The 72,089-nt window shown below is 40.2% G+C and overlaps 2 protein-coding genes across 6 annotated transcripts in view; both read left to right on the plus strand.

The window, feature by feature from the left end:
- Positions 1 to 19,668: 19,668 nt before the first annotated feature.
- thrap3a (thyroid hormone receptor associated protein 3a) lies at positions 19,669 to 55,764 on the plus strand. 4 transcript variants are annotated; one of them, XM_061915115.1, is made up of 11 exons: positions 19,669 to 19,807; positions 38,412 to 38,581; positions 46,522 to 47,424; positions 47,538 to 48,164; positions 48,237 to 48,409; positions 49,895 to 50,006; positions 50,267 to 50,351; positions 51,187 to 51,359; positions 51,441 to 51,615; positions 51,690 to 51,830; positions 54,628 to 55,764. In XM_061915115.1, the coding sequence occupies exons 2-11, from the start codon at positions 38,439 to 38,441 to the stop codon at positions 54,835 to 54,837; spliced, it is 2,742 nt and encodes a 913-aa protein (XP_061771099.1). In that variant the 5' UTR covers positions 19,669 to 19,807; positions 38,412 to 38,438; the 3' UTR covers positions 54,838 to 55,764. The 4 variants fall into 4 exon arrangements, with proteins under 4 accessions (XP_061771099.1, XP_061771101.1, XP_061771102.1 ...); XM_061915117.1 differs by lacking the exon at positions 51,690 to 51,830; XM_061915116.1 differs by lacking the exons at positions 19,669 to 19,807; positions 38,412 to 38,581 and adding an exon at positions 41,342 to 41,558.
- Positions 55,765 to 64,431: 8,667 nt separating this feature from the next.
- sh3d21 (SH3 domain containing 21) overlaps positions 64,432 to 72,089 on the plus strand; it is a 42,265-nt gene continuing 34,607 nt past the window's right edge. For both annotated transcript variants that reach the window (XM_061915123.1, XM_061915124.1), the window contains exons 1-3: positions 64,432 to 64,602; positions 64,829 to 64,986; positions 69,466 to 69,523. In XM_061915123.1, the coding sequence (XP_061771107.1) occupies positions 64,599 to 64,602; positions 64,829 to 64,986; positions 69,466 to 69,523 (220 nt within the window). In that variant the 5' untranslated portion in view covers positions 64,432 to 64,598. The remainder of the gene's footprint in view (positions 64,603 to 64,828; positions 64,987 to 69,465; positions 69,524 to 72,089) is intronic.

The raw sequence follows: 72,089 nt of genomic DNA on the forward strand, positions 1-72,089 counted from the left end.
TGGGTCATGGAACAATCTGAAGCCACCATTGGCAGCTGTCTTGAGGGTGTGCTCATCACTGCACCCTTAGACCTGGGACATCAATCACTCTTTGAAGGTATCAGATGACCTGGTGTTTGTGGTGACCTGGAGAAGGGGTTTTACTATCTTGCCAAATGAACTGCTTCCCCATGCCAAAGTGAACAAGATTATAAACACCAAATAAACACAAAATAGAGTAAGTGTAAACACCTTTTGGGTTTGGCATGCATGAAAGAACGGGATAAATGCTGAGGAACTTGTACTTTAGTATGTCTCCTCGAAATTGAACAGGTTGATTGGTTGGCTTTATAAATAAAGTTGGTATGGTCGTAATATGTACTGAACTGTGCAATCTACTAATAAATATTTTAATCAATCAATCAATCAAAGACACGTTGGGAAGACTATGTCTCCCGGCTGGCCTGGGAACGCCTCTGGATTCCCCGGGAAGAGCTGGACGAAGTGGCTGGGGAGAGGAAAGTCTGGGCTTCCTTACTTAGGCCGCTGCCTCCGCGACCCAACCTCGGATAAGCGGAAGAAGCTTCATCAAAAACCCCAACTTCAAAAGCAAGCGTTTGAGCATCTCTTCTCTGATAAGTGGAGCAAATAAGTGAATTCCATGACATACTTTGGTCACGTTTGGTGCTCAAGGACAGGCTCTATGGACACAAATTACAAAGAACATAGTCACCTTAGCAATATAGGGAAAAGTGTGATCAGCATCAAAGAAAGTTATAAACAACTTGACACCTTTAACCAACAATTAAACTACCGTTTTCAAAAACAAACTAAAAAACTATTCACTCTGTTCTTCCAAGCTAGAATTGTTAAGGACTCAAAACAGTGAAGAATGATTCATCTTATGCAAGTAAGAGGAGTTTAGTCATTTACAAGCACTAACAACAACCAGATGGTCCAAATCAAAGGTAATGTTATGCAAAAAAGGAGTTGGCTCGGGTCTGCGGTACCACACAGCCAGACTCCCTGCAAGCCGCAAGTGCTGAAATAGCCAGAGATGCAGTAGCGAAATCCTCCTCAAGCAAAGACTTATAAGGAGCAATGCCGAAGGCACGTTAGCGAGGAGATGGACATCTCTCAAAACAGGTGTCAGGGATACAAATTAGTCGGGGTTATATCGCGGGTTTGTCTTTGTGCAATATAGAAAATGACTATATGTGAATTGTGAATTAGATTTATATAGCGCTTTTCTCTAGTGACTCAAAGCGCGTTACATAGTGAAACCCAATATCTAAGTTACATTTAAACCAGTGTGGGTGGCACTGGGAGCACGTGGGTAGAGTGTCTTGCCCAAGGACACAACGGCAGTGACTAGGATGGCGGAAGCGGGAATCGAACCTGCAACCCTCAAGTTGCTGGCACGGCCACTCTACCAACCGAGCTATACCGCCCCTATATCGTGATATTGGAGTATAAGTTCTCACGCAGTTGCTTTTAGCTGCGGGCATTACACTTAAGGCGCATCTCACTTTTTCTTGTCTCTCCTCACAGAGACATAAAACAAGCGCACCTTCTTACATGCGTCACATACAGTCGCGCGTGCAACGTCATACGCCCTCGCCGAGCAGAGAGGTAGCGGCATGGGTAACATTAGCTGTGATGCTAGCGGAGTGGTAATACGAGAGAAAGAAGGTGCGAATCTGGTAACAAATGAAGGAAGAATTAATTCTCAAGAAAAACAGCAGGGGGTCCATCATCTGGCGGTGGTTTGGCTTCAAGCTGGAAGATGTTGAACGGACCACTGTAATATGTCAAGTATGCGGTAAAGCAGGGGTGCCCATTACGTCGATCGCGATCGACTGGTCGATCTCGGAGGGTGTGTCAGTCGATCTCAAGCCAGGCATTAAAAAATAGACATAAAAATGAGCAATCATCAATCATACCAAGACTTCACTTTCGTCAGTTGTTTGACATTCTCGGCACCCGAGGATCTTGTGAGATGACGCTGGCTGCTGCGAGCTCATATTTAAGAAAAAAATCACTAACAGGGCGGACGCAGAGAAACACATTTTATATCTAGAGACTCCGTACCTACTGTCAAAACTCTAAAGACTGACTGCACAGTTCCTGTCTTCACCATAAAAGACCTGTTTCATCCTGCCTGTGCTAACAAAATAAGAGTCTCAGAAAGCTAGCGTGCACAAGCTAGCAAGCTATGGAGTTTAATGCCAATGTATTTCTCCCCCGCCCTCAGCGACCGCTTTCTCACTTGCTTGCCCACCCGCACACTCACTGACGTCACTCACCTGCTGCCATACATTAAAGGGCCACACACATATGCTACTCTCATAACAAAGTGTTTAAAAACGAGTATGCAAGTTGGACAAATGAGATGCCAAATCCAACCACTTTCATGTGGTATTGGACAGAAAGGAGGACTTTTTTTTCCCTCCGTTTGAAAATGCGGACGTTATCAGCACCACTGTCTAATTCCAATCAATGCAAGTCATCAGAATCAGGTAATACACCAACTTATATTCTTGTCTTCATGAAAGAAAGGAATCTATGTGTGTTAAACATGCTTGTATTATCATTAAACACCATTAACTTGTTAACAAAAATGTCTCTTTCATAAATAAATAAATATAAATTATAAATAGGAATGAGGTAGATCTCCTCGACTTGGTCAATTGAAAAGTAGCTCGCCTGCAGAAAAAGTGTGAGCGCCCCTGCGGTAAAGGCTATGCTACGAAAAGGAGCACCACTTCTAATTTGTAGGATCTCTTGAAAAGTCACCCGCGAGAGAATGAAGAGCGCTTAAAACTCCGCATGTCAACATCTCCGTTCTGTGCCCGCACCAACAAAATGCCGAAGCAACAATTTCCAGATCAACACCGTGTGAAAAAAATTGTCAACAACAGAAGGAGATAACGTCCGCGGGAACCTACCACATAGCGAAGGACATACACTATTTGATTTCCTATTATGCAGCTCATTTTTATTTGACACTCCAATTGAAATATCTTGTGTGACATCATGCACAAAAGTGCACTTTATTTGTTTTAAACTATTGTAGTGGCGTTCTGTACAAAAAGTGCACTTTAATTTAGTGTTTTTTTGATATGTCATCTGAGTGACATCATGCACAAAAAGCGCACTAAATGTCTGACAGTCTTGCACTTTCTGTTTGGAAATGAGATGAATGTTTGTGTCACTGCTTAATAACTGTTTAATAAATACACTTTTGGTCAATTGACTTAGTTGTGATTTCCCTCTCTGCATGAAAATTTTAAAGTAGCATATATGAATCCAGTATAAAGCAGTTTTAATGTAGACACATAGAATCACCATACTGCTGTGATTTTATGCATCAGGTGTTCATTCAAGGCTAAGGGAAAATATCGAGTTTTATATATCGTGTATCGTGACATGGCCTAAAAATATCGAGATATTAATAAAAGGCCGTATCGCCCAGGTCTAGGTTATATGAACTAATTTATTGAGACACGGAAGATGGTGTCATGGGGACTTGCTGAAAATAGATGTCAGTGATGTCCAGACAGCATACGAGTTAACAGTCCAAAGATGTAGATGTGGTGATGACCATGGATGAAGTACTGGCTGTCCAGAGTCGAGACCCAGGATGGACCGCTCGTTGGGACCCAGGATGGACCGCTCGCCTGTATCGGTTGGGGACATCTCTACGCTGCTGATCCGCCTCCGCTTGAGATGGTTTCCTGTGGACGGGACTCTCGCTGCTGTCTTGGATCCGCTTGAACTGAACTCTCGCGGCTGTGTTGGAGCCACTATGGATTGAACTTTCACAGTATCATGTTAGACCCGCTCGACATCCATTGCTTTCGGTCCCCTAGAGGGAGGGGGGGGTTGCCCACATCTGAGGTCCTCTCCAAGGTTTCTCATAGTCAGCATTGTCACTGTCGTCCCACTGGATGTGAATTCTCCCTGCCCTACTGGGTGTGAGTTTTCCTTGCCCTTTTGTGGGTTCTTCCGAGGATGTTGTAGTCGTAATGATTTGTGCAGTCCTTTGAGACATTTGTGATTTGGGGCTATATAAATAAACATTGATTGATTGATTGAAGTACATTGGATAAGTGACGAAAGCACCAATTAGGCCTTGTTCATATTGCTAAAACATGTCTGATCCTGGACTTTGGCCAGTTTCCAAATGATCTGTCGGTCAAGAGCTCTAGTTGATTCTGTTCCCTTTATGAACTTGTAGGGGTTGTGGTGCGTGCAAAGCCAGCAATCTATCAGTGATGGTATTTCCAAGGCAAATATACATCGGGGCCATTGTGTGCTGTGAAGCATTTGCTTAGAATGAGTGCCCGCACAGATACACATCTCGAGGCGTAAACACAAACGTAACGACACATTAAGCTTCTAGCATGGTGGTCTCGCTCACTGCGTCAATTAAGAGTAAATGTTGTATACTTCCTTGCGATTAATGAGGTAAAAGTCCAATAAGCAAATCTTAGAGGTGTTTCCGTAGTCTGCCAGCAGGCCTGAGTTGACTCATTAGTCAATGTGTTCTATTAGATCAGGAGTTATTTTAGTGTGTGGCGAGACTTCAGCAGAGGCACACGTGAAGAACAACATTTTAAACATGCTGTAGCAACTTCAGTTACATTTAAAAGACAAAATTAATATTTTTTTTAGTTGGCTGTAGGGACCACACTTTGAAAATTCCAATATTAGATTATTAGCTTTAATTAGGCTTGAAAGGCTATTGTCTTTCAAGCCTAATTACAGTTGGCCAGACATAACATAAACATCACATTAAGATCCCAATCCCTGGATTGTAAATAATGTAAATAATTCAATATATATCCTCTCATGATTAACTTGTGTGATGACTGTATTATGCTGATAGTATATATTTGTACCATGAATAGATTTACGTGGACCCCGACTTAAACAAGTTGAAAAACTTATTGGGGTGTTGCCATTTAGTGGTCAATTGTAGGGAATATGTACTGTGCAATCTACTAATAAAAGTTTCAATCAATCAATCAAAGAACATTCCAGAGCAAGAAAAATCCAAATTCGATGCCCCTGCACTAAGTGTAGAAATTAAAAAGGAAACAAGCCAAAAAAAAAGATAAAAGATAGAGGTCGTCACCTGAAATGGTTTTCACTTCATCATGGAGAGAATGCAAAGAGTGTGCAAAGCCGTAATCAGAGCAAAGGGTGGCTATTTTGAAGAAACTAGAATATAAAACATATTTTCAGTTATTTCACCTTTTTTTGTTAAGTACATAACTCCACTTGTGTTCATTCATAGTTTTGATGCCTTCAGGGATAATCTACAATGTAAATAGTCATGAAAATTTTAAAAAATGCATTGAATGAGAAGGTGCGTCCATTGCGAAGCGACCTGAATGAGAATCAGCACCTCCAAGTCCGAGTTCGTGGTTCTCGCCCGGAAAAGGGTGGAATGCCATCTCCGGGTTGGGGAGGAGACCCTGCCCCAAGTGGAGGAGTTCAAGTACCTAGGAGTCTTGTTCACGAGTGGGGGAAGAGTGGATCGTGAGATCGACAGGCGGATCGGTGCGGCGTCTTCAGTATTGCGGACGTTGTACCGATCCGTTGTGGTGAAGAAGGAGCTGAGCCGGAAGGCAAAGCTCTCAATTTACCGGTCGATCTACGTTCCCATCCTCACCTATGGTCATGAGCTTTGGGTCATGACCGAAAGGATAAGATCACGGGTACAAGCGGCCGAAATGAGTTTCCTCCGCCGTGTGGTGGGTCTCTCCCTTAGAGATAGGGTGAGAAGCTCTGCAATCCGGGAGGAACTCAAAGTAAAGCCGCTGCTCCTCCACATGGAGAGGAGCCAGATGAGGTGGTTTGGGCATCTGGTCAGGATGCCACCCGAACGCCTCCCTAGGGAGGTGTTTAGGGCACGTCCAACCGGTAGGAGGCCACGGGGAAGACCCAGGACACGTTGGGAAGACTATGTCTCCCGGCTGGCCTTGGAACGCCTCGGGATCCCCCGGGAAGAGCTAGACGAAGTGGCTGGGGAGAGGGAAGTCTGGGTTTCCCTGCTTAGGCTGCTGCCCCCGGGACCCGACCTCGGATAAGCGGAAGAAGATGGATGGATGGATGGGTGGTGCGTCCAAACCTTTGGCCTGTATTGTATATTAAGTATATTTAAGTAATACTGTTCCATATTTCTCCATTTATTTTATTCACTAAGGGACCATGCTTTAAAAAACCTGGTATTAGATAATAAACTTTTATTAGGAATGAAAGACTATCGTTGCTAAAGTTGAGCCACCGTGTTGGCCGCTGTGTAGTGCAAACATAACACAAACATAATATGAAGAACATTCCAGAGAAAGGAACATAAAGTGCATCCGAACTCCAAGCCCTGCACTAAATGGAGAAATTTAAAAGGAAACAAGCCAACGAAACGAGATTATAAGAAATCCCAGAAGCAGGCTTTGGATCACTCTTGACTAAAAGCAAACAAACATTCACAGCCTCTTTTGAATAATGTTAAATATATTAAGTATATTTAAGTACTACTGCTCCATAGTTCTCCATTTTATTGGACTTCTTCAGGTTTAATCTCCTGAAGCCCTTAGCCCTCAACTAACATCAACAAATACGTCTGAGATGCCTCAATGTTAAGACTAAATGTGAGCTAAGCAAATCCCTTGTCAGTGTCAATAGTTCTCCATTTTATTTTATTCACTCAGGGACCGTGCTTAAAAAATCCCAGTATTAGATTATTAACTTTTATTAGGAACGAAAGACTATCGTCGCGACAGCTGAGCCACCGTGTTGGCCGCTGTGTAGTGCAGACATAACATAAACATAATATTAAGAACATTCCAGAGGAAGGAAAATAAAGTGCATCCGAACTCCAAGCCCTGCACTAAATGGAGAAATTTAAAAGAAAACAAGCCAACAAAAGGAGACGATAAGAAATCCCAGAAGCAGGCTTTGGGTCACTCTTGACGAAACGCAATCATTCACAGTCTCTTTTAAATATATTAAGTATATTTAAGTACTACTGCTCCATAGTTCTCCATTTTATTGGGCTTCTTCAGGGTAAATCTCCTGAAGCCCTTAGCCCTCAACTAACATCAACAGATACGTCTGAGATGCCTCAATGAAAAGACTGAATGTGAGCTAAGCAAATCCCTTGTCAGTGTCAATAGTTCTCCATTTTATTTTATTCACTTGGCTTTAAAAATCCCAGTAATAGAATTTTTACTTTTGTTAGGATTGAAAGACTATTGTCACGACAGCTGAGTCAGACTAACGCTGTGCAGTGCACACATTAAAAAAAACACAATATTAAGAACATCCCAGAGGAAGGAAAATAAAGTGCATCCGAACTCTAAGCCCTGCACAAAATGGATGAATTAAAAAGGAAGCGGGCCAAGAAAAGAAGAGGAAGATAAGGAATCCCAGAAGCAAGCTTTGGCTGACTCTTGACTAGACGTAAACATTTATAATCTCTTTCAAATATCGCTAAATATAATTAGTGTATTTAAGAACCGCTGCTCCATAGGGTTCAGGTTTTACCATGAATTGATTAACGTGGACCCCGACTTAAACAAGTTGAAAAACTTATTGGGGTGTTACCATTTAGTGGTCAATTGTACGGAATATGTACTGTACTGTGCAATCTACTAATAAAAGTGTCAATCAATCAATCAGTTCTCCATTTTATTGGACTTCTTCAGGGTTAATCTTTTGAACCCCTTAGCCCTTGACTAACATCAACAGATAGGTCTGAGATGTCTCGATGAAAAGACTGAATGTGAGCTAAGCAAATCCTTTAACAGTTCCAATATCAGCACTATTTAAAGATGGACGACAATATCTATTCATAACTTTTATGGACAGAATTTCTAGGCGCAGTCAAGGCATTGAGGGGTTCCGGTTTGGTGGCCACGGGATTAGGTCTCTGCTTTTTGCAGATGATGTGGTCCTGTTGGCTTCATCTGGCCGGGATCTTCAGCTCTCACTGGATCGGTTCGCAGCCGAGTGTGAAGCACCTCCAAATCCGAGTCCATGGTTCTCTCCCGGAAAAGGGTGGAGTGCCATCTCCGGGTTGGGGAGGAGACCCTGCCCCAAGTGGAGGAGTTCAAGTACCTAGGAGTCTTGTTCACGAGTGGGGGAAGAGTGGATCGTGAGATCGACAGGCGGATCGGTGCGGCGTCTTCAGTATTGCGGACGTTGTACCGATCCGTTGTGGTGAAGAAGGAGCTGAGCCGGAAGGCAAAGCTCTCAATTTACCGGTCGATCTACGTTCCCATCCTTGGGTCATGACCGAAAGGATAAGATCACAGGTACAAGCGGCCGAAATGAGTTTCCTCCGCCATGTGGCGGGGCTCTCCCTTAGAGATAGGGTGAGAAGCTCTGCCATCCGGGAGGAACTCAAAGTAAAGCCGCTGCTCCTCCACATGGAGAGGAGCCAGATGAGGTGGTTCGGGCATCTGGTCAGGATGCCACCCGAACGCCTCCCGAGGGAGGGGTTTAGGGCACGTCCAGCCGGTAGGAGGCCACGGAGAAGACCCAGGACACGTTGGGAAGACTATGTCTCCCGGCTGGCCTGGGAACGCCTCGGGATCTCCCGGGAAGAGCTAGACGAAGTGGCTGGGGAGAGGGAAGTCTGGGCTTTCCTGCTTAGGCTGCTGCCCCTGCGACCCGACCTCGGATAAGCGGAAGAAAATGGATGGCTGGATGGATGGACAAAATCTATTTGGGCCTTTTAGAAAATCCTTTAATAAATGCCATGAATCACTGAAAAGAGCACTTCCTGCTATTATATTACCTCACGAACTGCAGTAACTCAAAATGTACAAAGCCCAGTCTGAGGACTGTCCCAAGTGAGGCCCAAGGCTTGTTATTTACAGGCCTGTGGGATATTAATCATGAGCTTAAAAAAAACATCAAATATTGCATTTTGTTTGGCTCGCCAGACATCAAAATAATGAAACCTTACAGTTTTACAAAAAGTACATCTGATTTGTTGGATGGTAGATCCCTTTTTAAAGCTGATATTTTAGTCATTGGTCATGAGGCCCCGAGGGAGAAACATCTCTAAACTGTCTTTTACTCCATCGCTTGAAAGTTAAAAATGCGGGCGTCGTTTTTTACTTTGAGCTTTGTTTTATACCAGCACATTAAATATATATAGAAAAAATGTAAAGTGTTATTATTTTAATAATATTTATTTTATTATCAGTCCCATAGACCGGTGAAATACAGTCTGGTGTGCTGTGGGAGATTATCTAATTTCACCTATTTGGGTTAAAACATTTTTTACAAATCAGTAATTGTCGTCTGCACATTATTTGTTGTTGAGTGTCTGTGCAGTCTAGAGTTCGGCAGAGTAACCGTGTAATACTCCTCAATGTCAGTAGGTGGCAGCTGGTAGCTAATTGTTTTGTAATGTCGGAAACAGCGGAAGGCAGCATGAAGGTAAAAAGGTGTCTAATGCTTAAACCAAAAATAAACAAAAGGTGAGTGCCCCCTAAGAAAATGCATTGAAGCTTAGGGAAGGCTATGCAGAACCAAACTAAAACTGAACTGGCTACAAAGTAAACAAAAACAGAATGCTGGATGACAGCAAAGACTTACGGTGGAGCAAAGACGGCGTCCACAATGTACAGCCGAACATGACATGACAATCAAAAATGTCCCCACAAAGAAGGATAAAAAACAACTGAAATATTCTACATTGCTAAAACAAAGAAGAGACGGGAAATATTGCATGAAACTGCTACAGGAAAATAAAGAAAAAAGAGAAAAAGCCAGCAAAATAAGAGCACAAGACAAGAAGTAAAACACTACACACAGGAAAACAGCAAAAAAAAGGCCAAATAAGTCAGGGTGTGATGTGAAAGGTGGTGACAGTACACCTACTTTGAGACAAGAGCTATATTGATGCATGCTGGGTTATGCTTTAAAGTCATATACAACAACTTCTTACCGTCACTGAGTTTGTTTTTTTTAATGATTTCTGCTGGTGGTGTGCTTCGAAATTTTTTCAACATAAAAAAAATGCCTTGGCTCAAAAAAGGTTGAAAAACCCTGCTATAGACCACTTTAATGCCCTGCTTTCAGGTGGTCCTAAAATGAGTATTGCACCTTTACAACTACTCCAAAATTCAGCTGAAGGTGTTCTGACGAAGACCAGAAAGCAGGCCCACATTACACAAGTTTTAAAATTGCTGCATTGGCTCCCTGTGTGTTTCAGAGTTGATTTTATGGTTCTTCTTATGGTTTACAAATGCCTTTAAGGTATTGGGCCTTCTTGTCGTAGAAAATTGCCTCTATCCTACGAAACCTTCGGAACCCTGAGATTCTTTATTCTTAATTATAGTTTTTACTATTTGTACTTATTTTATTATTTTTGCTTTCCAGCATTTCCAGATTTGTTTTGAATGTATGCATTCATATCATCATTGCAAATTATGCTAATTACTCGATGACGTCATGGTGACTACGTCCATAACCACGCTCCCACAAACACAGGTATCTTGTCAGTTTAGGGGAAACCCTGTAACTGTGCGCAGGATAGCGGAATCATTGACATTTTGGCACTGTTCAGCTTGTATTACCTAAAAAGAAACATGTAAACCAGGGGTGTGTAAAGTGTCTGAAGCTTGTATTTTTACTGGCCTTCAGCTATATCTAATTATAAAATTCATTATCACTAAGCTATATTATATTGTACACTAATGTGTTTGTCGCCTATAAAGCAAAGCTTACGTAGCTTATCCATCCATCATCTTCCGCTTATCCGAGGTCGGGTCGCGGGGGCAGCAGCCTAAGCAGGGAAGCCCAGACTTCCCTCTCTCCAACCAGTTCGTCTAGCTCTTCCCGGGGGATCCCGAGGCGTTCCCAGGCCAGCCGGGAAACATAGTCTTCCCAACGTGTCCTGGGTCTTCCCCGTGGCCTCTTACCAGCTGGACGTGCCCTAAACACCTCCCTAGGGAGGCGTTCGGGTGGCATCCTGAGCAGATGCCCGAACCACCTCATCTGGCTCCTCTCGATGTGAAGGAGCAGCGGCTTTACTTTGAGCTCCTCCCAGATGGCAGAGCTTCTCACCCTATCTCTAAGGGAGAGACCCGCCACCCAGCGGAGGAAACTCATTTCGGCCGCTTGTACCCGTGATCTTATCCTTTCGGTCATGACCCAAAGCTCATGACCATAGGTGAAGATGGGAACGTAGATCGACCGGTAAATTGAGAGCTTTGCCTTCCGGCTCAGCTCCTTCTTCACCACAACGGATCGATACAACGTCCGCATTACTGAAGACGCCGTACCGATCCGTCTGTCGATCTCACGATCCACTCTTCCCCCACTCGTGAACAAGACTCCTAGGTACTTGAACTCCTCCACTTGGGGCAGGGTCTCCTCCCCAACCCGGCGATGGCACTCCACCCTTTTCCGGGCGAGAACCATGGACTTGGACTTGGAGGTGCTGATTCTCATTCTGGCCACTTCACACTCGGCTGCGAACCGATCCAGTGAGAGCTGAAGATCCCGGCCAGATGAAGCCATCAGGACTACATCATCTGCAAAAAGCAGAGACCTAATCCCGTGGCCACCAAACCGGATCCCCTCAACATCTTGGCTGCGCCTAGAAATTCTGTCCATAAAAGTTATGAACAGAATCGGTGACAAAGGACCCTAACCCTACGTAGCTTATAAAATAGCATATTTAGAGTGACAGGCAAATTTTTATTTTCTCTCGCATACAAAACATTCTAACTTGGATCGTTTCCCTGGCTTGGAGACTCTCCTGAAGGCCAGTGCAGCGAAGGTACAACAAACTCCCTTCTTGTCTCTCATGGACACACACTTGTTGTTGTTGACTTTGGACTAGCGACTGCACGACATCAAGGCCGCAGGACAGAGACACACTGCAGGCTTACACAAAAACATGCATCCACAAAAATATACACCACCCTTCCAATCCAACGCCCTCGACGCAAATCCCATAGGAGTGATGAAAGGATGGTCAGTGCCTGAGAGCTGCGGCCTACCACCACGACCCCGAACTCCCTTCCCTCTGTTTCTCGATATCTGGACATGTATGTCGTAATATGTATATGTACTTTGCTAATGAGGTTTTTTCCCCACTCCAGACTGGGCCCCCTTAGGAGCCCAGTCTAGATTGTATTTTTTTACCCATCCTTCCTCAGCGTTTTACCTTTTTCCCCATCTTTTACTGGGCGCCTTGTGGCGACGCATCAGCATTCCTGTTCTGTAACCTGGTACAATGTTTGTTTGTCTCATCTTGAACGGGTTTGTGCTGAAAACAAAGTTTTGTTGTACGTGTGCAATTACAATAAAGACCTATCTATCCATCTGTGTTATTGTTGTCATCACGCACAACAGCAGCTCCAACTTCGAACAATTTATTTTGCAACTTTGAGGCATATTTCGATCCGTTTATTTTTGACCTTCCGCCGTATATTTGGAGTTACCGTCATATTGCATTGAGTCATGATTGCTTCTTGATGATAACAATGGCATGGTAGAAAGCACAGGGCGCTAGCTCATTCTTGAATGTATGCAGTGCTTGAAGCGATGTCGTCGTTAGAATCCCACAACTGCAGTCAATTAACAGCTATGCTTTCATCTGTCTGTACAGGACCCGTGTTAGTTTAAGCCGCAAGCAGAGCACAAAAAAGAAAAAGCTTACGGCTCCCTGGCTTCCTGACCTTTTTTGTGAGCACCTGAAAGGCTTTAGGTTAATTAAAGTCTTTAATAGCCTACATGTGTTGATTGAGATAAAACTGACTTTTTTTCTCGTTATTTACCTAATGTACTGGTAAACATGACTGAGTGTAGTAGGCAAGGGCAAGGCAAGTTTATTTATAAAGCACAATTCGTACACAGGGTAATTCAAAGTTCTTTACAGAAAATTAAATGGCAGAATTAAAAAAAAAAATATATATATATATATATATATATATAAAATAATCATTAAAAAAAAAGTGCCTTAAAAACATTATAAAAATTACCATTATATAAATACCGAAACTATAACATTATTGTTTTATAGTTTGATCAATAGTATGAATTAGGGTTGTACGGTTTACCGGTACTAGTATAGTATGGCGGTATCATGTTAGACCCGCTCGACATCCATTGCTTTCCTCCTCTCCAAGGTTCTCATAGTCATCATTGTCACCGACGTCCCACTGGGTGTGAGTTTTCCTTGCCCTTATGTGGGCCTACCGAGGATGTCGTAGTGGTTTGTGTTGTGGTTTGTGCAGCCCTTTGAGACACTAGTGATTTAGGGCTATATAAGTAAACATTGATTGATTGATTGATACTAATGAATCAAAAACGGTACTACACTCTGTTTTAAAAGTACCAGTGCGCCATTTTTATTTTTTTAACGAGCATGACGGCACGTCGTGACATTGCTGGTTTTACGAGCGGAGGAGCATGTTCGGCAGCGCACAATGACAGAGTACTTACAAGCAGACAGTGTGCAGACAAAAAAAAAAGGGAAAATGGACGCATTTTGACTTAAAAAACTAACGATAAAGGTGAAGTTATAACACTTAAACACCCTCAGGAAGAGGTGCTTTAAAACATGGCTAGCTAGTTAGCAGCTAATGTCCAACTGAAATCGGCAGTGTTTTAGCTACTTCTAAATCACTAATCCTCATCTCCATGACAACAAATAAAAGTAATGTTCTTACAAGTATCATCCCTGCAGGACGAGGATTAGCTAAACATGCTTCACTACACACCGTAGGAGGATACAATAGCTCACAGGCGTCACCGAACTTCAAAGTTCCACTGGGGTTGAGGTGCCGGACCATAATAGCTGAATAGACAAGTGTTTTGTCAATGACAAATCTCTAACCAACACATTTTACATAGGAATGAGGCTATTTTCAGTCATGCCTGCTTACAATATCACAACAATCACATGGTTATTGTCAGTACTGTCAGAAAACCAAAACTAAAACCAACTACAACCAATGCTAAAAATGGTTATACTGGTAGAAAATAAGTAGAGCATGCTTAGCAGACTAATGTACGGCCATTCTGCACTTACAGAACCCCTACAATTCGAACATATTCCGAAGTCCATTCGGACTGGACACTGGCCGAGAGTGGAGTCGGCTCTCTTGGTTGCTTTGATGGGTCTGCTCCTGTCTCTGGCCACCCTCCCTCCACCCCAGCGGACGATGGCGTGGAACACCGCAGAGGCCACCACAGTGGATATGTTTCTTTTACTTTTTATTCATAGCTGTACGTCGAAGTGTCTGGTTGTATCTGCTGCTTTAATGTCTTTAATGTCCTATGTGTTCTTTGATGTTTCCCTCTTACACACATGTAAGAGGGATGTGTACTATGGCTATGAGTTGTTGTTTTTTTCCCTTGGCCTCAGTCTGCACCCCCTCTCCAGGGCCCAGGCTAAGACCGATTTTTTTATTTTATTTTAATCTTCTATTCCCCCCCCCCCCCCTTGTCTACCTGTATCTCATCTTTTTTTGTAAGGGGCGCTGGAAGCCGGCAGACCCGTCAGCGATCCTGTTCTGTCTCCCTTTAATGTTTGTCTGATCTTGTGTGGGATTGTGCTGAAAATTGTAATTTTCCTGAAGGAACTCTCCTGACGGAATAAATAAAGTACTATCTAATCTAATCTAATCTAAGTAATTAAAGGAGCAACAATGTAAACAAATGCCATGGGTGGATCTACACCTGACATCCACTGTAATGATACCAAGTACAAGAGCATAACTAGATTAGATTAGATTAGATAGTACTTTATTTATTCCGTCAGGAGAGTTCCTTCAGGAAAATTACAATTTTTAGCACAATCCCATTCAAAATCAAACAAACATTACAGGGAGACAGAACAGGATCGCTGACGGGTCTGCCGGCTTCCAGCGCCCCTTACAAAAAAGATGACATACAGGTAAACAAGATAGAAGATTAAAATAAAATTAAAAAATCGGTCTTAGCCTGGGCCCTGGAGAGGGGGTGCAGACTGAGGCTAAGGGAAAAAAAACAACTCATAGCCGTAGTACACATCCCTCTTCCATGTGTGTAAGAGGGAAACATCAAACATCAAAGAACACAGAGGACATTAAAGACATTAAAGCAGCAGATACAACCAGACACTTCTACATACAGCAATGAATAAAAAGTAAAGGAAACATATCCACTGTGGTGGCCTCTGCGGTGTTCCACACCATCGTCCGCTGGGGTGGGGGGAGCATGGCCAGAGACAGGAGCAGACCCAACAAAGCAACCAAGACAGCAGACTCCACTCTCGGCCAGTGTCCAGTCCGCATGAATTAGCGAGGATACGTCCAAGGAGACTGAGGTGTCCGACACCTGCTCACCCAGCCAAGACACCGCCAAGCCTCTCCGTCCCAGCGCTCAGTGCTAGCTCTGCAGCCCTGTCCCCTCATCCGCATCTCCTCCAAACAGACTCCGGTGTGGCAGACACCCAGCAGCTGGTCTCCATGGCCAAAAGGCTCCCGGGAAGCAGATCCAGAAGTCCACAAAAAAAAAAAAAAAAAACACCACATAGGTCACGAAAGTGCCACCCCTTGTCACACAGTCCCAAAGGGTCCCGGACCAAAAGGCAAAAAAATATAATAACACATGAAAACAAGAGGGAAACACAAAAGGATGACACAAGAGCACAAAGATCCTGCCAACAGCCGCCACTACAGCAGCGCCATTTGGAAGAAAAAAGTAGATAGTGCTGGTGCCTATCTCAGCTACAATCATGCGGAAGGCAGGGTACACCATGAACAAGTCGCCACCTCATCGCAGACAATTTGGTAACAGTACCAAGTTATTGGTATCGAGACAACCATAGTATGAATACTACTATAGCTTAATAACATAATGATAATATATCCTACACATTTCATGCAGACAATTAGATAACACAGCAGTGTTTTTCAACCACTGTGCCGCGGCACACTGGTGTGCCGTGAGATGCAGTCTGGTGTGCCGGGGGGGGGATTATCTAATTTCACCTATTTGGGTTAAAAAAAAATTTGCAAACCAGTAATTATAGTCTGGAAAATATGTGTTGTTGTTGAGTGTCGGTGCTAACTAGAGCTCGGCAGTGTAACCGTGTAATACTCTTCCATATCAGTAGGTGGCAGCCGGTAGCTAATTGCTTTGTAGATGTCGGTGTGCAGGTCAAAAGGTATCTAATGCTTGAACCAAAAATAAACAAAAGGCGAGTGCCCGTAAGAAAAGGCATTGATGCTTAGGGAAGGCTATGCAGAACAAAACTAAAACTGAACCGGCTATAAAGTAAACCAAAACAGAATGCTGGACGACAGCAAAGACTTACTGTGGAGCAAAGATGGCGTCCACAAAGTACATCCGAACATGACATACCAATCAACAATGTCCACACAAAGAAGGATAGAAACAACTAAAATATTCTTGAGTGCTAAAACAAAGAAATATCGCTTAAGACATGAAACTGCTACAGGAAAATACCAAAAAAAGAGAAAAAGCCACCAAAGTAGGAGCGCAAGACACGACGTAAAACACTACACACAGGAAAACAACAAAAGTGCAAATAAGTCAGGGTGTGGTGTGACAGGTGGTGACAGTACACCTACTTTGAGACAAGAGCTATAGTCATGCATGCTTGGTTATGCTTTAAAGTCATATCCAACAATTGCAACAATGACTTTTTACTGTCAACCGAGGTTCATTTGTTAATGATTTCTGCTGCTGGTGTGCCTCTGCATTTTTTCAACGCAAAAAATGTGCCTTGGCTCCAAAAAGGCTGAAAAACACTGGTCTACAGACCATTAAAATAGCAGTCATAGCCAGGCCAGTAAAGGGTTAAACTCATTTCAGAGGTCAAGTTATTCAGCTCAAATTTCGAGAACTTCACAGCTATGGTCGGTTACACAGGATATTTATACATTCTGAAAGCATTGTTTTACACATTACTGCATACATTATCACATTGGAATGTGTGGCATTGTGTCATAAACAAATATTAGGAACACATTATTAGGAAGTTAAACAGGTTTTAGGCACTTTAAGTGGCGTTAAGACGACGCAAAAGAAAGGTTGCAGTGCTGCAAAGGCGGCTTGCCCACATACATACACAAATACAGTACATACCTACATACTCAAAGTTTGTACAGCCACACACTCATTCACTGTACAAACATACATGTACATATACACACACTGTACAAACATACATATACACATACATGTATAAACAATAACAGTGCAATACGTTTTTTCTAGGGGTGGGCAAATTAATGCGTTAAATATGAGTTAACTCATCAATCTATTAACGCCGACAATTATTTTATCGCACATTTGCGTATGTTGTTTACATGCTTTTATTTCGTTAACGCCTTTTCTTAACAAGATGGCGTCGAGGGGCTCTTGGTAAAGATGCAACATTTGGCAAAAATACCGGACAATTCTACAAATGTCATGGCTGGCTTACAGCGTGGTCACTCCGGGATCACTTACGACCGCCAGACAATTCTGAATGTGGATAGATCGGGCCGTTTTGGACTGAATGACGCGTGCTTGCTAGACCGGCTAGCTAGCATGGGAATACTTTGCCGGCTACATCCAGCGGCCTGTGAAGCAGCGGAGTATATGTGTTGTCTGTCTATTTATGAATAATGCAGACGAGGAGTGTTGGCTGAGTTCTTAACGTTTGCTTTCAGAGCGTGCATATCACAACATACAAGATGCCGTCATGGCGACACAACCTATACCGGGCTACCGCGCATGCTCGTCACTCCTGTTGCATGCTGGGTAGGGTAGTTCTTTTAATCCCTGGCTCATAACATCACAATATAGTACCATGTATATGCGTTCAGTTTATCAAAGCACCAAGCAAACAATCGGAAAATTCCCATCATATCAATTCCTAGACATGGTCATAATTATTTTAAGTGCACTACGCAGAATAAACACAACATTATTAATATTGCTACTACGGATAATTTGATCAAAAATTCCCTAATACAGCCCACTACCTATAATATAGGTTTTTTAAACATAAGATCCCTGATAAAAAATTTTTTTTCTGCTGTTACCTCAGAAATTGCCTGTTCAGATGTTATGATTGTGGCTCAGAGATTTGTATGTAGATTATATTTATTTTCCATAACAAACAGGATAACTTAAATACCCTGGCAGTGGCAATAAGCTTAAATGTTTGTATTTGCATTTTTTGAGTTGATTTTCATAAAATATGCTATTTAACTGCGACTGTTTAACAAGGACTGATTTAAATTGTGTTTGCACAACAAATGTTTTGGCGCTTTTGTTCATGGGGGAGAATATTCCAATAAAGGTGCACTACACACTACTTTTGAATTCATTATTGGGCTTTGCGTATACAATGCAGTTAATCACGATTAATCAGAGAAATAGTGCGATTAACTTCGATTAAAATTTTTAATCGTTGCCCAGTCCTAGTTTTTTCATAACATGCTCACTACTGCCTACTTTGTCTTGTTATATTCTTATTTTACTGTTATATTTTCATTCCCATTGTTGCTCTTTATTTTTTATTCTTATTGTAATATTTCTCTATTTTGTTTCCACTTAAACCCCCATTATTTACTTTTTACTTTAATTTAAATTGATCTCAACTCTGTACACTGCTGCTGGAATTTTAATTTTCCTGAAGGAACTCTCCTGAAGGAATCAATAAAGTACTATCTATCTATCTATCTATGTACATATACATTCACTGTACAAACATACATATACACATACATATACATTCACTGTACATACATATACACATACTGTACATGTACATACACATACTGCACATATACATTCACTGTACAAACATACATACATATATACTACATACTGCACATATACATTAACTGTACAAAATTACATACTTATACAAGTACATATACAAATACATATACATACATACACTCATGCACATAATCACGTTTCATCAAACATAAATTAACGTTCTTACCCTAGGGTAAGAACGTTACTAACAATAACTGGATAACACATGGCACACTGACAAAGCTTGACCTATTGTTACTATAACAATCTACAAGGTTAATATAGGTTGCTTCTCTTTCTTCCCCTCCATTCGTCTGCTTTCTTCTGTATCTGTAGTTATTGTTACGTATATGGATTGTTGCATTTGATTGTTGATAACAGAGGTAAATTATTGGTATTATTCATGCTCAATAGTGCTATTTCTATTGATCCATTTGTAGTGTAATAATGCTCATTGTCATTTCTGTATTATTTTTTTATTTTGCTAACTGCTTCTTTGCTGTAACTTTTACCATCCTGTTTGTACATAATATCCTATTTGCTGATGTTGCTCTATTGTTGTTATTGTTGTCTCTGCTGTTGTGGTTTTTGTCTCTGTCTTATCCCCCTCTTGTCCCCCCTCTGTCTTCCTTTTTTTCCCCCCTCTTTCTATCCCCTCCTGCTCCGGACCGGCTGCACAAAATGATAATATAAATACATTTCATAAAGTCAAATACAAATAAGGCAACAAGAGAAGTATCCTACACTTGTCTTTTGTGAAGTCAATCAATATTGGCATCTACATCAACTATATGATTTGCCTGAGAAGCTGGACAGGACAAAAAAAAAAAAAAAAGAAGGCGGCCCGCCTAGGCCGCACCTCCTTCCCGCCTTGCTGCTGTGCACACACACACGCACACACACACACACACACACGTGCTGCCAAAAGTCAGACAGGCGTTGATGCAGACAAGCAGAGCATTTCAACTATTGAGGATCTTTGGTGGACCAATGTGACAGGACCACCTTAGACTTAAGACGCTGACTGGTAAGTTCTGGATCTTCTCTGTAAGAACACTTTTTATTGCTCTGGGGTGATTTGGAGAAAAATGTGCGGGTAATCTAATTATAGTCGCATCATTTGTGGCAATATAGCCGCCGTGCTGCATTTTTATTTCTAAAGTGTTGTGTTTAGGAGAAGTGAGGATGTGGAGTGTACTTCAACACAATGGATGCTCACTTGAGGATTTACAAGGTGCCTTATTTTTTTTCTTCCTCAGAAGAGGAAAGTTGTTCTCTGTCTATCGCGTTGTGAGACTCGCCCACTCCACCCACAGCAGACATATGAGCACATTGCCAAATATACTGGCAAGACATGTCTTTGCATCTGGTTTAACGGGACTAAGTATTTAAGGAGTCCTGGGATATAAAAAGTATGTCCTGTTGGGAAGGGGGATCATCTCTGATCAACCCCAGCTGTTCACTACTGTACCACGCATGAAGAAATGTGTCTCTATGCACATATGTTGGCAGTCCTGTGGTCTATTCACTGTCCACTACTGTACCACACATATATACAAACCCCGTTTCCATATAAGTTGGGAAATTGTGTTCAATGTAAATGTAAACGGAATACAATGATTTGCAAATCCTTTTCAACCCATATTCAGTTGAATATGCTACAAAGACAACATATTTGATGTTCAAACTCATAAACTTTATTTTTTTTTGCAAATAATAATTAACTTAGAATTTCATGGCTGCAACACGTGCCAAAGTAGTTGGGAAAGGGCATGTTCACCACTGTGTTACATCACCTTTTCTTTTAACAACACTCAATAAACGTTTGGGAACTGAGGAAACTAATTGTTGAAGCTTTGAAAGTGGAATTCTTTCCCATTCTTGTTTTATGTAGAGCTTCAGTCGTTCAACAGTCCGGGGTCTCCGCTGTCGTATTTCACGCTTCATAATGCACCACACATTTTCCATGGGAGACAGGCCTAGACTGCAGGCGGGCCAGGAAAGTACCCGCAGTCTTTTACTACAAAACCACGCTGTTGTAACACATGCTAAATGTGGCTTGGCATTGTCTTGCTGAAATAAGCAGGGGCGTCCATGAAAACGATGGCGCTTAGATGGCAGCATATGTTGTTCCAAAACCTGTATGTACCTTTCAGCATTAATGGTGCCTTCACAGATGTGTAAGTGACCCATGCCTTGGGCACTAATGCACCCTCATACCATCACAGATGCTGGCTTTTCAACTTTGCGTCAATAACAGTCTGCATGGTTTGCTGCCCCTTTGGTCCGGATGACACGCTGTCGAATATTTCCAAAATCAATTTGAAATGTGGACTTGTCAGACCACTTTTCCACTTTGCATCAGTCCATCTTAGATGATCTCGGGCCCAGAGAAGCCAGCAGCGTTTCTGAATGTTGTTGATAAATGGCTTTGTCTTTGCATATTAAGAGCTTTAACTTGCAGTTACAGATGTAGCGACAAACTGTAGTTACTGACAGTGGTTTTCTGAAGTGTTCCTGAGCCAATGTGGTGATATCCTTTAGATATTGATGTCGGTTTTTGATACAGTGCCGTCTGAGGGATGGAAGGTCACGGTCATTCAATGTTGGTTTCCGACCATGCCGCTTACGTGGAGTGATTTCTCCAGATTCTCTGAACCTTTTGATGATATTATGGAGCGTAGATGTTGAAATCCCTAAATTTCTTGCAATTGGACTTTGAGAAACGTTGTTCTTAAACTGTTTGACTATTTGCTCACGCAGTTGTGGACAAAGGGGTGTACCTCGCCCCATCCTTTCTTGTAAAAGACTGAGCATTTTTTGGGAAGCTGTTTTTATACCCAATCATGGCACCCACCTGTTCACAATTAACCTGCACCCCTGTGGGATGTTGCAAATAAGTGTTTGATGAGCATTCCTCAACTTTATCAGTATTTATTGCCACCTTTCCCAACTTCTTCGTCATGTGTTGCTGGCATCAAATTCTAAAGTTAATTATTATTTGCAAAAAAAATATATTTATCAGTTTGAACATCAAATATGTTGTCTTTGTAGCATATTCCACTGAATATGGGTTGAAAATGATTTGCAAATCATTGTATTCCGTTTATATTTACATCTAACACAATTTCCCAACTCATATTGGAACGGGGTTTGTAGATGTGTCTCTATTCACATATTTGGTCTATTCACTGTTCACTACTGTACCATGCATATATATATAATATATATATATATATACATATATATATACATATATATACATACATATATATATATATATATATATATATATATATATATATATATATACACATATATATACATACATATATATATATATATATATACATATACAAACACACACACACATACATACACACACACACATGCTTTGGAGCCCCTGCCTCGAAAGAAAAATAATGTTTGCCCTCATGCCCTTCCAATTAGCCATGGTGCCCTAAAATATGAACCCTCCTTTAAGGCAACACTTGCCTTGACCTTAAAAAAGTTCAAATTCAAGGCCTGACAGAAAGCTAAACATTTCAATGTTTTGTTCTAATAGCTAAACATAAACAGACATACCACGGGTTACAAGTGTCCAAGCGAACAAGTTTTTCGGGATAAGAGCAATCTCTCGACTAATTGTTATGCTTTTGTTGTTGACAATGACAACATTGTTGTTGCTAATTATTACGAGCCTAGCTAGCGTAGCGGATGTCACAGTGAACCCTGGAAAATCAGACTAAAACAACCGGTCTTACCTGCTAGCAATAGTTTATAGCTAGAGATTGACATAACCGTAGCACAAAACTTAAGTGTTTCAAGGCCATTGGAACAAAGAAAAATGAATGTGAAAGATAGTGCTGAGAAGAAGCGGAAGATGTTCATTGAATTGAAGAAAGAAATCACCAAGAACAACAATATAATGAACTTAGTGAAGCAGCCGAACCTTAGCATGGCTAGACAGATTGACATTGTCACCATCTTGTGGAGAATGTAAGAAACTCAGGTCAGTGTCCATGATGTGTATATTCTTGTCATCACAACCACATCATTTACGTATATGACCCAATCCAAACAACCCTTCCGCAACCCAGAGAGGACAAGCGGTAGAAAATGGATGGATGGCTGGGATTGTTGTACCCTCCATGATGTCAGAGCGGCAATGGCTTAGTTTTAGCATCTTTAATGCCCAGAATGTCTCAGAGTGGCCGCCTGCATCTTTCAAGCTTTCTGTATACGGCCTTTGTGAAAATTGGTCTGATTGAAGTTCCAAGACAAGACAAGCATATGCCTAGAATAGGGATGTCCCGATACAACTTTTTCACTTCCGATACGATACCGATATTGTAGCCTTGAGTATTTGCCGATACCGATATCAATACGATACGATATAGGCACGAATCATACATATATTTATTCCTTATTTTGTTTTGTAGAATGTTAGAAAAGGCTTGATAAAGTGATGTTACTGTTACTGATGTTGTAGTGTTAAAACAGAAAACAATAGTCAGCAAGAGTAGGTATAGGAAAAACTGACCCATTTATTATTAACCAATTGGTTACATTAATTTTAACCTTCAACATAAGAGTATTACCTCAACAAATCCAATAAAAACAAAATGTTATATTTAAAGTGCAAAATAACCACTAATACCAACATAATTATACAATTGAAAAGAATAAATTAAAAATAAATTAGAAGACCCTGAAAAATAACCTAAATAAATCAAAAAAAAAAAAAGTTTTAAAGTGCAAACAATTCAAGTTCACTTCAGTTATTTTTTTACTGTCAGCATATGTTGGAAACAACTGTGGGCAGGGACAAAAACCACAAAAACAACACAATATTGTCCACTGTCCAACTGCTCTAAATTAAGAGTTCACAGCTCCAGTTTCACTGACTGACTATGCCCAAAACAATGTAGTAATTACTCTTAGTCTTCACTGAAGAATAGTGTAAACACAATAAACATATCACTCTAATAACAAGAGCATAAAACAAATAATAATCAATCAGTGCTGACTACCCTTACTACTCCTCCTCCTCCTTCTCCACTTTCTGCAGTGCGAGCATGATGTGGAGATTTTTTTTTAAGAAGATAAGAATTTCGGCATGCTGTGAGTTAAAATACTTCCACACAGCCGACATCACTACACTTTGCTGAGCACACGCGTTGTCGTTGTTGTGATCACGTGGGCTGTGCATGCTGGATCAGAGACGCTCTTCTTCCGCGGCCGCCACCAACGTTAATTAAGGGGCATTGCCGCCACCTACTATGTTGGAGTGTGATCAAACCAGTCACCTATTATAGAAGTGCTGCAGCGGCAAAAGGACATCTTATATCGGAGCGCTTATATAGGAGTTTTTAGATTCAGTCCGATAAAATCCGATATTCACTTTTTTGGCTAATATCGGACCGATTTCCGATATCAATATCGGATCGGGACATCCCTAGCCTAGAAGTCAAAAGCAGAACAAAAATAGCGTAACAATAAGCTTGTCCAGAATATCACAATTTTACTCATCACAACACATCGTTCATGGGTCCAATGGAGTTGCACTACTTAGCAGAGTCTATTCAAAAGAGTGTATATTTTTGTGCAAAGTGACATGGCCAAGTACTGACCTGGCATGGATGTTACTGTTTTCAGCCGTTTTTGCAAGTTTTATCGTCAGCAATTGTGTCGATATACACTCAATTTACACAGCTAGGGGGTAATAATAAATGGTAGAGTGATTAACTGTGGTAAAAGGCCTGATGGTTAGTTTGTTTATTGAATGGATCCCCATTAGCTGACGCCAAGACGACTGCTAGTCTTGGCAAATAGGAGCATACAAAGAATGCATGCATTACCAAACAAAAATACAACATAAGATAAAAAAGCTGGTTAAACCCCGTATTAAAAATTCACATCATGTGGGCAGCTGCCATAGGTTTATCTTCAAAGCTGTCATGAATAACGATTTACTTTGTGATTGTAGCTGAGATAGGCTCAAGCACCCCCCCGCGACCTTGAAGGGAATAAACGGTACAAAATGGATGGATGGATGGAGATTAATGTGAGATGGCAACCGATTCCAGAATGATATACATCTATACCTGACTGTATGTTGGACGAGATTGGTCCTGGGAGCAGGAAGTGCCAATTAGCCATTACTGTTATTCCTAGTGTCATGCATATGTGTTAGTTGATTTTAAAAACTGTTTGTAAAAGTAATCTGGTTATTTATCTAACATGATCGTTCTAAAGAACATAAGGAGACTAGAATCCATATTTTGTTCAACAGACAATCAGGACAGGCATGGATGCTTAAATGAAATATTAGTGCGAAAAGAACATTTTAGTACCAGTCTAGCCGCTCTGTTCTGAACAAGTTGCAGTTAGTTCAGTACAGACTTAGTCGTAGCGGACCATACTATAGGACGGTAATGAAGATGACAGAAAACCAAGGACTGTATGACTTGACCCATCGATGAGGACGTCAAGTATCGTATTTTTCGGAGTATAAGTCGCACCTGCCGGAAAATAAAGAAGGAAAAAAACATATATAAGTCGCACCGGAGTATAAGTCGCATTTTGGGGGAAATTTATATGATAAAACCCAACCCCAAAAATAGACATTTGAAAGGCAATTTAAAATAAATAAAGAATAGTGAAGAACAAGCTGAATAGGTATAGGTTATATGAGGCATAAATAAGCAACTGCTATGTTAACCTAACATATTATGGTAAGAGTCATTCAAATAACTATAACATATAGAACATGCTATACCTTTACCAAACTATCTGTCACTCCTAATCCATAAATCCCATGAAGTCTTATACGTCTAGTCTCTTACGTGAATGAGCTATATAATATTATTTGATATTTTACGGTAATGTGTTCATAATTTCACACATAAGTCGCTCTTGAGTATAAGTCGCAAACTATGAAAAAAACTGCGACTTATAGTCCGAAAAATACGGTAGGTGGAGCACTTCCTGACCATGGCTAAACCCATCTATCCATTTTCTACCGCTTATTCAACCTCTTCCCATTTTCATCAAAATACCATCAATATGATCAGACCATGACAGTTGACTGTCTAATAGAACACCAAGCAGTTTTGTTTCTTTAACCTGCTCAATAGGTATATCTGACATTGAATCATGAAGCGGAGGGTCATCAACAAGCATATCCAAAGAGTGCTAGTTAGTATTACTGTTTTGAATTAAAATGATCATAATACCGTGACTAATAAACACACTTTAATAAACTCAGACTGTCGACACTGCTCATTCACTGTAAAGCAAGTTGCCGCTAGCCAGTTAGATAGCTGAAAGGCCATCATACAGGAGAAATGAACACATTTCCCAATTCAAAACATTAGCCCAATGTAAACTTATAAAAAAATACATTGAATGCTGATATTGAATTGTGCACATTGAACCTACAAGCTGTGCTCTTTTAGCGCAAAGTGAGGAATAAACTGTACAGTACAGGCCAAGAGTTTGGACACACCTTCTTATTCAATGTGTTTTCTTTATTTCCATGACTATTTACATTGTAGATTGTCACTGAAGGCATCAAAAAAAGGTGAAATAACTGAAAACATGTTTTATATTCTCGTTTCTTCAAAATAGCCACCCTTAGCTCTTATTAGGCAAAGGAACCAACGAATGCTAGACACCTCTGGGAGCTTCTTCAAGACTGTTAGAAAGGTGACTACATATTGAAGCTCATGGAGAGAATGCCAAGAGTGTGCAAAGCAGTAATCAGAGCGTGGCTATTTCGAAGAAACTAGAAAAAGTTATTTCACGTGTTCATTCATAGTTTTGATGCCTTCAGTGACAATCTACAATGTAAATAGTCATGGAAATAAAGAAAACACATTGCATGAGAAGGTGTGTCTAAAATTTAGGCCTGTACTGTATACTAAACGGAATGATGAAAACAGAAAGTGGACATACGTGACATCACAAACTGGAGGTGAAGCTCCCTTACACTCATTTTTTCTTTACAATTAGGAAAAAAATACAATTTTAACCAATTAAATTTTAGATGATGAACATATCTAAGACTAAAATGAAAATAATATGTCGGTATTTATTGTTTATTCTGCCAAAAAAGTATTTGTGTGTCTATTTTTTAATAACACATTGTTAAAACAATTAAGTATATGTATAAGTAGTCTTTGAGCACATTCAATAATACTGTGATAACAATTGTAAATATGATAATATTGGTACATATGATGATATTGGTTAAAATAGGGTCCCTGGTTCAATCCCCACCATCACGTCCGTTGTGTCCTGAGCAAGACACCTCACCCTTGCTCCTGATGGGTGCTGGTGTTCCTAAAAGTCAGATATACCGGCCCCCAGACACATTTTGTTCCGTAAATTAGGGCCCCAAAATAATTGTCCAGGCCTGGGTTAGAGTGTCCGCCCTGAGATCGGTAAGTCGTGAGTTCAAACCCCGGCCCGAGTCAGACCAAAGACTATAAAAATGGAAGCCATTACCTCCCTGCTAGGCACTCAGCCACAAGGCTTGGAATTGGGGGTTAAATCACCGCTGCTGCTCACTGCTCCCCTCACCCCCTTGATCAAATCCGTCCATCCATTTTCTACCGCCCATTCCCTTTCGGGGTCGCGGGGGGCGCTGGCGCCAAATGCAGAGGATAATCTCATAAAAACCTTGTGTGTGTGTGTGGGACAATCATTGGTACTTTAACTCAAATAGTCAAAAAAAAAAGAAAAACGCATTATATGAGAAGGCGTGTCCAAACTTTTGGTCTGTACTGTATGTTTAATTCTTGTGTAAAGTTCATATTGTTGTTACTCAGCCAGTGTTTGTGGGTCTGATGGACCCCTTGCATTTTGTGGCTTTTAATGCCTCACAGTCAAACACTTTTATGGTAAAATACTGAACAGATGGATGGATAAGGTAAACATCTGTTCAGTATTTTATAGGGGTGTAACGGTACACTAAAATTAGGTTCGGTACGTACCTCGGTTTAGGTCATGGTTCGGTTCATTTTCGGTACAGTAAGAAAACAACAAAATATAATTTTTGGGGTTATTAATTTACCTAATTTGTAACCAATGGCATAACATACATATTCACACAGGGTCCTTTGCCAGGGTTAATGTGGTCAACATATATAAATTAAAAACTAAATAAGATAAGGCTCAGAATGATTTCTTGACAAAACCTTTCAACAAATAAAGTGCTTTTTTCGATTGATTGATTGAGACTTTTATTAGTAGATTGCACAGTACATATTCGCTACAATGGACCACTAAATGGTAACACCCCAATAAGTTTTTCAACTTGTTTAAGTCAGGGTCCATGTTAACATTAAACTGCCTCAAGTTGTTGCTCAGATGAAATAAAATTGACAAAACGTTTCTTCTACATATTAAAAGTGCAACATTAAACAGTTTCAAGTCAACTCAGTCTCAGATTAACTTTTCTTTTCCCCCCAGGTTGGCTAACTTGGCAGTAAGATATATGGGCTCATTGTTCTTCCACCATAGAAGTGGGTCAAAATGTAGTTTATAATGCAACTTGGACATAAATCTGCTGTTATAAAAACATTTGTTATTGCTTTAGCCCTGCATGACTCGACCGAGGAGAGGCTGCTTAAATGCGGTGGTGACGCTTCAAATGGGTTAGCATGTGTTATGAGAGTAGTGTATGTGTGTGTGTGGCCCTTTAATATGTGACAGCATGTGAAGTGAGTGTGTGGGCGAGCGAGGTGAGGGAGCGGTAGGTGAGTGCGGGGAGTTGGCTAGTGTTTTGTTGGATTGGCTGTGTGCAAGACCTCAATAAAGCCACGATTTGCAACTAATCACCGGATTCTTCATTTACCCTGGAGTCCGGAGCTGTGGAGACCCGGGTAGAAAGAAGGGTGTTGCCCCCGAGAATACATCAGCCATGGAGGAGTGTCTCCCCTGCGCTCCTCGAGCCGGAAGCAGGAAAGGTGCAACACATGTTTGACGTGTTGTCAGAAGCAGCTGCTGAACAATGTTGGCAAACCGCCGTCCTCCATTGTTGTATCGCGCAGCCAAAGTGTTCCCAAACGGGAAATCTTAACGAGGCAGGAGGGTCTTCCAGGTCTGGCTTTTACATGTTGTCCTAGTCCGGTCGCTGCTAGCATGTGTACTCGTTCGGTACACCTCCGGACCGTACCGAAACGGTTCAATACAAATACACGTACCGTTACATCCCTAACATAAAAGTGTTTGATTGTGAGGCATTATGATGTGGGCTCTGAACCGAGACACTTGTGATTTAGGGCTATATCAATAAACATCGATCGATTGACATTGATTGATTCAAAGCCACAAAATGCAACGGGTCCATCAGACCCACAAACGCCGGCTCCTCCTGTCTAGGCCTGCTGTGTGTGTGTGTGTGTATTATGCAAAATATCAATTACACACTTCTATTACCCCGGGTCCACTAGACCCAGACTTCTTATATGTAATAGAAATGCATAGGAGGGGGTGTATGGTCATTAAATGTGTATTCTGATATATGTCCTTCACAGAAAATGAGCCAAACTCAGTGAGTCTCAGTTTGAAAAATTAATTAATTATATATTTTCTCTTTTTAAAAAAAAAAAGGAAAACGATATGCAATATGTATTATAGCACTTCACAGTATCCCATTCATGCTGGACTACAAACCACAATCCAAAAGTGGTAACTGTGCATATTAGTAAGAAGCTATAAGTAGAATAGAATAGAATAAACTTTATTGTCATTATATTTGCATATAACGAGATTAAAGACTCCAACTTAAGGTGTGGTAGTGGGGTGAAAAAAATGACATAAGAGGTAATAAAGGGAAAACTAACACTTGAAATAATCAATCAATCAATCAATCAATGTTTACTTATATAGCCCTAAATCACTAGTGTCTCAAAGGGCTGCACAAACCACTACGACATCCTCGGTAGGCCCACATAAGGGCAAGGAAAACTCACACCCAGTGGGACGTCGGTGACAATGATGACTATGAGAACCTTGGAGAGGAGGAAAGCAATGGATGTTGAGCGGGTCTAACATAAAACTGTGAAAGTTCAATCCATAATGGATCCAACACAGTCGCGAGAGTCCAGTCCAAAGCGGATCCAACACAGCAGCGAGAGTCCCGTTCACAGCGGAGCCAGCAGGAAACCATCCCAAGCGGAGGCGGATCAGCAGCGCAGAGATGTCCCCAGCCGATACACAGGCAAGCAGTACATGGCCACCGGATCGGACCGGACCCCCTCCACAAGGGAGAGTGGGACATAGGAGAAAAAGAAAAGAAACGGCAGATCAACTGGTCTAAAAAGGGAGTCTATTTAAAGGCTAGAGTATACAGATGAGTTTTAAGGTGAGACTTAAATGCTTCTACTGTGGTGGCATCTCGAACTGTTACCGGGAGGGCATTCCAGAGTACTGGAGCCCGAAATGAAAACGCTCCATAGCCCGCAGACTTTTTTTGGGCTTTGGGAATCACTAATAAGCCGGAGTCCTTTGAACGCAGATTTCTTGCCGGGACATATGGTACAATACAATCGGCAAGATAGGATGGAGCTAGACGGTGTAGTATTTTATACGTAAGTAGTAAAACCTTAAAGTCACATCTTAAGTGCACAGGAAGCCAGTGCAGGTGAGCCAGTACAGGCGTAATGTGATCAAACTTTCTTGTTCTTGTCAAAAGTCTAGCAGCCGCATTTTGTACCAACTGTAATCTCTTAATGCTAGACATGGGGAGACCCGAAAATAAACAGACTACTATCCAATAAAAATAATAAGCAATTCTGTACAATATACAAACACGATAGAAGTACAAAATACAAATACTGTACAATATACAGAGCAAGACAGGAGTACCGAAGTAATAAATAATCAGTGACGGACGTATTGCACTGGAAGGGTAGTATTGCACAGTAGGGTATTAGGGCATTATATTGTATAGGGGTGAATTATTATTATTATAAGTTAGAGTTCAACATGGTGACAGCTTTGGGAAAGAAGCTGTCTCTGAGCCTGTTTGTTCTGGCTCTGATGCACCTGTAGCGCCTGCCTGATGGTAGCAAGTCGAACAGGTGGGAGCCAGGGTGTGTGCTGCCCTTGGTACTGTTTTTTGCTCTGTTGAGGCAAACGGGAGTTGTGTAAGTGAATCAGGGAGGGCAGAGGACAGCCGATGATTTTTTTGTGCCGACTTTATGACCCTCTGAATCGCCTGTTTGTCTGCTTCAGTGCAGCTGGCGTACCACACTGTTATGCAGTACGTCAGCAGGCTCTCGACAGCCGAGCGATAGAAGGTCACCATCAGCTGCCTCTCCAGTCTGTTCTTCCTCAGCACCCTCAGGAAATGGAGTCTCCGCTGGGCCTTCCGGATGACCGCAGTTGTATTTTGGGTCCAGGACAGGTCAGCAGATATGAGGGTGCCCAGGAACTTGAAGGAGCATTATTATTATATTATTATAAGTCATTATTGGACAGCGTGTTCTCAAAGATGAACCAAAATAGATGCGCGACTTAAGTTGATGGGTTCCTTCTCGTGTGTAAAAGCGGCGTTGGAGAGGCGAGTGCCTCCCACTCCGGTGGTAAAGGGGTGTGCCATGTAGCGTTAGGAAGGTCTGCATGCAACTGTTCAGAAAGTCAGCAGCAGATAAAAATTCATTTCGCAAAGAATGTTGCATGAAAGTTTTACGCAAGGAACTTCTCTGGCCTCTCCACAGGATTCAATGCATGGAGAGACTGCAGGCAGTTTTTCTTTAATAAAGGCGGCCAGGAAGCAGCGTGGCTTATCTTCTCTTGAGTTTCTGTTGTCTGTCCAAACTGCCTGAGTATGCTTTGACAGGTCATGTTGCTGCTATTCCAAAAAGAAAAAATCCGCAAGCGCCCCCAGTGACAGTTGCTGCGTCTTGAGGGCACATGAGGATGGCAAATGTGATTCCAGCTGCCCGCCCCTATGGCATCTTGGCCCCTTAATGATGGAGAGGACTGTTTGTTCTCTGGCACTTTCAGCTGTGGATCAAGTTGCAAGTCCCATTGTTGATGAGTGCTGCTATTTAGCTCAAATAAAATAAAATAAACAGATGAGGGGGATCTTACAGCTGTCTCTTGAAGGAAATTGCACTTTTATGGGTATTTTGTTCGCAGTCATTATGAGAGACAAGAACACACTTCTTTTTTTTCTTCAAAGCCACTAAAACAATTTAAAAACTCTCCATCAACGTTTTATATACACACCACAAGCATATATATATATATATATATATATATATATATATATTAGGGCTGGGCAACAATTAAAAATTTTAATCGAAGTTAATCGCACTATTTCTCTGATTAATCGCGATTAACTGCATTGTATACGCAAAGCCCAATAATGAATTCAAAAGTAGTGTGTAGTGCACCTTTATTGGAATATTCTCCCACATGAACAAAAGCGCCAAAACATTTGTTGTGCAAACACAATTTAAATCAGTCCTTGTTAAACAGTAGCAGTTAAATGGCATATTTTATGAAAATCAACTAAAAAAAATGTAAATACAAACATTTAAGCTTATTATTGCCACTGCCAGGGTATTTAAGTTATCCTGTTTGTTATGGAAAATAAATATAATCTACATACAAATCTCTGAGCCACAATCATAACATCCGAACAGGCAATTTCTGAGGTAACAGCAGGAACATTTTTTTTATCAGGGATCTTATGTTTAAAAAACCTATATTATAGGTAGTGGGCTGTTTTAGGGAATTTTTGATCAAATTATCCGTAGTAGCAATATTAATAATGTTGTGTTTATTCTGCGTAGTGCACTTAAAATAATTATGACCATATCTAGGAATTGATATGAGGGGAATTTTCCGATTGTTTGCTTGGTGCTTTGATAAACTGAACGCATATACATGGTACTATATTGTGATGTTATGAGCCAGGGAAAAAAAGAACTACCCTACCCAGCATGCAACAGGAGTGACGAGCATGCGCGGTAGCCCGGTATAGGTTGTGTCGCCATGACGGCATCTTGTATGTTGTGATATGCACGCTCTGAAAGCAAACGTTCAGAACTCAGCCAACACTTCTCGTCTGCATTATTCATAAATAGACAGACAACACATATACTCCGCTGCTTCACAAGCCGCTGGATGTAGCCGGCAAAGTATTCCCATGCTAGCTAGCCGGTCTAGCAAGCACGCGTCATTCAGTCCAAAACGGCCCGATCTATCCACATTCAGAATTGTCTGGCGGTCGTAAGTGATCCCGGAGTGACCACGCTGTAAGCCAGCCATGAAATTTGTAGGATTGTCCGGTATTTTTGCCAAATGTTCCAATTATCTTTACCAAGAGCCCCTTGACGCCGAAGTACATCCAGGAGATGCCATCTTGTTAAGAAAAGGCGTTAACAAAATAAAAGCATGTAAACAACATGCGCAAATGTGCGATAAAATAATTGTCTGCGTTAATAGATTGATGAGTTAACGCGTAATTAACGCATTAATTTGCCCACCCCTAATATATATATATATATATATATATATATATATATATATATATATATATATATATATATATATATATATATATATATATATATATATATATATATATATATATATATATATATATATATATATATATATATGTAGGTGTGGGAAAAATCACAAGACTACTTCATCTCTACAGAACTGTTTCAAGAGGGGTTCCCTCAATCATCAGGAGATTTCTCCTAATGATTGAGGGAACCCCTCATGAAACAGTTCTGTAGAGATGAAGTAGTCTTGTGATTTTTCCCACACCTACATATTGCGCTCTACCACGGTATCGAGCACTATTCTCTGGATAATCCAATCAAGACATATACATATATATATATATATATATATATATATATATATATATATATATATATATATATATATACATATATACCCGCGACCCCGAAAGGGAATAAGCGGTAGAAAATGGATGGATGGATGGATGGATATACATATATATACAATGTAGTAACAGACACCTTCATAACAATATGTAACATGTTTTATATACACACTGCAAGTGAATATATAATGTAGTAACAGACACCTTCATAACAACATGCTCAATATTTATCGTATTTTGGTCATTTTAAGCATTACAGGAACTTCTTCCCTCACCGCATTTTATTTCCGTTTTCATAGCATTGCGCTTCTGAATTTCGACAAAAAATGTTTGTTCTTACTTCCGTAAACAAAAGCGAGTGTGTTCTAATAATGGTAGACTTGGTAACAGACAACATAGAAGATTATTTTTAGACAAATGACGATTCACAACCGTATCTTTTTAAACCTGAATATACAGAAGATGAACTGCTGCTTAGAGAAGAACAATGTGTAAACCGCTGGATCAGACGGAAGCCGAGAAAGTGAGATCGGCGTAACTTGCGGGTATGAACGTGGAACTTGGAGCCAAGCTATGCGGACATAAATGGTGTGCTTACCCAAATTTAAATGGAAAAAACTTCCCCGGCCAGCTGGACAAGACACTATAATCTCGATCATGAAACATTACAACTCTAATACGTGTATACAAACAAAACATGAAATCCGGCCTGATATTTTATAGATGCTGTAATATGATTGCTAATGTTTTCAGTCAATACAGATTGGTGTCCTATCGCATCATGTTGTGCATTACAAACTCTAAAGCAATTCAGCTGCTGAGGCAAAAGCTAGCTTACCTCATGCAGTAGCTCGCTTCAGGCATGCCGTCCCAAGTTGATGTCTTGGGACATCCCAAGAGCTCCTCCAAGTTTCCTCTTACAATAATACTATTGCTACAGCTCGGTTATTATACAGGTTACGGAATGTAAATGAAGTATTGTTTGCTGTTATTGGATGCATTTTTAAAGTGATTTAGTGGCAGAATGAGACGATTTTTTAAATGTATTTTCTTGTCTCTTATTAAGATTGTCAACAAATAGGCAAAATTCACCCTCAAAAAGTGAAGTTCCCCTTTAAGTGTGTTTGGCAATTTATGTCTATTAACAACTATTTCGATCTGCAGTATTTTAGTACTTTGCATTGAGATTGTACTGACCTTTTAAAATATACTGGAGTTTGATGATGAATCCTTCTTAATAAGTAATGTGCCGTGAGATACAGTCTGGTGTGCCGTGGGAGATTATCTAATTTCACTTATTTGGGTTAAAAATCTTTTTTGCAAACCAGTAATTATAGTCTGAAAATGATGTGTTGTTGATGAGTGTCGATGCTGTCTAGAGCTCGGCAGAGTAACCGTGTAGTACTCTTCCATGTCAGCTGGTAGCTAATTGCTTTGTAGATGTTGGAAACAGCGGAAGGTAGCATGCAGGTAAAAATGTATCTAATGTTTAAACCAAAAATAAACAAAAGGTGAGTGCCCCTAAGAAACGGCAGTGAAACTTAGGGAAGGCTATGCAGAACAAAAACTGGCTACAAAGTCAACAAAAACAGAATGCTGGACGACAGCAAAGACTTGCTGTGGAGCAAAGACATGACAATCAACAATGTCCACACAAAGAAAGATAAAAACAACTGAAATATTGTTGATTGCTAAAACAAAATAGATGCGGGAAATATCGCTAAAAGGGAGACACGAAACTGCTACAGGAGAATACCAAAAAAAGAGAAAAAGAGCGCAATACAAGAACTAAAAGAGGACACACAGGAAAACAGCAAAAAAGTCCAAATAAGTCAGGGGGTTATGTGACAGGTGGTGACAGTACACCTACTTTGAGACAAGAGCTATCGCGATGCATGCTTGGTTATGCTTTAAAGTCATATCCAACAATTGCGATGACGCCTTTTTTACTGACAACGTAGTTTCGTTTTTTTATGATTTCTGCCGGTGGTGTGCCGCCGCATTTTTTCAACGCAAACAATGTACCTTGGCTCAAAAAAGGTTGAAAAATAGCAGTCATAGCCAGGCCAGTAAAGGGTTAAACTCATTTCAGAGGTCAAGTTATTCAGCTCAAATTTCGTAGGTATCACTTTCCACCAAATTCTGTACCTGTTGAGCTAAATTAAGTCAAAGTTCGATTTTTAATGCAGGTTGTCTTTTATTTCTTACTGTCATCAAGTTGTCATGGTCAAAGTCATCAGCATTATTAGTTCTTATATCAGCAGGGGAGCACACGTAAAAAGCTATATCCATTAACGGTCCTTACAATGAAATCCTGAACAAGCGTGCATGTGTGTGAAAAAATCAAGAGTTGACTCATTAAAAGAGCTGAGAGTACGCTGCCGGCCCTCATTTTAGAAGCTAAAATCCTGGTGATTAAGCTTCCGACTGTTCACTGAAGATGGTTATCAATAGACACCATCTAAACAGATGCCACGACCCTGGAAGCTATCTTAACTGTAGAGGAAGAAATGATGGTTTGGATTGATATAGTACACATTGGGCATGTACTGTATGCTCCGCTGTAGAACGCAAAGAGTACAAGGAAGGCGCACATAGAAAAGCCCAAGCTAATGCAGATTTGTATAACTGAACCTCCGATGCACTCGGCCTGCTAAATGTGTGGTTTGGAAGAAACTGTTCCAAATGACATCAAAGTGGAGAAACTTACTGGTTTCAGTTCAGTTCAGTTTAGTCATGTGTGTAGCATATATGGAAAAAAAACCCAGTTGGCAAAGTGCTGTACAGATATAAGAAACTATTTTAAAAAAGCGTGCACAATTATATTGTAACAACGGGATTAATAAAATACGAAAGTAAAATATACATTGAAAGAAGCGTAATATGTATCACCTAAAATACTAAAATGTAATAAAATAAATATTGTTTTGAATACATATTTGGAAGATGTAAGTGAACTTCAGCCTGCAACATTTTCAATTTATGAATGTACAGTTTTTAAAAAAAAAAATGTATTGAGACTTTTTCCGCACATTCGACCACTAAATGGTAATGCCCGGATAAGTTTTTCAACTTGTTGAAGTCGGGGTCCACGTTAATCAATTCATGGTAACAACAACGGTTTGTTTATGTAAAACTGTTTGTTTATTTTGTTAACCACCGACCAAAGAAATAATAAATTAAGTACTAAATACTAAGAACATCTATGGCAGGGGTCCCCAAACTTTTTGACTCGTGGGCCTCATTGGGTTAAAAAAATTAGGCCGGCGTCCAGGCTATTAATATATATATATATATATATATATATATATATATATATATATATATATATATATATATATATATATATATACATACACACACACAAAATATATATGTGTGTGTGTGTCTATATATATATATATCAAGTGATACTGGAAAGGGTGACAAAAATATTGCTGACATCAAACGTATGCTCGGACTTAATATAATTTTTCTGAACCCTTATATTTTTCTAAACCCTTGCTTTATTTTAACACAATAATTCAAATATATATATGTATATATATATATACACACATATGTATACATACATATATATACACAGACACACATATATATATATACATATATATAGTTCTAATCCATTTTCTGCTGCTTGTCATATTGCCTAAAAGTGACATTGCGCTCGAAATTATATATATATATATATATATATATATATATATATATATATATTCCGAGCACGATGATGTCACTTTTAGGCAATAATATTTGTCTAAGAATAACAAGCAGCAGAAAACGGATTAGAAAGGACAGATTTAGAAAAATAATAAATATATATATATATGTTTTTTTTTTAAATTTATTATTATTTTTTTTTTAAACTTGGGACTTCTCGCAGACCAGATTTTGGATATCGGCGCGGTTTATTCGGCCCGCGGGCCGTAGTTTCATGACCCCTGATCTATAGCATTTGATCCATTACACGACTTAGTAAGATAACTGCTGTAGAAAAATGTACATTGTTTTACGACTTGGATACTTGTTATCTTTGGACAGCTGAAGTAAAACTAGCTTAATGTGGCGTAAAAACCACATTTGGCAGCAGTGTGTTTAATTTTGTTGGAACTTTAATTGAAATACATTGGACAAGCCTTTGTCAAAATGAATACTGTTGTCATAAGTGATATCCACCATGCATACATTTGGCATCATAATACGCGGCCTACTGTGTTTTCTGACTTTAGATTTATGTTTGACAAGAAAATGACCGACCTTAGCCTGCCAACATTGGCGGTACAGACACAGATTGCATTCCTAAAGTCCAATTTTTTGGACATGGTGTAATTTTCTGCAATGGAGACAATGTTGTATGCCGAGTGGTAGTCAGGTGACCGAAAGGAAGCCAACCCCCTATGTAAATGAGCTGTGACTAAATAAAGACTACTTGAGTTTCATGCCTGACACGATACTACTCACTGCATGTTGCCTTCTTTCTTGCTACAAAGCAGCTGATTCGCTAGTTTTGAAGTTGGAAGTTTTTTCTTCAGCTGTCTAATATATGTTAGATGATTATTTTCTTCACTTTTTTGGTACATTTTTTTTATTTTGAACTCTAATCAAACACATTTTTATCCTCTCTTGAACCCATTTAAGATGGGCTTTTTGGACTGATCATGGTCATTAGTGGGTTAGCCATGACATTTTTGTTTTTGACCTTTTTTTAAACTGCTGACTGAAATGGAATACTTTTTTTTTTCTATGAAAGTTTGAGGTTGCGGTGCTGCCTGCAAGGATGTCCAGAGTTACGAGATCAGCCTCCCGGTCTCCGAGCCACTCCAGGTCAAGATCCCGGTCACGATCGCACTCCAGATCCCGGTCCACCTCGCAGTCCAGGAGAAGTAATTCGCGATCTCGCTCCAGAAAACATCGCTACAGGTAGATGCCATTGAGATTCACTATCCAACTTGTATTACATGGTCCTGTTGTATTTGAAGTTTTCGTTATGACTCTGCATTCAATAGTTTCTACGTAAGAAGTACTTTGGATTTTGAAATCGTACAGACATGCTTTATATGTGGATGACGATGATTCCGTGATGACATCAACACTGCCTTAGGGGATCTGGCAATGGCCTAGACCAGGGGTAGGGAACCTATGGCTTTAAAGCCAGATGTGACTCTTTTGATGACTGCATCTGGCTCTCAGATAAATCTTAACTGACATTGCTTAACACGATAAGAAATGAATAATTCCGCTGGTAATCAGTGTTAAAAATAACGTTCAAATTATAAAACATTCTCATGCATTTTAATCCAACCATCCATTTTCTATGGCACCTGTTCAAGATGTCGCATCAATGGTAAGAAGTATTGAATTTATTAGTGGTTAACTTTAGAATAACAATGTTATTAAAAAATAATTAGAGACTTATTAAACTCTATAAATGTTGGTCTTACTTTAAAATGCACGCATATAGTTGTATTCAGTGTTAAAAAATATTTGGCTCTCATGGAAAAACATTTGGAAATATTTCGCTCTCATGGCGCTCTCAGCCAAAAAGGTTCCCGACCCCTGGCCTATACCAAGATTGTTAAACGTACGGCCCGTTAACTGGTTTTATCCGGCCCACGATTGAGAATTGCTAAGTATAGTGAATTATATTTTCTATATTTATATAGCGCTTTTTTTTCTCTAGTGACTCAAAGCGCTTTACATAGTGAAACCCAATATCTAATTTTTACATTTAAACCAGTGTGGGTGGCAATGGGAGCAGGTGGGTAAAGTGCCTTGCCCAAGGACACAACGGCAGTGACTAGGATGGCGGAAGCAGGAATCGAACCTGCAACCCTCAAGTTGCTGGCACGGCCACTCTACCAACCGAGCTATCCCGCCCCAGTATAAAAATGAACCTGATATTTGTGACTAAAAAGAAACAACTGTTCTAAATGCGACCACCGGATGTCGCAATATAAATTATTTAAATAAATGATAAATGGGTTGTACTTGTATAGCGCTTTTCTACCTTCAAGGTACTCAAAGCGCTTTGACACTACTTCCACATTTACCCATTCACACACACATTCACACACTGATGGAGGGAGCTGCCATGCAAGGTGCCAACCCGCACCCATCAGGAGCAAGGGTGAAGTGTCTTGCTCAGGACACAACGGACGTGACGAGGTTGGTACTAGGTGGGAATTGAACCAGGGACGCTCGGGTTGCGCACGGCCACTCTCCCCACTGCGCCACGCCGTCCTTTGTAGATGATGCTACATGTGTACAAAATAAACCACATGATGTTAGTACATCAGTGGAGGAAAATTATCAAACTACATAGATAAGACATTAAAAGCAAACATTAAAAACCTTTAACCTGTGCAAAGCTTTGTATCCAGACTGAAATGGATCTAAAGTGCTATTTTCATCTGAAAAAGGCTGCAGTTGTGCCAGAACACATTTCTCCAAAATCTTTGACACAAAAGGTAATTTGGAAATGGGCCGATAATTTGACAAACTTGTCGGATCAAGATAAGATACTGTAATTTGTTTTATCTTGACGGATTAAACATTAACACCAATGAGTTGACTGATGAACATTATCACATAACTTATTCAGAAAATATAAATAACGACAAATAAAGTACATACCGTATTTTTCGGAATATAAGTCGCTCCGGAGTATAAGTCGCACCTGCCGAAAATGCATAATAAAGAAGGAAAAAAAAACATGTATATGAGTCGCACTGGGGTATAAGTCGCAGTTTTGGGGGAAACTGATTTGATAAAATCCAACACCAAGAATAGACATTTGAAAGGCAATTTAAAATAAATAAAGAATAGTGAACAACAGTCTGAATAAGTGTAGGTTATATGAGGCATAAATAACCAACTGCTATGTTAACCTAACATATTATGGTAAGAGTCATTCAAATAACTACAACATATAGAACATGCTATACCTTTACCAAACTATCTCTCACTCTTAATCCATAAATCCCATGAAATCTTATACGTCTAGTCTCTTACGTGAATGAGATAAATAATATTATGTGATATTTTATGGTAATGTGTTAATAATTTCACACACAAGTCGCTCCTGAGTATAAGTCGCACCCCCGGCCAAACTATGAAAAAAACTGTGACTTATAGTCCAAAAAATATGGTATACCAGTGGTCCCCAACCTTTTTGTATCCGTGGACCGGTCAACGGGGGGGGGGGTGTACTGTTTTTTTTTTCTTTTTGTCTTCTTTGTCATGAAAAAGGGACGTTTTTGTGGTTGGTGCACTAATTGTAAGTGTATATTGTGTTTTTTATGTTGATTTAATAAAAAAATAAAAATATATTTTTTTTTATAAAAAATTCTTCTGCCCGGTGGTTGGGAACCACTGCGGTGTACTATTAACCGCAACAGGTAATTGTAAAAAAAAATAATTATATTTCAGAATGTGCTTGTTCTTTTTTTTAAAAAAGAAAACAATATGAAGTTGTCTTTATTTTTAAGTCATTGTGCCGTGATTTTACCAGTCCGGCCTATTTGGGAGTAGATGTTTTTCCATGTGGCCCCCGACCCAAAATTAGTTTGAGACCCCTGGCCTACATAGAGTATACACTGTACTGTATACAGCCTTCTATTTAATGAATATTGATACAGAAGTTTTACAATTTATAGTAGCAAACTCTTCCTTCCTTCTGTGGTTGACATTCACAATAGTCGAACCGCTCCAAATCAACACACTCATTGGCCAGTCTAGATTGCCAGCAAGCACGGAGTCAAGAGCCCTCCTCCTTCGTTTGGGCCATGTGACAAAGCTCGGCTGAAGCTGCAACTCCCACCATTAGGTTTAGTTCCCATGGCAGCTCTGTGTGTTGCCTTTTTAAATCGCCCGTTGCTCCAATGAAAAAAAGGACTCTGTGAGTTGCGTACATTTTTCTTTTTTTGGACATAGGTTAAATCTATTTCATGTATTTTCTGTTTTGTGCATGCGGCTCTTTTGTTGGGCTCTGTGATATGCTGTCACACTTACATTTGGTTTGGAGGGGGCGGTCGTAGTCTTAACCTTATATAAACACTTGCTTTCGTCAGATTAGAGTATTTTACTGTGCATTGTAAAATCTGAGGGGGGTGGACTGTGGAAACATAAAACGCGGCTGTCTACAAAAAAACCCTGAAATGTATAGAATATTAATGTCTGCAGCAGATGTGAAAACATTCAGAACATCAAATATAGTAGAGAGGGGGAGCTGTAGCATTGTACCAACATTATTTGAAGGAGAAACCATACTGACATCAAATATAGTAGAGAGGGGAAGCTGTGGCATTGTACCAACATTATTTGAAGGAGAAACCATACTGTGCTATCATATGGCTGTAAACTGCAGACTACTAGAGTATTTTGTGTTGAGGCACGAGTAGCGATCATAAGAGAAGCTCTGGCGCCACCATGTGGACAAACTAGTCACTACAAGTTGAGGTCAAGAAAGACTGCAGTGAGGTTTCAAATACCTTCACTGCAAAAACTGAAATCTAAGATTGAATACCTCAAACAAGAGTGATATTTTCTGTCTGATAAGATAATTCTTCTCGTTAAGCAGATTTTATGTTAGAGTGTTTTACTTGTTTTAAGGGTTTTGGTCCTAAATGATCTCAGTAAGAAAGAAAGAAAGAAAGAAAGTAAAACAAGTGTTTTACTTGTTTTAAGGGTTTTGGTCCTAAATAATCTCAGAAAGAAAGAAAGAAAGAAATAAAGTAAAACAAGTGTTTTACTTGTTTTAAGGGTTTTGGTCCTAAATGATCTAAGAAAGAAAGAAAGAAAGAAAGAGAGAGAAAGAAAGAAAGAAAGAAAGAGAGAGAAAGAAAGAAAGAGAGAGAGAGAAAGAAAGAAAGAGAGAAGGAGAGAGAGAAAGAAAGAAAGAAAGAAAGAGAGAAGGAGAGAGAGAAAGAAAGAGAAAGAAAGAGAGAAAGAAAGAAAGAGAGAAAGAAAGAAAGAGAGAAAGAAAGAAAGAAAGAAAGAAAGAGAGAAAGAGAGAAAGAAAGAAGGAAGGAAGGAAGGAAGGAAGGAAAGAAAGAAAGAAAGAAAGCGAACGAAGAACGAACGAACGAACAAAAGAAAGAGAACGAACGAACAAACGAACAAACGAAAGAAAGACAGAAAGAAAGAAATAAATAAAATGAATGAAAGAAAGAAAGAAAACTAATGAAAGAAAGAAAACGAACGAACGAACGAAGAAAGAAAACGAACGAACGAACGAAGAACGAACGAACGAATGAACGAAAGAAAGAAAGAGAACGAACGAACGAAAGAAAGAAAACGAATGAACAAACAAAAGAAAGAAGGAAAAAAGAAAAAAAGAAAGAAAGAAAACGAACGAACGAATGAACGAACGAACGAACGAAAGAAAGAAAGAAAGAAAGAAAGAAAGAAAGAAAGAAAGAAAGAAAGAAAGAAAACGAAAGAACGAACGAACGAACGAACGAAAGAAAGAAAGAAAGAAAGAAAGAAAGAACGATATTTAGATAGATAGATAGATAGATAGATAGATAGATAGATAGATAGATAGATAGATAGATAGATAGATAGATAGATAGATAGATAGATAGATAGATAGATAGATAGATAGAACTTTATTGATTCCTTCAGGAAAATTAAAATTCCAGCAGCAGTGTACAGAGCCAAATTACAGCTTGTTGCTGAGATTTGATGACCTATATTGAGTAAAACATGCTTGAAACTAGAACATCAACTGTTGCAAAGCTGTGTCATCAACACTCACAAGTAGAAAAATACTTTTTTAAGTAATAATTTCTTACTTCAAGCATGAAAACAAAATCATTATGTCAAGATAATGGCACTAGCATTTACTTCATTTAAGAATATTTTTCAACATATTGAGCAAAAAGGTCTTATTTTGTTTTCCTACCAAGAAAAGTGCACTTGTTATTAGTGAGAATGTAGTTATTTTAAGCTATTTTTGGGCTCATTGAGGTTAGCTGATTTGACTTGTTTTGGAAAGTCTTGACAAGCCAAATTTTATTGATCTATTGGCAGATAATTTTGCTTAGTTCAAGTAAAATACCCCTAACTTTTTTTTCTTCTTGTTTTTCGACACTGACTTTTTGCAGAGCAGTGTTCTAAAACATCCATCCATCTTCTTCCGCTTATCCGAGGTCGGGTCGCGGGGGCAACAGCCTAAGCAGGGAAGCCCAGACTTCCCTCTCCCCAGCCACTTTGTCTAGCTCTTCCCGGGGGATCCCGAGGCGTTCCCAGGCCAGCCGGGAGACATAGTCTTCCCAACGTGTCCTGGGTCTTCCCCGTGGCCTCCTACCAGTTGGACGTGCCCTAAACACCTCCCTAGGGAGGCGTTCGGGTGGCATCCTGACCAAATGCCCGAACCACCTCATCTGGCTCCTCTCCATGTGGAGGAGCAGCGGCTTTACTTTGAGTTCCTCCCGGATGGCAGAGCTTCTCACCCTATCTCTAAGGGAGAGACCCGCCACCCGGCGGAGGAAACTCATTTCGGCCGCTTGTACCCGTGATCTTATCCTTTCGGTCATGACCCAAAGCTCATGACCATAGGTGAGGATGGGAACGTAGATCGACCGGTAAATTGAGAGCTTTGCCTTCCGGCTCAGCTCCTTCTTCACCATAACGGATCACAACACAACGTGTTCTAAAACAGTGGTTCTCAAATGGGGGTAGGCGTACTCCTGGGGGCACTTGAAGGTATGCCAAGGGGTACGTGAGATTTAAAAAAAAATATTCCAAAAAATATCAACAATTCAAAAATCCTTTGAAAATATATTTAAATACATAATTTGACTTGTTTTGGAAAGTCTTGACAAGACACATTTTCTTTTCCTATTGGCAGATCATTTTGCTTAGTTCAAGTAAAATACTCCTCATTTTTGTATTTTTTTTTTCTTATTTTTGAACACTGACTTGTGCAGTGTTGCAAGCAGAGCTACAGTACAGGACCAAAGTTTAGACACACCTTCTCATTCAATGTGTTGTCTTTATTTTCATGACTGTTTACATTGTAGATTGTCACTGAAGGCATCAAACCTATAAAAGTTTTCACTTCACAGGTGTGCCTTATCAGGCGTTGATTGGTGGAATTTCTTGTGTTATTAATGGGATTGAGACCATCAGTTGTGTTGTGAATGAGAAGGTGTGTCCAAACCTTTGGTCTGTACTGTGTTTAATTAAATTAGTTCTGCAGTCCTGGAATAGTAAGATCATCAGGTAGTCGTGTACACTACATCAGTGGTTCTCAAATGACGGTACGCGTACACCTGCGGGTACTTGAAGGTATGCCAAGGGGTACGGGAGATTTTTTTCTTTTTAAATATTTTAAAAATATCAACAATTCAAAAATCCTTTATAAATATATCTATTGAAAAATACTTCAACAAAATATGAATTGAAGTTTTATAAACCGTGAAAAGAAATGCAACAATGCAATATTCAGTGTTGACAGCTAGATTTTTTGTGGACATGTTCCATAAATATTGATGCTAAAGATTTCATTTTTTGTGAAGAAATGTTTAGAAGGAAGTTGATGAATCCAGATGGATCTCTATTACAATCCCCGAAGAGGGCACTTTAAGTTGATGATTACTTCTATGTGTAGAAATCTGTATTTATAATTGAATCACTTGAATCAACCCGGAGTGCCATCTCCGGGTTGGGGAGGAGACCCCGCCCCAAGTGGAGGAGTTCAAGTACCTAGGAGTCTTGTTCACGAGTGGGGGAAGAGTGGATCGTGAGATCGACAGGCGGATCGGTGCGGCGTCTTCAGTAATGCGGACGTTGTATCGATCCGTTCTGGTGAAGAAGGAGCTGAGCCGGAAGGCAAAGCTCTCAATTTACCGGTCGATCTACGTTCCCATCCTCACCTATGGTCATGAGCTTTGGGTCAAGACCGAAAGGATAAGATCACGGGTACAAGCGGCCGAAATGAGTTTCCTCCGCCGTGTGGTGGGTCTCTCCCTTAGAGATAGGGTGAGAAGCTCTGCCATCCGGGAGGAGCTCAACGTAAAGCCGCTGCTCCTCCACATCGAGAGGAGCCAGATGAGGTGGTTCGGGCATCTGGTCAGGATGCCACCCGAACGCCTCCCTAGGGAAGTGTTTAGGGCACGTCCAGCTGGTAGGAGGCCACGGGGAAGACCCAGGACACGTTGGGAAGACTATGTCTCCCGGCTGACCTGGGAACGCCTCGGGATCCCCCGGGAAGAGCTAGACGAAGTGGCTGGAGAGAGGGAAGTCTGGGCTTCCCTGCTTAGGCTGCTGCCCCCGCGACCTGACCTCGGATAAGCGGAATATGATGGATGGATGGATGGATGTTTACTTTCAACAAGTTCTTAGTTATTTTTAAATCTTTCTTCCAAATAGTTCAAGAAAGACCACTACAAATGAGCAATATTTTGCACTGTTATACAATGTAATAAATCAGAAACTGATGACATTAGTGCTGTATTGTACCTCTGTATCTCTTTTTTTCCAAACAAAAATGCTTTGCTCTGATTAGGAGGTACTTGAATTAAAAAAAAATGTTCACAGGGGTTACATCACTGAAAAAAAGGTTGAGAAGCACTGCACTACATAATGCAAGGCTAAAAGAGACACAGTGACTTAGAGAAAGCAGGATAAAAGGCAGGAAAATTTGCTAAAATGTTCATGGATTTTTGCTTTTGCGTGTAGAGAGGCAAATACAAATTGAACAAAGATTGACGATAGAATCTCCCAAAAAGTCAAGTTTCTTTTTTCACCAGGACACATCTGGGGTGCAACTACATGTCTGAACTTCTTAAACTATCCACCAATGAAATGTGCAATAAAGCCCACAAATAAAGTTTTATGTTTTCTTTTTCTTTTAGCTCTAGGTCTCGGTCTCGATCAAGATCACGTTCAAGATCTCACTCGCCACTTTATAACCGTGAGAAGAAATACTTCAAAGGACACCAGAACAACCGTGAGTTCCGGGGCTACCACCGTGGCTTCCGGAGGCCATACAACTTCCGAGGCAGAGGACGGGGCTACTTCCCTCGTGGACGGTACCAGCGTGGAGGTGGTGGAGGTGGTGGCGGTGGTGGTGGGAGAGGCTATAATTATAATAATAATAACAACAATAATTTCCGTGGCAACTGGAGGAATTACAAACAGAACCCCCAGAAGCAGCAAAAGCAGAACCATCAAAGCCAGTACAAAGAGCGACCTGAGCAACAAAAAATCTCTGGAAGTCCACCTCCAGGACACTCGCGCCACTCTGACCGATCAGTTTCTCCATTATCCAGGCAATCGCAGCATTCTAATGCTTCCTCCCACTCCTCTTCTCCCCAAAGTAAGCCAGCCTTGGTGCTGGATAATAAAAATGGTAACAATATGAAAGAGGAGCCCTTGGCTTCCAAGGAGGTCCAGAAGGAAGGAGCAGATGGAGATCAAATTGAGGCTAGAAACGCCAAAGAAGGTCAAAGCGGTGGGAAAACTGAGAGGGGCTGGCAAGGCTTGATGGACTGTGACAGTAGTCCAAATCGAGCCAGTCCGGAAAATCCTGCTGTTGTTGCTCAGGACAGACAAAACTCTGACCAGGCTGGTAACTCCACCCAAAACATAAAAAACACCAGCAATGGCTCCCCCTCCTGGCAGACGGTGTGCAATACACCCCCGACAAAAAAGCTTTCACAAGAAGCGCTAAATCAAATGCTTTCCAGCCTTGACATCCTCAACAGCGAGGAATACCCAGATGGAGAAAAAACTGCTATCACCATTGCCTTCAGAAAGTAAGACTGGTTTTATTCGTACATGAGACACAATCAACGTTTGCATGCAAGCTTTTCTCTCATCCTTCCAGTGGCATGCCCAATGACCTCTGTCTTTATCTATCTTCATTTAGGTTTCTAAAGGAGCACAATAAAAAAAATAAATTCACTTGTGGAAATGACATGAGCACAGAGGAAAAGACAATCGATACGGAAAAAGTCAATATTAACGGTCAAGCACCTGCCCGGTTTGCTGACCCTGTGTCCTATCAGTACAAAGAAGACGCTGCTGGTAAAGTGTCTCTAGACCATTTGTTGAAAGATTCCCCTTGTCCTTCTGACGAGGAAGAGGATGTGGTAACCAAAACATACTTAAAGTCACTTCAAAAAGACAAGCACAATGTGAAGGACTCCTGTAATCTGAGGTCCAAGCCTACCCAAGAGCAGTTTGATGAGTGCTTGGACAAATGGCACAGTGTGGGAGCTGAGAGTGAGCTGGATGCCCTCAGAGAGGAGATGTGCACCAGTCACAAGTCAGCTGCCGTTACTGCCGCCATCGCTCGGCGGGAAATGGTGGGGGATTTTGAAGAACTAGGTTGCAAACCTAGGAAGGTGTCTAAATCTCCCTCGACCCCATCTCCCACGCCACCACTGAGGCAGATGTTTATGGTCACTGGAGAGAGCTCATCTCTGTTGTCCGCAAGAAAACCGGAGACAAAGATTAATGTTCGAATGAATTTCCTTGGAGACAGCTTGATAGGGTAAGTTACGACGGTGGTAAGTGTACTTATGGAGCAATGAATTGTTAATAGCGTTTAATTGTCCTATTTCAGCACTTCGGAGATTTTAGCTCAGGAGCGACAATTGTCTCAGGACCTGGTGCAGTCTTCAAAGAGGGGCCAAGAGTTTCACTCCATCTTTCAACACGTTCAGGCCACGCCACAGCAGAGGACTCCCTCCGAGCTTTTTGCTCAGCACATTGTTACCATCCTTCACCACGTCAGAGGTGAATCCAGGAGGAACATAAACCTAGATGGTCCTATGGCCGGCAGCACGGTGGAACAGGGTTTAGTGTATGTGCCTCACAATACGAAGGTCCTGAGTAGTCCTGAGTTCAATCCCGGGCTCGGGATTTTTCTGCCACCTCCAAAGACATGCACCTGGGGATAGGTTGATTGGCAACACTAGATGGTCCCTAGTGTGTGACTGTTGTCTGTCTGTGTTGGCCCTGCGATGAGGTGGCGACTTGTCCAGGGTATACCTTGCCTACCGCCCGAATGTGGCTGAGATAGGCTTCAGCACCCCCCCAAAAGGGACAAACAGTAGAAAATTGATGGACGGTCCTAAGGCAATGCTTTTGTTGCAACTGAACTACTGTAAACAAACAACTAATCAATGCATGGTTCATGATCATGAACTACAAACAGCTCAGTCGCCTTGTTGGTAGACTGTCCGTGGTGTCCGTGGTTCGAGTGTCCGCCTTGACACTGGGAGGTTTATAGTTTAGTTTATTAAGGATCCCCATTAGTCTACACCACAGTGGGGACTATTCTTCCTGGAGTCCAGGTCGTGAGTTCAAATCCCAGGCGAATCATACCAAAGACTATAAAAGTGGGACCCATTGCCTCCCTGCTTGAAAACTCAGCATCAAGGGTTGGAATTGGGTGTTAAATCACCAAATTATTCCTGAGCGCGACGCACGTTGCTGCTGACTGCTCTCCTCGCCTCCCAGGGGGTGTACATGGGGATGGGTCAAATGCAGGGGACAAATTTTACCACACCCAGCGTGAGTGTGAGACTATAATTGGGACTTTAACTTTACCTTCAACATGCTGAATCACCATATCAATGTTTGCTTTGACTAAACATGTAAAATAGTGCCTGAGTGAAAAGTTTAAAGAAACGTGAAACAACTTTCAAAAAACCTTTATCACTGACAGATAATCCTAGAAATTTTGGGGCAGTGTGGCTCAAATGGTAAAGTAGTCGCCCAGAAACTTGAGGATCCCTCGCACAGATCCAGTTTCCGCCATCCTCGTTACTCCCATTGTGTCCTTGGGCAAGACGCTTCACCCACCTTACCTCCATTGTCGCCCACACTGGTGTATGATGTAATGAAATGTTTGGTGGTGGTTGGAGAGGCTATTTCCGCAAATTACGGCTAGTTAAGTTTTTACCAAGATTCAAGACTAAATGGGTGCCCCAGTTTTTAATCCCTGATCATTAGGGAAAACTCAGTCTAGAGCCAGGAAAACTAGTAGTTATGTGAAAACAAACTTTTGCTGGGTTAGTCGGGGAAGCAAAACAGTGCCGTCTCCCATTCTTATTGCAACCACAACAGAAGCTGAGAACTTTTGAGCCGTTGCACAAAGTTCTAATCGAAACAATATTGGTAAATGACATGTGGCTAGTGTTTCATGTTTAATACTGAATCCTGAATAGATGGAAAATAATCAGGCAATAAAACCTAACCCCTTTACTCCTCATGCAGGTCAGCACTTTGCGCCGTCAAGAATGACTCTTAACGAGCGATTCACCGAGTACCAAAGGCAAGCTGCGCAGAAGGAAACCCTGAAACCAAGACAAAGTCCAGAGATTCACAGGTAGAGTCGCTGGGTGAGGGACCCCTCTCCCCCTTACTTTGCAGTGTGGCGTCACTTCCTGATAGCTCGACAGCTTTCAGGATTTTTTATCTCCATTTGTCTGCCTGACAAGTCCACTGTTTCACCATTTATTTGTGTTCATTCTGAGTGGAGGTCAGATTTTCATTCTTTGTCCTGTCAGATGTGGTCCTCATAGTTCAGCGTGGCTAACAAACCACAAGTCTGCTTTACTTAACTTTTCTTTTGTGTCTTCCTTACAGGAGAATTGACGTTTCACCAAGTGCATTTAAGAAACACTCTCAGGTTTTTGAGGCAATGAAAAGCGCAGAAGATGGCACTTACAAGGTGACTGAATATTTTGCACTATGAAGTATAATGGGGGAACAAATCAAACAAGCAGACCAGTGAACAAGCCAGGTGGCTTTAGAGCGAGCTCTCCCTAGAAATGAAGCCTGCGCTTTTCCATGAGGGGAGATGCAAGTCAAGTCAAAGCAAACTATGGCATTGCGACTTGGTTGTCAGTTGGTTATTATGTCGGCACAAGCCTGACCAAGGCTCATGCGTAAAATAAAGTCAAAGTGGATGCTGCTGTGCCCGAGCTGCTCAAAGGACTAATTGTCTTTGTAAGTATCCTTCAGAAACAAACAACGGAAATAACCAAAAGAGCAACCTTGTGAGCAGCTAACCAAATGGATAATCTTAGAAAACTCACAATACACAATCTTCTGAAGTATCTAGCACTAGCTAATATGGTGCACCAATGCATTGATATTATTAAAAACTACTGATGTTGACTTTATCATGTTTAATTACCAAGAATAAGATCTGTGGGAAGTTTATCTTCCTTATGAAGGAGAGTTTAACCAAAGTGTTTAAAGACCTGCGTGCTATCCTATTTCTCACCAAAGCCTTTACAGGTGAACAAGTGGATTTCCCTACAATGTATAAACAAAACAATGTTATAAGTACATTGTTTAAAGACAATCAATTTAAAAACTTGGACTTAAGAGTAAACTAAACAACAGTATTTGAGTAAAACAGGTTGGACGGATTGGTTTTGTTTTATTCATACCAGAGAGGCTCGTCTTCTTGTTCTCCAAGCAGCATGGCAGACTTCATAGCATCTACACACTAGTCCAAAGTCTGTACACAACATTGTGTTGTGTTTTACTTTGCTCAGGACTCTGGGGAAAAAATGAAGGCTGACCCAATGGACCTACGCTTGGATATCGAGCGTCGTAAAAAATATACCAGCCGCGAAACAGATTACCAAGATGGAGAGGTTTCCCCAGTCTCTCAAATGAATAGCGAGAGATCTGTGGAAAAGTTGTCCTACAGCCACAAGAAACCAAAGTATGTGCAAACACGCAGACTTTTGCCCACAAAAAGGATTGAACCATGATGGAATTTGGACGTACCATTTCTCTTCCGCAGGGTCAGTGAGAGCAAGGGCTATCGATCCAGGTCGTCCTCATCTTCGTCTTCCTCCAAATCCCATAGAGATGATTTACCAAAGTCGGAGCTCAAAGAGGAAGGTTTTAACAGGCTTCGGCTGTGTCCAAAGGATTTACCTGGACCTGCTGAGAAAGAAACAGCGTGGAGAGGATTCGTAAGTCAAACTCTTTTGTGAAACACCACAGATCTGAGCTACAGGTGGCCACCTTTCTATTTCTCAAATTATAGCAAATACAATTTCGTGGAAGAGGGTGGAAGAGAGGGAATCACCAGGGAGGCAACTCTCATTGCAATCAAGACATGGCACTACAACCCAATCATGAAGAATGGAATACAGAGTGTCCTCCAAAGAGCAGAACATACTACTTGGTAAAAGCACATTTCTTCCAGCTTTAATCTACAAAACCCAAAACCAGTGAAATCGGCACGTTGTGTAATTCGTAAATAAAAACAGAATACAATGATTTGCAAATCCTTTTCAACTTATATTCAATTGAACAGACTGCAATGACAAGATATTTCAATCAATCGATCAATCAATGTTTATTTATATAGCCCCAAATCACAAATGTCTCAAAGGACTGCACAAATCATTACGACTACAACATCCTCGGAAGAACTCACAAAAGGGCAAGGAAAACTCACACCCAGTGGGCAGGGAGAATTCACATCCAGTGGGACGCCAGTGACAATGCTGACTATGAGAAACCTTGGAGAGGACCTCAGATGTGGGCAGCCAGTGGGCAACTGGCTGTCTCGACTCTGGACTTCATCTTCATCCGTGGTCATCGGACCGGACCCCCTCCACAAGGGAGGGGGGGACATAGGAGAAAGAAAAGAAGCGGCAGATCAACTGGTCTAAAAAGGAGGTCTATTTAAAGGCTAGAGTATACAGATGAGTTTTAAGGTGAGACTTAAATGCTTCTACTGTGGTGGCATCTCGAACTGTTACCGGGAGGGCATTCCAGAGTACTGGAGCCCGAACGGAAAACGCTCTATAGCCCGCAGACTTTTTTTGGGCTCCAGGAATCACTAATAAGCCGGAGTCTTTTGAACGCAGATTTCTTGCCGGGACATATGGTACAATACAATCGGCAAGATAGGCTGGAGCTAGACCGTGTAGTATTTTATACGTAAGTAGTAAAACCTTAAAGTCACATCTTAAGTGCACAGGAAGCCAGTGCAGGTGAGCCAGTACAGGCGTAATGTGATCAAACTTTCTTGTTCTTGTCAAAAGTCTAGCAGCCGCATTTTGTACCAACTGTAATCTTTTAATGCTAGACATGGGAGACCCGAAAATAATACGTTACAGTAATCGAGACGAGACGTAACAAACACATGGATAATGATCTCGGCGTCTTTAGTGGAATAAAATGGAGCGAATTTTAGCGATATTACGGAGATGAAAGAAGGCCGTTTTAGTAACGCTTTTAATGTGTGACTCAAAGGAGAGAGTTGGGTCGAAGATAATACCCAGATTTTTTACCGAGTCACCTTGTTTTATTATTTGGTTGTCAAATGTTAAAGTTGTATTATTAAATAGAGGTCGGTGTCTAGCAGGACCGATAATCAGCATTTCCGTTTTTTTGGCGTTAAGTTGCAAAAAGTTAGCGGACATCCATTGTTTAATTTCATTAAGACACGCTTCCAACTGACTACAGTTACTTAACGTTCGAACTGCAAAACTTTTTTCATTTGTTGCAAATTTTAGCTCATTTGGAATTTGATGCCTGAAACATGTTTTAAAAAAGCTGGCACAAGTGGCAAAAAAGACTGAGAAAGTTGATGAATGCTCATCAAACACTTATTTGGAACATTCCACAGGTGAACAGGCTAATTGGGAACAGGTGGGTGCCATGATTGGATATAAAAGCAGCTTCCATGAAATGCTCAGTTATTCACAAACAAGGATGGGGCGAGGGTCACCACTTTGTCAACAAATGCGTGAGCTCATTGTTTAAGAACAACATTTCTCAACGATCTATTGCAAAGAATTTAGGGCTTTCACCATCTATGGTCCGTAATATCATCAAAAGGTTCAGAAAATCTGGAGAAATCACTGCACGTAAGCAGCAATGCTGAAATTCAAAATTGAATGACTGTGACCTTCAATCCCTCAGGCAGTACTGCATCAAAAAGGAACATCAGTGTGTAAAGGATATCACCACCTGGGCTCAGGAACACTTCAGAAAAACACTGCCAATAACTACTGTTTGTCGCTCCATCTGTAAGTGTAGGTTAAAACTCTACTATGTAAAGCCAAAGCCATTTATCAACAACACCCAGAAACCTGGCCAGCTTCGCTGGGCCCGAGCTCATCTAAGATGGACTGATGCAAAGTGGAATAGTGTTCAGTGTGCTGACGAGTCCACATTTCAAATTGTTTTTGGAAACTGTGGACGTCATGTCCTCCGGAAACAAAAGAGGAAAAGACCCATCCAGACTGTTATCGACGCAAAGTTCAAAGCTAGCATCTGTGATTTTATGGGGGGTGTATTAGTAACTTACACATCTGCGAAGGCACCATTAATGCCGAAAGGTACAGACAGGTTTTGGATCAACATATGTTGCCATCTAAGCAACGTTATCATTGACACCCCTGCCAATTTAGCAAGAAAATGCCAAGCCACATTCTGCACGTGTTACAACAGGTTGGCTTCATAGTAAAACAATCCGGGTACAAGACTGGCCTGCCTGTAGTCCAGACCTGTCTGCCATTGAAAAGTGTGGTGCAATATGAAGCCTAAAATACCATAACGGAGAACCCGGGCTGTTGAACAACTTAAGCTGTACATCAAGCAAGAATGGGAAAGAATTCCACCTGAAAAGCTTCAAAAATGTGTCTCCTCAGTTCCCAAATGTTTACAAGTGTTGTTGAAAGGAAAGGCCATGTAACACACTGGTAAAAATGCCCCTGTGCAAACTATTTTGCAATGTGTTGCTGCCATTAAATTCTAAGTTAATGTTTATTTGAAAAAATAAATGTACTTTAAACATGAAACATCTTGTCTTTGCAGTCTATTCAATTGAATAGACTGTGAAATTACTTGCAAATCATTGTATTCTGTTTTTATTTACGAATTACACAACGTGCCAACTTCACTGATTTTCGGTTCTGTAAGTTGTTGAAGACAAATGATGAGAACTACCTTTATTTTGGTCACAGCATGACGACAGAGAGAGTGAGGCAGACTCCCAGTGGACAGCTAACCGAGGGCAAGGCCGAGGCACCTCCACCCGGGGACGCGGCAGATTTCTCATACGCAAAGCAAACGCCGGTCCGAACGTCAAATGGGCCCACAAGTTCAACGGTGACGAAAAAAGCGGCGAACAGGAAAATGGGACAGATCGGGAACATGAAGATGGAAATACTTGAGTGTAAACGGCTGACCTCCTAAGAATCTTAAACTGTCTTCTTATGGATGAATCACTGTTTCACATACTTCATACACTCACAATGTCATTGTAGTTCTTTTCAAACATTTGATCGAATTTTAGATCAACTGGCAATACAAAAAACTCACTTATGTGCCTTAAACCTAAATAAATTATATTTGACAGACTGGTTCTTAAAACCAGTAATCAGTACGCTGGTATTAGAATCGTAGGAAACGGACCCTGATCTGACCGAGGGACCAAACTAAAAGGGGTCAAATGGTTGACTTATCAGATTTTACGATAGTCGAGCATTAAATTTGATAATGCTATTCATATTGTGACATTCTGCTTTTAGATTTACCTTCTTCACATAATGACTTTGAGCGAACTAGCAGTAGAAAAACACTTTAAAAATAGACATTTTTTCAATTTGTTGAGGGATATTTTTGTGTTGCGTTGAGAATCATCTAGATGTGGTCACTGTGTGCAAATGTCAACATAGTCTATAAGTGGACAATGAGGTAAAAAAAAATCGTACAGCAAAACATCAAAACTTTTTATATATACTTCAAGGGAAACTACAAAGACTTAAAATCTTACCAACATTTGTTTACATCTGTTTTTTGTTTTTTTTTTCAGTCAAGTACACCATAAGCCTGGTCAAAAATGTATGTACAAAAAAAGCAGTGATTAAGTAATACTTATTTTAAAAAATGATGCGCTGTCATCATACTGGAGTTATGAAACAATGTCATTTAAAGAACTATTTGAATTGTTTTTAATTGTCCCTATCCACAGTGGAAAATTGGCTTTTTCATTGCCAATTCTTCTACAAGCTGTATGTTAGCCATTTGGGAATATTGTTTTTTTGTTCCACGTGTGTTTGTTACCTTGGAGGACATGTTAATTAAATAATGACAACAAGCGTTGGATTGATGTTTTCTTTGGTCACACACATAACTGAAATAATGACGCTGTTCCAATGAAAAGAAGAGCAATGGCCTATTTAACGAACAGTAAATGCTACGTAAAAAGTCAATATGGTTGAGCGATAAGGACAATAAACGATATAAAGTGGGCCGATGATAGAGCTTTTACAACTATTCCTATATTGTGATAATACATGTTGATGACACATTCTGGTTGTGTTCGCAAAGTTGACAGGGACAAGCAAACAAATGTACCGTATATTTCGGACTATAAGCACACTTGAAATATTTTCAAGTGCGCCTTATGACCTAGTGCACTTAGTGTACGGAATAATTCTGGTTCTGCTTACCGACCTCAAAGCAATTTTATTTGGTACATGGTGTAATGTTGAGTGTGACCGGTAGATGGCAGACTCACATAATAGATACGTGTAGACTACAATATGACTCAAGTAAACAACACTAACATTTTATGTGTTCTATTGAAAACATAGAAAATTACAAACGACACTCAAAAATCTTTTAAAATATTTTAGTACAACTTTAGTAAACTATGAAGCTGCACCTCTTGATGGATTGTACTGTGCTTCAACATACGAGTATTATTATGGTGTGTGTATAAGGTAAGACATTATCTGGCGTTTTGTTCCGCAAAACTATGCAAAAGCAACTTTTCTTACCTTCTGGTACCTTTTGATCTGAATTTGGGATCTGCATGAATCCTGAAAAATTGCGCGTTTGTTTTTGTAGTCTGTGTCCACACCACAGTCGATTAGCTTCTTCTTTTTCTCTATCTTCTTGTTATGGGACATTCATCCTCCGCTGTTGCCATTTCTAACATAAAGTAGTGTAAAGTTCTAACGTATATCTGTCAGTAAACTCGCCATGAAAGTGCTAAAACATACCGGTGTAGTGAGTTTACATTATTCACTCAAGGAACCTTAGTTATTTGAAAGTTCCGTTTGGACGGTTTTTCACGGGATACTTTTCCGCCGTTGTTGTTTTTGTTTCCGGACTAGGCGATGCTGCTCCGTTATTGAATGAAGTAAAGTCTGAATGTCATTAAAACAGTTAGCTCCATCTTTTGACACTTCTTCCACTCCCGTCCTTGCACGCTACACCGCTACAACAAAGATGACGGGGAGAAAATCCTGTTGAAAGTGAGCCATGTAAATAAGACCCCCCACAAAACGGCGCATCCTGAAGCAACTGTCAGAAAGCGGCTTGAAGATGATGTGTAAAACATCATTAATGCAACATTTTGACCAAAGAACCACCATCACATGTCATGTAGACCACAAGGAAGTATTTTACATTTAGAAACATTTTTTTCACGTAAATGTGAAAAAATATTGAATTCATTGGCAGTGCCCTATGGTCCGGAAAATATACTAATCATTGTGTAACTGTTGTGTGAATCGAAGCGGCATTTAAAACATCTATAAAAAGCCAACTACCTCTCTTCGCTGCTAAGAAGCACGCACACAAGTGCCCCAAAAGCTGTTCGCTAGCAAATGGCATCAATTGCCTGCTGGCTTGGCACTGTCACCAGCAGGTGTGTTAATGTTAGCAAGCGTAATGTAAGACGACATTGCGAAAGCTTAAGATGAAGGAAGAGAAACAGCCGTGATTTCAAGCACAACACACTTCTTCATGATAAAAGTGATGTGCTGAGAAGACTGCAAGTATGTGTGTTACACGAAAAAAGGAATAGATGTAGGGCTGGGCAATGTATCGAATATACTCGATATATCGCAGGTTTGTCACAGTTTGATAAAGAAAATGACTATATCGTGATATTGGAGTATACCTTCTCACGCAGTTAATTTTAGCTGCGGGCATTACACTACAGGCTCTTTCTTGTCTCTCCTTCTCACAGAGACATAAAACAAGTACACCTTCTTACATACGTCACTTACTGTCGCACGTGCAACATCATACGCCTTCGCGGAGCAGAGAGGTAGCAGCATGGATAACATTAGCTTTGGTGCGAGTGGAAATACGAGAGAAAGAAGGTGCCAATCTGGTAACAAATGAAGAAAGAATAATTAATTCCCAAGAAAAACCGCATCGTCTGGCGGTGGTTTGGCTTCAAGCGGGAAGATGCTGAACAGACAGACCGTAATATGTCAAGTATGCGGCAAAAGCGTTGCTATAAAAAGTAGCACCACTGCTAATTTGTAGCATCATTTGAAAAGTCACCCGCTAGAGAATGAAGAGTGCTTCAAACTCTACATGTCAACATCTCCCGCCGGTGCCAAACCCATAAAATGCCTTAGCAACCATTTCCACATCAACACTGTATGAAACAAATAGTCAACAACAGAAGGAGATAACGTCCGCAGGTACCTACCACATAGCGTACCACATACAGTATTTGATTTCCTATTTTGCAGCTCATTTGTATTTGACAATTATTGAAATATCTTGTGATATCATGCACAAAAGTGCACTTTATTTGTTTTAAACTATTGTAGTGGCGTTTGTACAAAAAGTGCACTTTAATTCAGTGCTGTTTTGATATGTCATCTTAGTGATATGCACATAAGTCGACGAATAGTTTGTTTTAAAATGTCTGATAATCTTGCCTTTCTGTTTGGAAATGACATGAATGTTTGTGCCACTGCTTAATAACTGTTTAATAAATAAACTTTTAGTTGTGATTTCCCTCTCTGCATTGAAAGTTTAAAAGTAGCATATATTAATACAGTATGAAGAAGAATGTTTGAATGTAGACACATAGAATCATCATACTGCTGTGATTATATGCATCAAGTGTTCATTCAAGGCTAAGGCAAAGTATCCAGATATATATGGTGTATCGTGACATGGCCTAAAAATATGGAGATATTTAAAAAAGGCCATATCGCCCAGCCCTAAATAGATATATAATGATAATGAATCTGATATTGTATACTGAATACAGATGGATTTGTGATTAGGGATTGTTGAAAAATGCATAAGGGGACCTTGACAAAAATAGCCAGATATTAATCACAATCACATTATTGAGAGAAAAAATATCGTAATTGGACTACTTTCAAAATGGTTCAGCGCTAAATAATAGGGATGTCCCGATACAACTTTTTCACTTCCGATACGATACCGATATTGTAGCCTTGAGTATTTGCCGATACCGATATTGATACGATACGATATAGGCACGAATCATACATATATTTATTCCTTATTTTGTTTTGTAGAATGTTAGAAAAGGCTTGATAAAGTGATGTTACTGTTACTGATGTTGTAGTGTTAAAACAGAAAACAATAGTCAGCAAGAGTAGGTATAGGAAAAACTGACCCAATTATTATTAACCAATTGGTTACATAAATTTTAACCTTCAACGTAAGAGTATTACCTCAACAAATCCAATAAAAACAAAATGTTATATTTAAGGTGCAAAATAACCACTAATACCAACATAATTATACAATTGAAAAGAATAAATTAAAAATAAATTAGAAGACCCTGAAAAATAACCTAAATAAATCCAATAAAAAAAACAAAAACGTTTTAAAGTGCAAACAATTCAAGTTCACTTCAGTTATTTTTTTACTGTCAGCATATGTTGGAAACAACTGTGGGCAGGGACAAAAACCACAAAAACAACACAATATTGTCCACTGTCCAACTGCTCTAAATTAAGAGTTCACAGCTCCAGTTTCACTGACTGACTATGCCCAAAACAATGTAGTAATTACTCTTAGTCTTCACTGAAGAATAGTGTAAACACAATAAACATATCACTCTAATAACAAGAGCATAAAACAAATAATAATCAGTCAGTGCTGACTACCCTTACTACTCCTCCTCCTCCTTCTCCACTTTCTGCAGTCCGAGCATAATGTGGAGATTTTTTTTTAAGAAGATAAGCATTTCGGCATGCTGTGAGTTAAAAAACTTCCACACAGCCGACATCACTACACTTTGCTGAGCACACGCGTTGTTGTTGTTGTGATCACGTGGGCTGTGCATGCTGGATCAGAGACGCTCTTCGTCCGCGGCCGCCACCAAGGTTAATTAAGGGGCATTGCCGCCACCTACTGTGTTGGAGTGTGATCAAACCAGTCACCTATTATAGAAGTGCTGCAGCGGCAAATGGACAGCTTATATCGGAGCGCTTATATAGGAGTTTTTCGAATCAGTCCGATAAAATCCGATATTCACTTTTTTGGCTAATATCGGACCGATTTCCGATATCAATATCGGATCGGGACATCCCTACTAAATAATACTGGTAATGATTATGTCCTTAGGGTCATGGCCTGGAAACAACAAGCACTATTATAACCTCAAAGTCTCAAGAGGAACTACATAATGTCTTGGCGGCATTATTATCTTCAGCATCAGAATGACATGGAAGCAGGACTTAAGAACATTCAGAGAGATTTTCTCAACCCACACAATCTAAAACATGTTCCCTGGAACTGAAATGGACCGATGGCTTTTCCCAAGCTGCACCATAGCCACCGGAACTGAACTTTTGAACTTGGAAATGAACACTTCAAAATGGTATCTACAAATCAATGGGACATCAACTACTGGATGTGAATAATGCGTGTAAGCCCTTCCTCCATGATACCATCAACATGTTAGTTGACCTGACATGTGACAATTAGCTCACTCTGTCTGGCGTCTGCTGCCAGTTCTGCTTTTAAGCTAGCCCCTATGCGTCGAGAAATTTCAAAGAACCGCAAGCATGGTAGCTCCTTTCCCAAAGCATGGACTGCATTTTGATGATTTGGAGGGTTTCTTGCATTATGAGCATCCATTAACAAAAGAAACACTGCATGCTGTGTTATATTTCCTTTGATCTGTATGTTCATAACTATGTATCAGAATCAGATTTTTAACCCATTATGTTGAACACAAAAAAATAATTGGACTTGGTAGACTGGGCTCTTTGTTCAATTCAAGGAACGGAGAAATGCCTAGCATTAAAAGATTACAGTTGGTACAAAATGTGGCTGCTAGACTTTTGAAAAGAACAAGAAAGTTTGATTCAAACTTTTTCCACTGAGGGCCGCACATGGTAAAAGTCAAACAAGCGGGGGCCATTTTGATAGTTTTCATTTTCAAACCATAACACAATATATGGATTTTTATTTTTTTATTTTTTTAACTTTTAGAGTTCCCCGGGACCATAAAGGGTCTAGTCATTACTGCTAATAAAACTTCAGGTTGATATGAAGTAAACGGGAAAAAAAAAAAGGTTTTATGCCTTGTTTGTCAAAGACAACTAGTTTTTTTTTATAGTAAAACTGAAATATGCAGTTTTTAGTAATTAGAGCCATAAAAGATCAATAATGCAGGGCACCTTTGATTTTAATTCATTATTAAATTTGAGTAATCACATTGAAAAGACAAATAAAATCCCATTGAATATAATTGGGATACAAAAGGTGCCCCACTCAAAGTGATACATTTGTATTAAGTTGTTTTTTTTTTTTTTACTTTCAACATTTAAGTCACAAGATCAACTTCAGATATGTCTGTCGATTTTACGTTTGAACTATTATTTTTGTTTGTTTTAAAGAAAACTTTGATGTTTTTTATATGGGCAACCACACAATATATAAATGATAAATGGGTTGTACTTGTATAGCGCTTTTCTACCTTCAAGGTACTCAAAGCGCTTTGACACTACTTCCACATTTACCCATTCACACACATTCACACACTGATGGAGGGAGCTGCCATGCAAGGCGCTAACCAGCACCCATCAGGAGCAAGGGTGAAGTGTCTTGCTCAGGACACAACGGACGTGACGAGGTTGGTACTAGGTGGGGATTGAACCAGGGATGCTTGGGTTGCGCACGGCCACTCTTCCACTGCGCCACGCCGTCCCTTATTGATCTATTTGCTAATTTAAGAAAATAAATAAAATATGCAATATTTTTTCCACATAAAACATTTTAAAGTGACATTTTTGAAGTAATTGGAGCCTTGAAAATAACTCATTATAGCATTGATTTTTTTTTAAATCTTTTTTTTGAGCAATGGCAAAAACAGAAAAATTAAGACTAAAGAAAATAAAACAGCCTGCAAGGCAGCTTTGGGTCAACATTGCAACTTTTTTCACACCATTCCACTTTTTTAAAAAGTTTTGAAAAATTTTGCAATATAATTTCCAGAATGTGTGGCGGGCCGGTAAGCAATTAGCTGCGGGCCGTAAAAGGCCCCCAGGCCACACTTTGGACACCCCTGTATTATGCCTATACTGTGTATATTTTTATATACATACATACCTATATATATATATATATATATATATATATATATACCTATACTGGCTCACCTGCACTGGCTTCCTGTGTGACTTTAAGGTTTTACTAATTACTTATAAAATACTACACGGTCTAGCTCCATCCTATCTTGCCGACTGTATTGTACCATATGTCCCGGCAAGAAATCTGCCTTCAAAGAACTCCGGCTTATTGGTGATTCCCAGAGCCCCCCAAAAAAAGTCTGCGGGCTATAGAGCGTTTTCTATTGGGGTTCCAGTACTCTGGAGTGCCCTCCCGGTAACAGTTAGAGATGCTACCTCAGTAAAAGCATTTAAGTCCCTTCTTAAAACTCATCTGTATACTCTAGACCAGGGGTAGGGAACCTATGACTTTAAAGCCAGATGTGACTCTTTTCATGACTGCACCTGGCTCTCAGATAAATCCCAGCTGACATTGCTTAACACGATAAGTAATTAATAATTCAGGTGTTAAAAATAACGTTCGAATTATAAAACATTCTCATGCATTTTAATCCAACCACCCGTTTTCTATGGCACCTGTTCAAAATGTCACATCAATGGTAATAAGTATTATATTTATTATTGGTTAACTTTTAGAATAACAATGTTATTAAAAAAACTATAAGAAACTTATTACACTCTAAAAATGTTGGTCTTACTTAAAAATGCACAAATTTGGTTGTATTCAGTGAAAAAAATATTTTTGGGCTCTCATGGAAATACATTTTGAAATATTTCGCTTTCATGGCTCTCTCGGCCAACACGGTTCCCGACCCCTGTTCTAGCCTTTGAATAGACCCCTCTGGGGGGCGGGGGGTAGGGGCGCAGGATTGGTGGCCACGGATGAAGCTCTGGCTGTCCTGGGCCGGGACCCAGGGTGGACCACTCGTTTGTGCATCGTTTGATCCACTATGGACTGGACTCTCACACTATTATGTTAGATGCACTATGGAATGGACTCTCACTATTATTTTAGAGCAGGGGTGCCCACACTTTTTCTGCAGGCGAGCTACTTTTCAATTGACCAACTCGAGGGGATCTACCTCATTTATATATATCAGTTTTATTTATTTATTTATGAAAGAGACATTTTTGTAAACAAGTTAAATGTGTTTAATGATAATACAAGCATGTGTAACACATATAGATGTCTTTCTTTCACAAAGACAAGAATATAAGTTGGTGTATTACCTGATTCTGATGACTTGCATTGATTGGAATCAGACAGTAATGATGATAACGCCCACATTTTCAAATGGAGGAGGAAAAAAGTTGTCCTTTCTGTACAATACCACATGAAAGTGGTTGGTTTTTGGCATCTAATTCATCCAGCTTCCATACACTTTACAAGAAAAACATTGGCGGCAAATTCCGTAGCTTGCTTGATTGACATTCACGGCACCCGAGGGTCTTGTGAGATGACGCTGGCTGCTGCCAGTTCATTATTATGAAAAAATGACAGAGAGGAAGGCGAGAAACACTTTTTATTTCAACAGACTTTCGCGCCGTCCCTTCCGTCAAAACTCTAAAGGCCGACTGCACATTTCCTATCTTCACAATAAAAGCCCTGCTTCATGCTGCCTGCGCTAACAAAATAAGAGTCTCGGAAAGCTGGCGTGCACAAGTGATGTGCACGCCAGCTTTCTGAGGGATCGCTTGTGCACGCCAGTTTTCCGAGACTCTGTATTTAGTTAGCGCAGGCAGCATGAAGCAGGGCTTTTATTGTGAAGATAGGAAATGTGCAGTCGGCCTTTAGAGTTTTGACGGAAGGTACGGCGCGAGAGTCTGTTGAAATAAAAAGTGTTTCTCGCCTTCCTCTCGGTCATATTTTAATAATAATGATCTTGCAGCAGCCAGCGTCATCTCACAAGACCCTCCGGTACCGTGAATGTCATTTAAGTGACGTCTTGGTGAAGATTGATGATCACTAATTTTTAGGTCTATTTTTTTTTAAAGCCTGGCTGGAGATCGACTGACACACCCCTCGCGATCGACGTAATGGGCACCCCTGTGATAGATCCACTATGGACTGGACTCTCACACTATTATGTTAGATCCACTATGGAATGAACTATCACTATTATGTTAGATCCACTATGGACTGGACTCACACTATTATGTTAGATCCACTACGGACTGGCCTCATCTCAGCCGAGGATGTTGTTGTGGCTAGTGGAGACCTTTGAGACAATGGTGTTTTAGGGCTGTATAAGTAAACATTGATTGATGATTGCAAAATGCAACAACTAGGAGAGAGCAGTGTACGGAGGCGACAGTATATGGCTTACAATGCCTCTTCTTCATGAGCAAGGTAAACATTAAGAAGACTACTTAGCTGTACTATTATAAACCTGCCTTACCTGTTTGTTACCTCCTTCCTTCCCTTCCTATCTCACTCTCTCTGTGACCCACCCTCTTTCTTCCTCGCTGTGTTGACTTGCAATGACAAGCCTGAGGAAATGCTGCTGAATGTTAATGTTTGACGAGAAGGAAGACGATACTAGCAGCCACTGCTTCGGATTTTTGTTATAGAAAGGGTCGAGAGGTTCACACAGCTGAGAAATAAAGAATCCGAAAGGATGGGTGAGTTTTCCGAATATCTTTCGAAGAGACTAATACAAAAGATATTCTTCCAGTGTGCTAGGAATTGTAGGGAGTAACTGCTAAGTAAATACAACATGAAGGTCTGGGTTCTAACTTGCCTTTCAACAATCACAATTGTGTTCCACTTAAAAGACAACAGGATGTGGTTGACAATATCTTCCACTGTTATTTTCTAATCTAATCAGATAAATGTTCTTCCCCATAGAGGTGCTGGTGCTGTATGACTTCAAGGGCACGGTGGAAGACGAGCTCTCGGTGCAGACGGGCGATGTGTTGAAAAAGGTCACCCAGGCCAGCGAGGAAGGCTGGCTGGAGGGCGAGCTGAGTGGCAAGCGTGGCATCTTTCCAGCCAGCTTTGTCAAGGTGGGTTAGCAGCAGGAAGGGCACTGCAGTTGTATCGGGTTAGCGATGGGAATTGATAAGATTTTTCCCGTGTTATATTCTGAAATATTCTTCTGTGGAATTCAACGAAATAAAAACACCGTATTTTTCAGACAGAAAATCCTTTTTTTTTCTCAAAAATCAGTGCGCCTAATTCACGATATCATTGTTTGTGCTTACCGACCTCGAAGCAATTTTATTTGGCGCATGGTGTAATGAGTGTGACCAGTAGATGGCAGTCACACATAAGAGATGCATGTAGACTGCAATATGACGCCAGTAAACACCAAAACAATGTTCAATTGAAAATAAAGAACATTACACACGGCGCTCAAAAATCTGTCAAAATGTTTTAGTACGACTTTGAAGCCCAACAGCTTGATGGATTGTCGGCCCTTTACGGCTACCGTAGTCACACATACACATATTATAATGGTGCCTGTATGTGGACTGCAAAATGGCACCCATTAGCAGACATTATCTGGTGTTTCGTTTCACAATATTACGCAAATCATTTTTTCTTACCTTATAGTACCTGCTGATGTGTATTTGAGATCTGCATAAGTCCTGAAAATCTGCGCTTGTCCGCCACTGTAGTCCGTAGCTATACCATTGTCTAGTGGTTCTCAACCTTTTCTCAGTCATGTACCCCCTGTGAATTTTTTTTTAATTCAAGTACCCCCTAATCAGAGCAAAACATTTTTGGTTGAAAAAAAGAGATAAAGAAGTAAAATACAGCACTATGTCATCAGTTTCTGATTCATTAACAGTGCAAAATATTGCTCATTTGTAGAGGTCTTTCTTGAACTATTTGGAAAAAAAAGATATAAAAATATCTAAAAACTTGTTGGAAAATAAACAAGTGATTCAATTATAAATAAAGATTTCTACACATAGAAGTAATCATCAACTTAAAGTGATTGTAATAGAGATCCATCTGGATTCATCAACTCTATTCTAAACATTTCTTCACAAAAAAAGAAATTTATAACATCAATATTTATGGAACATGTCCACAAAAAATCTAGCTGTCAACACTGAATATTGGATTGTTGCATTTCTTTTCACAGTTTATGAACTTACATTCATATTTTGTTGAAGTATTATTCAATAAATATATTTATAAAGGGTTTTTGAATTGTTGCTAATTTTTAGAATATTTTTAAAAAATCTCACGTACCCCTTGGCATACCTTCAAGTACCCCCATTTGAGAACCACTGCCGTAGTCGATAAGCTGCTTCTTTTTCTCTATCTTCTTGTTATGGGACATTCATCCTCTGTTGTTGCCAATTCTAACATAAAGTGGTGTAAAGTTCAAACTAGGGCTGGGCGATACATAGAATATACTCCATATATCGCGGGTTTGTCTCTCCGATAGAGAAAATGACTATATCGTGATATTGGAGTATACATTCTCACGCAGTTGATTTTAGCTGCGGGCATTACACTTCAGGCGTTTCTCACTCTCTTGTCTCTCTTTCTCACAGAGACATAACACAAGCACACCTTGTTACATACGTCACATACTATCGGACGTGCAAAGTCATACGCCCTCGCGGAGCAGAGATGTGGCAGCATGGGTAACATTAGGTGTGATGCTAGCGGAGCGGTGCGAGTGGTAATACAAGAGAAAGACGGTGGTAATAAATTAAGGAATAATTAATTCCCTAAAAAAACAGCAGGGGGTCCATCATTTAGCGATGGTTTGGCTTCAAGCAGGAAGATGTTGAACAGACAACCGTAATATGTCCAGTATGCGGCAAAAGTGCTGCTGCAGAAAGTAGCACCACTGCTAATTTGTACCATCATTTGAAAAGTCACCTGCTGAATGAAGAGTGTTTGAAACTCTGCATGTTTACATCTACCGGCCGGTGCCACACCAGCAATAATTACCAGATCAACATCGTATGAAGAAAATAGTCAACAACAGAAGGAAATAAGTCTGCAGGAACCTACCACATAGCGAAGGACATACACTATTTGACTACCAATAATGCAGCTCATTTTTATTTGACACTTATTGAAATATCATGAGTGACATCATGCACAAAAAGTCCACTTTATTTGTTTTAAACTATTGTAGTGGCATTCTGTACTAAAAGTGCACTTTAAAGTGTTGTTTTGATATGTCACCTTAGTGACATCATGCACAAAAGTGCACTAATAGCTTGTTTTAAAATGTCTCTGACAATCTTGCACTTTTTGTTTTGGAAATGACATGAATGTTTGTGCCACTGCTTAATAACTGTTTAATAAATACACTTTTAGTTGTGATTTCCCTGTCTGCATGAAAGTTTACAAGTAGCATATATTAATGCAGTATGAAGAAGAATGTTTGAATGTAGACACATAGAATCATCATACTGCTGTGATTATATGCATCAAGTGTTCATTCAAGACTAAGTCAACATATGGAGATATATATGGTGTATCGTGACATGGCCTAAAAATATGGAGATATTACTAAAAGGCCATAAGAAGTTTCAATAATTGTCAAATAAAAATGAGCTGCATAACAAGAAATCAAATAGTGTATGTCCTTCACTATGTGGTAGGTTCCTGCCGGTGTTATCTCCCTCTGTTGTTGACTAGGTTTTTCATATGGCGTTGATGTGGAAATGGAAGACGCCTGGCTCAAGTGGGTCAGTGTACGTTACTTAGGCATTTTGTGGGTGTGTCACCGGCTGGAGATGTTGACATGCTGAGTTTCAAGCACTCTTAATTGTCTTGCGGGTAACTTTTCAAATGATGCTAAACATTAAGCAGTGGTGCTACTTCTTGCAACAACGCTTTTGCCGCATACTGTACATATTACGGTTGTCTGTATAACATCTACCCGCTTGAAGCCAAACAGCCGCCGGATGATGGACCCTGTGCTGTTTTTCTTGGGAATTAATTATTCTTCCTCCATTTGTTACCAGATTGGCACATTCTCTCTCTCGTATAACCACTCGCACCGCTCCGCTAGCACCACCCGCCACAGTTAACTTTACCCAGGCCACTACCTGTCTGCTCCGTGAGGGCATATGACGTTGCATGCGTGACAGTATGTGAAGTATGTGAGAAGGAGAGACAAGAAAGAGTAAGAAAAGCCTATAGTGTAATGCCCGCAGCTAAAAACAGCTGCGTGAGAAGGTACACTCGAATATCACGATATAGTCATTTTCTATATCGCACAGAGACAAACCCGCGATATATCGAGATTATTCCATATATCGCCCAGCCCTACTTAATACATAAAGAGTAGGTGTTAGTGGTACTGCTGCGGGAAAGAGATCGGAGTTTTTCGAAAACGGCACATTCGTTTATAGTTGTTACACGCTGTGTGTTGGAATGTTTCAGCATATTCTTCCTATGATCTCCACTTGATAAAATAATACCCTTGCAATTTGAATAGAATAGAATAGAAAGTACTTTATCGATCCCTGGGGGAAATTCAGCACCACAGTTTGCTCACAATAGACAAACACTAAGTATATTTTACATGTGAATATTATAAATACAGTCTATTATACAGCATTATTCACATGTAAATATTATAACTAGTCTATTATACAGCATTATTCACATGTAAATAATATGAATACAGTCTATTGTACGACATTATTCACATATTAATAACATAAGTACAGTCTATTATACAGCATTATTCACATGTGAATAATATAAATACAGTCTAATATACAGCATTATTCACATGTGAATAATATAAATACAGTCTATTGTACGGCATTATTCACATGTTAATAACATAAGTACAGTCTATTATACAGCATTATTCACATGTGAATAATATAAATACAGTCTATTATAAAGCATTATTCACATGTTAATAACATAAGTACAGTCTATTATACAGCATTATTCACATGTGAATAATATAAATACAGTCTGTTATAAAGCATTATTCACATGTTAACATAAGTACAGTCTATTATACAGCATTATTCACATGTGAATAATATAAATACAGTCTAATATACAGCATTATTCACATGTGAATAATATAAATACAGTCTGTTATAAAGCATTATTCACATGTTAATAAGATAAGTACAGTCTATTATACAGCATTATTCACATGTGAATAATATAAATGCATTATACATTTACAGTACATGTGCAGTCAAAAGGAACATACGCATTATACAGTCTGATAGCAGTCACAAGTAGTAAAAATATTACAAGTATCGCTGTTACAATCTTTTCACGTAAAATACAGCCAAACTTTGGAGTGTTTCCACGAGCTGGGGGGCACGTGGCTGTGTGACGTCACTACGCATGTTGCATAATTACGTCATTCCCTCCCGCAAGAATGAAAAGAGTTGTTGGGAAAATTGGCAAGCGATTCAAAGAAATGGATACACTGGGAACTGGTCCTGAACAAGAACCAGTTTCCTCTACTGGGTTCTGGTTTTTTCTGCAGTCATGTTTATCTACTTGTGCTTTTGCCTTTGCAGGAAGTGCCAGTTTCTTTGAGAGGGAACAGCAAGAGAGTACCACGAAGCGTTCGATCAAGTACATGTTTATATATTCTCTACATTTCTTCTTTTCACTCCCTCCATCTAGTGCTGATAATGTTAAAGTTAAAGTACCAATGATTGTCTCACACACACACACACACACACACACACACACACACACTAGGTGTGGCGAAATTATTCTCTGCATTTGAACCATCACCATTGATCACCCCCTGGGAGGTGAAGGGAACAGTGAGCAACAGCGGTGGCCGCGCCGGGGGTTAATTTTTGGTGATTGAACCCCCAATTCTAACCCTTGATGCTGAGTGCCAAGCAGGGAGGCAATGGTTCCCATTTTATGACTTGGCCGCGGTTTGAACTGTTGTGGCTGGTGTGGACCAGACATGGGCAAAATCTGGCCCACGGGCCACAAGCGGACTATTAAGATTTTCAATCCGGCCCACTGGACGATCGACATAATTTTTTTAGACCTTTAACATCAAAACTGTAGCCGCATTTATTATGTGCAGTGCTGTTTTTAAATTACCGTTAAGTCTTGAGCTATAGAGAGTATTTCAATTGTCGAAATCTGCGCTTTTGAGTGTTATACGAATTATTCCTGGTAATCTACGTCACAGCAGCTCAGACCAGGAACAAAGCAGAGTGGGCGGGGTTTGTTTTCAGAGCAGCCAACCTGAAACGCGTGGGTCAGAAACAGATGCGGAAGCAGATTTTTACGTGATAATATATCACAAGGGTAGGGAACCTATGGCTCTGGAGCCAGATGTGGCTCTTTTGACGACAGTATCCGGCTCTCAGATAAATCTTAGCTGACATTGCTTAACACGATAAGTAATGAATAATTACGTTGGAAATACCAGTATTAAACATAACGTTCAAATAATAAAACATGTATTCCATCCATCCTTTTTCTACCGCATCTGTTCAAGGTTGCGGGTGGCTCAGCCAACCCCAGCTGTCCTTCAGGGTACATGAGGATCACATCAATGGAAAGAAGTATTTTTTTTTTATATAATTGGGTATCTTCAGAAAGAATAACAGACTTACTATACTCTGAAAATGTTTGTCTTATTTAAAAATGCACGCATTGTATTAAGTGTTAAAAAAAATATTATATGGCTCTTACAGAAGCAAGTGTGACGTCATGCTCACCTCTTTTGTCGCGGATACAGAAGTAGTCTCGAAACACGTGTACTAAGGCTGGGCGATATGGCCTTTTTTTAATATCTCGATATTTTTTAGGCCACATCGCGATACACAATATACTGTATATCTCCATATTTTGCCTTAGCCTTAAATCAGGGGTGCCCATTACGTCGATCGCGATCGACTGGTCGATCTCGGAGGGTGTGTCAGTCGATCTCAAGCCAGGTATTAAAAAATATACATAAAAATGAGCAATCATCAATCATACCAAGACTTCACTTTCGTCAGTTGTTTGACATTCTCGGCACCCGAGGATCTTGTGAGATGACGCTGGCTGCTGCGAGCTCATAATTAAGAAAAAAATCACTAACAGGGCGGACGCAGAGAAACACATTTTATTTCTAGAGACTCCGTACCTACTGTCAAAACTCTAAAGACAGTTCCTGTCTTCACCATAAAAGACCTGTTTCATCCTGCCTGTGCTAACAAAATAAGAGTCTCAGAAAGCTAGCGTGCACAAGCTAGCAAGCTACGGAGTTTGATGCCAATGTATTTCTCCTCCGCCCTCAGCGACCGCTTTCTCACTTGCTTGCCCACCCGCACACTCACTGACGTCACTCACCTGCTGCCAGACATTAAAGGGCCACACACATATGCTACTCTCATAACAAAGTGTTTAAAAACGAGTACGCAAGTTGGACAAATGAGATGCCAAATCCAACCACTTTCATGTGGTATTGGACAGAAAGGAGGACTTTTTTTTTCCTCCATTTGAAAATGTGGGCGTTATCAGCACCACTGTCTAATTCCAATCAATGCAAGTCATCAGAATCAGGTAATACACCAACTCATATTCTTGTCTTCATGAAAGAAAGGAATCTATGTGTGTTACACATGCTTGTATGATCATTAAACACCATTAACTTGTTAACAAAAATGTCTCTTTCATAAATAAATAAATATAAATTATAAATAGGAATGAGGTAGATCTCCTCGACTTGGTCAATTGAAAAGTAGCTCGCCTGCAAAAAAAGTGTGAGCGCTCCTGCCTTAAATGAACACTTGATGCATATAATCACAGCAGTCTGATGATTCTATGTGTCTACTTTAGGGCTGGGCAATATTGGCTTTTATTAATATCGCAATATTTTTATGCCATATTGCGATATACGATATATATTACGATATTTTGCCTTGGCCTTGAATGAATGAATGAATCACAGCAGTATGAGGATTCTTTGTGTCTACATTAAAACATTCTTCTTCATACTGCATTAAAATATGCTACTTTTAAACTTTCATGTAGAGAGGGAAATCACAACTAAGTCAATATACCAAAACTGTATTAATTAAATACTCTTCATTCTCTCACGGGTGACTTTTTAAATGAAAGAACAAATTAATAGTGTTGCTACCTTTTTGTAGTAACACTTCTGCTGCATTGATTGATTGAA

Source organism: Nerophis ophidion, linkage group LG11 (genome assembly GCF_033978795.1).
Source record: "Nerophis ophidion isolate RoL-2023_Sa linkage group LG11, RoL_Noph_v1.0, whole genome shotgun sequence".
NCBI lineage: Eukaryota > Metazoa > Chordata > Actinopteri > Syngnathiformes > Syngnathidae > Nerophis > Nerophis ophidion.

What these genes read in the sequence shown, in the direction of transcription:
- thrap3a (XM_061915115.1), top strand. Translation starts at nt 38,439, where the DNA reads ATGTCCAGAGTTACGAGATCAGCCTCCCGGTCTCCGAGCCACTCCAGG. An exon ending in TCCAGAAAACATCGCTACAG is followed by an intron (nt 38,582 to 46,521) that starts GTAGATGCCATT and finishes TTTTTCTTTTAG; the next exon opens with CTCTAGGTCTCGGTCTCGAT. An exon ending in CTTGGAGACAGCTTGATAGG is followed by an intron (nt 48,165 to 48,236) that starts GTAAGTTACGAC and finishes GTCCTATTTCAG; the next exon opens with CACTTCGGAGATTTTAGCTC.